We start from the raw sequence: 67,753 nt of genomic DNA on the forward strand, positions 1-67,753 counted from the left end.
CTGGGCAGCGAGGGCCGGGATGGAGTCGGCGATGTCGACAGGTACCCGCTGCTGGGACTGGTGCTCATACAGGACTCTGGGCTGGAGGCGGAGCCAGAGGAAATGTAGGCAATGACTCCTCCTGTGGAGAGGGAGAGATGGTGACAGCTAAATTAGAGTTTTTCATGTATATCTAATTCTGAGAAACAAAACACACCAGATCACCAAGATATTGAATGTTGTTCAACTCTGTTACACATCAAGCTTGCCAAAGTTAATATGAGCCAGGAATGAGAAAAGGAGTTAAAGTGTAAACCGCAGTTAGCGGTGTGCCAAATAAACAAACGCTTGGCAGTACAGTGTGAACAGGTGCATCGGACACACCTATGTGTGTGTTTCCTGGTTGGTTTATTCACTGCTGTGATTGACCTGCTTTATCACCTACAGCACTTGCTGGTTGGATAACATGTTACATAACATGCCTGGGACTCTACTATGGGAGTGTCTGACGACCAGACAGGGTCACTGAAGCACTAGAGCAACATAGGTAGATATGTAGGAACAAAAGAATGCAAAGGGGCAGCAAGAACAGCAAGAATTTGGAATTAAAAGTTTGGTGTATCCACAGCTAGGCCAGCAAGAGCCTGCAGCCATGTTAAGAAAAGGGAACTGTTAATATGATAAATGAATTGGTTTTCAGAGTAACAAGTTACTCATTATTTAAATCATTCCAAGTTCTGTTACGTGCCCTTGGGCAAGGAACTAGACTTAAACAGTAAACTGCTCCAGTGACTACCCAGTGTGACGTGTTTAAGTGAGTCATCTAAAGTAGGGCAGAGCAGCTTTAAACGACCAAACACGCTCAATCAAGTTCCATTTAAAAATAAAGTGCTCGTCTTTATTGGAATATTTGTGTAAAAGCTAAAGTGTGTTTTTCTTCATTAACTCTAAACCCCCCCTAAATTTAGAGGCAACAGCACATGATTACCTAACCACAACCATGACTGTTCTCTTTCACGGCCCACCCACACGTGGACCTGTCATGAATTTCTGTGAAAGCGAAGCGCGAGGAAGAGAAAAAAAATCTAGGTCAGTGGCTGCTGTCTTTCCGCGTCTCACGTGTATCTTGCAGACCAGCCTCGCGCCGGGAGTGCTGTGTACAGTGTGGATTATGCAATGTTCTGCGTCACGGGCTCCGCTGCGGCCAATCGGAGAAGAGCTCAGCTGAAGCGTGCTGGCTGATAGGCACGCCCCTCGACCAATCAGAGGAGTGTTCCAGAACTCGTGTACACACACAGACACATGGCTAGGCTACGCTGTCCATGTGAGCGGGACCGGGGAAGATAAACACTGTTGTTGTGTCAAATGTAAATGTAGCATCGACGCAACGCCGCACTGGCACTCCTAACCCCGTTTTTAAACACGGTAACGGGGCTAGAATAGCGTCTTTAAACACAGTTGAAGTACAAGACAATTAAATACAATAATTTCTAAAAATGTTTTCTGACACCGAGTCGACGATTATGTTGCTGCACTAAGCAGCAAGAAAAAAAAAAAAAAAAAAAAACAGGACACCATTCATTCGTGTTTAGTCCTCCTAAATAAGACTTTCTTACTGCCTCGATCTATTTAACAATACTCATTATAAGACAATCAGTTAATTCAAGTTACAGTTATATTTTTGTGGCATTTTCACAACTCTATGCCAGACATGACTGTAGTTGGTTTCCTCTCCGATAGCACCAAAAATAGCATGAGAAAGCATTACGAATACTATACGTGTTAAATCAAAATTAAGGATGAATGACACCTCTAATAGAGGACACATCATTTCTTTAAATGTTAACATTACTGCATTAAAGTCCTGGTCTCTGAGCTCAAGTGCATGCAATGAAAACCTTACAACCTTGCATTTTATTGCGGCAATCGTTAGATAAAACAACTCTTACCAGGCTTGGCTGTTCCAATGTCCTCAGGCATCTCCGATCGAGGAAAAGGGAAATTCTACAACAGATATGCAACTAAACTTAACAGTCTTGTCACGACTTCTGCCACTGTCACAAACACGACGGAAACTAAATTTGGCGATCGTGTGCGAGTACAGCGAGTTGTAAGATGTGACCGGAGCTCATATCAGGAGTCTATTTCGGGAAATAATCTGCAGATCCGAGTCTCTGAGAGAGAGAGAGAGAGAGCCGAGTACGTGTGTCAGACTCGGTCGATCCACCTCCTTGTTGTGAGTGACTGCGGGGCTAGTCAAGAGAACTAAATGTTCTCAATAGTGGGCTCGCCCATGTGACCCATTTGTCGGCCACGCCCCTCCGCCCGGCCGCTCGAGCCACTTTAACCCAGTGACACACTTTCAGGACACCGGAGGGGCGGAGCCAAGCGCGTTCCTGCCGGCGTAACGTGGAATGTCACGTTGCAGAGCACAACGTGAAGGCTGAAGCCCGCACAGTACAGTGCTGTCATGCCTCGTGCGCTCGTGTCCGATCTGAGGACGATCAAGTAATTCGAGTTTGTAGTCAATGACATTATGTTTACAGCCGTTAGACACTAATACGCCTTAAATTAAGTACATTAGGTTTGAGGTACTGCTTTATACAGGTACTCCACTATTTCAGAAGAAGTTGTACTTTTTACTCCTCTACATAAAGTTGACATTTAGTCACTAGTTCCATTAAAGATTCATATTTTCTGTGTCATCGGTTTATAGAATGATACATTGTTATGGATTAAAATATAATAAATAATTAATAAATTAGCACCACCTTGACCAGTTGTAACATTAAAAGGTTAATTCATGCTTAATGCATCGGTAATTGTATTCCAATAGACCATTACAAAATGTTCTCTTCCACTGACAGGGGCCATTCTGCATAATGACTACTTTTACTTTTAATACTATTATGTGCATCATGCTGATAATACTTGTACTTCAAAGCAGGGTTTAAAAAGAGGAAGACCAAGTATTGTCTTAAAGAAGTATGGATGTTTAATGAATGGAAGGAGAGGATGATTTAAAATGAAAAAAATAAAATAAAATCAGAAATTCCAAAGAAAGTTGAAATAATGCAATAAGCAAATATAAAATAACAGTTTAACACTATCATGTTTTGTGTACACAATATATCAGATTTAGTTTTTAGTTTATTCTGTTGATATAATGTATTACTACACTGTACCAGTATGTTTATGTGTATCATGTGTATGTCTATGTATACATGTATGTGCACATATGCATGTGTATGTGTGCTGTATGTGGATGTATGTATACATTTATATACATATGTCTGTCTACATGTGTATATGCCCTCATTTTTAACATAAGACCAGAAATATAAAGCAGTTTTACTTAATACAACGCAGTCCAGTACACCACCACCAGCAGACCTAAAAAATGACTTCAACCACCACCAATCTTGGCTCTCAGTTTTCACAAAAACGTCATTTTAAGACTTAGGGGGATTTGTATTAGACTGCCTTGTACTGCACGTGTCCATGTTATTGTGTTTATGCCCTTTTAAGTGTCAGTTTAAGGATGTTTCTCTGTTATATGTAAATGTAACGTCCAAACTCGCAACAAAATGAAATTATCACAGACTTACAAAAACACTTCCCTTAAAGGCAAGTTTGGAAAGTTTAAGCTGCTCGCCAAAACCTTCCATATCATTGTCACTTAAATATAAGATGTTTGTGATGGCTTTGAAAGACCTTATCAGTGCATCTCTAGTGTAGAGATTTATTATCTGATCAGCTAATACCATTTATTAGCTGCTGACATTGGGCTTCTGACATTACCACGTGTTTATTGTTCCTTTACAACCCTCAAGCTGAATGCATATCCTATTTGAGTGTATCATCTCACTGTGCTCTAATGATAAGTCCGTTATGGGCTGACAAGAGTCCATAGATGACACCTACGCAGAATTATAGGACTGAAATTGAAGACACTATGAAGGGAAGTGAAAGCGAAATTGCGCCGTTTGTCATTCAGTTGAGCCCCATGGAAGTCCCCAAACTCGCCCAGGAGTCAAGGTGAAAACTAGGCTAAATTGGGTTACGAAGTTCGTTTTTTAGACATCTAGATTATATATAACAAGTTTAAACAGCTCAAGTCTCAGTGAAACTCCAGTTTGCTGCAGTGCGCCATCATCTGGTCAAAATCTGAACTTGTCCAGTGCTCTGTTTTATAACCAAATACCTGCAAAACCACTGACATTCCCATCAGCCTCAGCTGCTCTGTGTGTTAAGTGCTAAATAGCAAATGTTAGCATGCTTACACGCTAAACTAAGATGGTGAACATGGTTTACCTTACACATGCTTAGCATCGTAATGTACCACTGTGAGGATGTTAGCATTTAGCTCAAAGCATCACTGTACTCCTCAGTACAGCCGTGGCTGTAGACTCTTAGACTTCTTATATAAGATAGTTTGTCTACATCACACTTGATTAGTTAGATTTATTTCTACATGTTTTACAGGAAAAGAAAAGAAACAGATTCTGAGATTAAAAAAAAACACTCAAAAAATGTTTTAACATATTTGACTCATACCAAGAGACAATGGAACAATGAACACAGACACACTTGATTAAAACGTTTTCAGTTCACTGAAATATAAAATTAAAAAATAGTTATATTTAACTCAGATATCCAAAATAAATATGTTTACTTTTTGACCAAAGCATTATTTTAACCTTTACATCTTATAACTTGCCAATTAGCAAAACTGAACTTCCTGGGTCACTGAGGAAAACACAGTGTACTCAGTCAGAGTACTATCAGAACAAGGCTAACCTCAGGTGTTGTACTCTAACTGATCTATTAATAACATACAGTTTGGACAGTGACAATTTAGCTCTGTACACCACCTCAATGGATTTGAAATAAAATAATTAGTATGTGCTTTCAGTGCAGACTTTCAGCTTTAAGGGTGTCGACAGCAATGTTCGTTGAACCATGCAGGAATTACAACCATTTTTATACACAGACCCCACATTTCTGGGTACCAAAAGTAATTGGACAAATGAACATACTATGAAATGAAGTCGTTACACTTAATAGCTGGTTGCAAATCCTTTGCAGTCCCACTGCCTGAAGTCTGGAACCCATAGACATCACCAGAGCTGGGTTTCTTTCCTTTCGGGGTCTTTTTGCCTTCAATGCATTCTCTATGGGATTCAGGTCAGGTGATTGACTTGGCCATTCAAGAACATCCCACAATTTGGATGTAAATATGCTCAAATTAAAGCTGAGAATCTGCACTTAAAGCACTTAGTAATTGTTTCAAATCCATCGTGGTGGTGTACAGAGCCAAAACAACAAAAATGGCGTCCAAATACTTATGGAGCTGACTGCAGGTGGTTAGCTCATCGTTTGTAATAACATGAGGTTTATTCTGCTGACATGTATCATAAATCACTCTACTCTCTGCGCTACTGTAAATCTGACAGGATACAACAACAAACTGCACCTAAAATGCGAATAACTGATGTTAATGATTAACATTTACAATTGCGGAGCAGATGAATTTGTTTGATCACATGTAATTTGTTATTGCAAGCGTACAAAACCAGCTGTGTTTGTAAAATGAGTGAACTATTTGTTTTCCAAAAACAATGTATTGGGTTCTCAGAAAAGACCCTATTTAAATGAATAGAAAGCCAAAAATCCCTGTCAGGTTAAAAACCATGTGTACTACTAACACTCGGACAGAGTGAGAGTATTTATTTACCAGATTCAGCTGTCTGGCCGGAGTTCAGGCCTCTGTGGAACGTTTCTCTCTTGGCAGGACAGAAGATCATCAAGAGCTTTCAGCCATCATGAGAGCTGAACACTAAAACACAGTTTTAGTATTAATATTTCAATCGTTGCAAAACAAAAGCCTTAACATGCCAGATGCGAAACATTAAATGTATTGTCATTTGTTTTGGAAAGTGTTTAACAGATATTATTTCAACAAACTCGCTGCAGGAAATTCAACTTACACATCATGTGGCCATTAGGTCTGGTCACTCTCTGCTTGGCCAGGGCAGAGATTTGCTTTAATATCTCTTTTGTGCGACAGTTATCTCATTGTTGAGACCTTTACCTGGTTAAATAAATACTCTCAATACTTTCCCGTCAGTGTATATAATGTACAGTATTTGTCAACAACTATAACTGATCCTATGAAGACATTTTTTATATTATTACAACTGTGCTTAACTATATTGTCCTTCATTATATGATTTTACACCAGCCTCCACTTGTGGGTACGGACAGAAGTAGTTGACAAGTACATGAACACAACCATTTATTAAATGTTTATATATACTACTTATGAACGCTAAACAGGGGGGTTCAAGTAAAGTGTAACCAGATTATCAAACAAGACCCCAAATGTCCTGAACATGATATTAAAAACATTACAGTCTTCATAGTGCAAGTTCTAATATTCACTCTGAAATGTGAAGTTGTCCTCAGCATAGATTAATGGATTACTGGTCATTTGTCCAGCAGGTCTGCATGTGGAATCAATGATCATTGTTCGACCAACAATTTAAATAACAAAAGGAGGCAGACGAGTCTTCCTTTCCATTGTGTTCCTTTATTACCATATTTGCGGCGATAACTTAATCAGGAAGCAAAAAATATACCAGACAATAAAGTACTAAAAATCTGAGATACAAATAACCCCCCAACACAAACCACCCCAGGCCCCCCCACCCCTCTTCCTCCTCCTCCTCCTCCTCCTCCTACTTCTGCTCCTCCTCCTCCCACTGTCGTCCTCTGTGGGTTTATGTGGCGTAGCGCTTCGTCCACTGTTTGGCTGTTCGGTCATGTTCCGCTCTGTTAGTCGTGTACTGGGTGGCGATGCTTCCCACCAGGGGATCGGCTGGACGGAAAAAACAGATTCCAAGTTAAGTTTATCTGCACGTAGACATGATAAACAGACAAGGAGACACAGAAGACACTCAGGGGCTCATGAACATTTTCTTCACCAGACATCAATAAACATATTTCACTTATAAACAAGAAATCATTTAATGTGCAGAGCAAAAACAAGTGAGGACTTTGTCCCGTTAGGCCACCATGTTTTTAGAAATTGTAGTACTGATTCCACTATCTCAACTTACCCGTTTCAAAATTAGTCTTTAAAGAATGCCTTTTATGGATTGGAAAGTGTTTGTTTTTAACATTACAGAGTAAATATATTTTTACTTTATTTTCAGAGAATCACACGGTTGACTTCTGTCACAATCTTATTAAAAGCACTCAGACATCAGAACAAATGAAGTGTGTCGTCTGCGGCAGAAAAATAACTTTTGTCTGTGGCCCCAAGTGGGGGTTAAAATGCAAAAACTCCCCGTCTGCTTTCACTCTTATGAGTGACCTTTATAAAAAAAAAAAATTAAAAAAAGAGTAGTATGTCCAGATGACGCTGGGTTTCCTGTCAAGGTGGCAGCCCTGACAACATTTACCAGCATTTACACACACCAGTTTCAGATTCCTGTTATGTAAAACTGTGGAAAAACTGAAAAGTGATTAAAATTACATTTCTGAAAGTACACGTCAGCTTGAACAGTATGATAAGTTTTTTCCTCCTCCTCATGTCTCTCCTCATGGACACTTAATGTGACACACTGAAGAGTAGTGCAGAAATCATCAAGACGGGAAGAGTGTAATTAAAAAAAGCTTCCATTTAGAACATGGCCGCCTGTCTCGTGCTGCAAACAGGCATTTAAATAAAAGCGTCAGAACAACAGAGTGAAACTTTCATGTTAGCTGCTTGTTGAAGCATCCTGAACACATGAAATCTAAGTGTTAACTTAAATAGACCTCAGACAGTTAACTCCTCAGCCTGCTGTTTCTAAACATGTTTGATTCAGTCTCACCTGGGTTACAGTCTGTGAGCAGGGAGCAGATGGACAGCAGCACCTTGGAGATGGTGAGGGCGGGGCTCCAGTTGTCCTTCAGGATGTCCAGACAGATCACCCCCTGACTGTTGATGTTGCAGTGATAGATCCTCGTACGAAAGGTTACCTGCAGGGTGCAAAAAAAGGGTTCCTATTATTGTTTATCGACAGATTTAACCACGACAGAAACACCACAAACATGATGTGTAATGTTACATATTGTTGCAGTATGAAAGACCTGAATTCGATGATTAAAAGTAGTCACGCTTTAACAGGAAAATGTTTATTAATGTAGAAACTTCAGTGATAGATTGTAATAATAATATTGTTTATAAGTGTTATATTAAGACTGAACTTAAGTCAAGACTGGACTGTAGTTCAATCATACAGAAACACTAAACATAGACCAACAGTATTAAACCTGCAGTCACTGCTTCACTGCAGGGGATGAAAGCCCTCTGGTGGCTGAAAAGAGGTACTACTAAATGCCAGGAAACACTATCTTGAGGAAAAATCCCTGTGATGTGACCAAAAATGTTACAAAAACTAGAAACTTCTCATTAAGACATGAGTACATTGACCAGCAGTGAAAGAAAGGGATTTATTTACAGTAAATGTTCTGATGAAACACTGAAAACGACATTATTTTGTTTTGTAAGTGTGCTGCAGGAGTGTTTTCACACGTCTGCAGTACATTTAGCATCAAAAGGTGCAGATGCATTAAGTGAAGACAACATTTCACATGTAGCTTTGATTCTCAGACAAAAGTGTCTTGTATGAGTATTTTTAAATCTTAGGTTCACCTTTCTAACTTCACACGGTGATTTCCTGCTGAGGTTTATACAGTAAACCAAACTTTCCATTCACTCACACAGGACCAAATATGTATTCTGTCAAAAATCTATATTTGAGAGCTGAGAAATGTATATAAGATCTGTAAGAGTTTACTTTAGCTCAAAACAAACAGCAGCACCAATACAAAGATAATGTGGGATGGTTTCATTAGTTTTCTTCCCAGAACAGGTTGTTTTTTCAACCTCCTGTTTTTTAATTGTTGTTTAGGGTAATATCACCTTCTGTTTAATGACATAATGTGTTTAATCCCACTGGAAATTAGCCTGAGTAAAAACAAACAAAACTATGTTTTTACCATCGGGAGTGGTGTTTTTATTGCCATCATAATGACCGTATTTGTTACACAAAGTGGCTTAATTGGTCCAAATGATCCTGTGGGGACAAACAAATGAACCACTATCCATCTATTCTTTTGGACAGACTGTGAAAACAGTACATTGAATGTGTACAGTGGATCCACAGAGGACAGACAAAGCAGAGAAAATAAGAAATCTCATATTATGGAGAGAGAAAATCAGACAATCAATCAATTAGCAAAAACAAATGTCTGATAAGTGACTTTCCGTGGCATCGTCTACATGCCTGCTGAGAGAATAGATGCTAAAAACTAGTTTTTCCAAAAATCAGGACCAACAACATCCTCCGCTTTTCACTGCCGTTCACATAGTTCGGATTTCACTCAAGAATGTAAGCGTAGGCTTTCCAGAAAATCAGGTCTTGTTCTGCGCACTCTATTTAGCTAATGGTTTAGTTCAAGTGATCTGACAGAAGCTAAACTTCACTTAGAAGAACATGGTGCATTATTTCCTTCTGTTTTAAAGACTGTCGATATTCTATATATTTTACATTAAGAGCTCCATTGTCCAAAAACTATTAAAAACTGCTGAACTAGGTGATGAGAATCACATACACCATCCCGCTGCTGGAAATACTCACACGTTTTAGGATTTAGCCATTTAAAAATGACAGTACATATTCGTTACACTTCTTTAAAAAGATTTACTTCATTAGAAACCAATGGGCTCAAGGCTGAGAGCCAAAGACAAGGCAGGGAAGACAGGTTTTGGTCTGTTCATGCGAAAATATAGAAAAACACCAGACCTATCCTTTAAGTAACACATTCAAAGCTAAACTTAAAGGCAAAATAGCAAAAAAACATCTGTGACAGCGGAACGAAAACTCCCACGTCAGAGCTCAACTTTCATGTTGAGTATAATAAGTCAGTCAGCTGTGTGCGGCTTACTGGTGTCCCCTTAAAGGGTTTCTACGATAGTATAGTAATATAGTTCACTTCTCTTCTGTCAACATGTGAAGCTGCCAGGTGTTCAGATTTTTATTAAGTAGTCTGATCATTTTTTGGCTTCTCATTCACACACACAAACTCATACACACTCACATACTGATGGCAGCGAGCCACCATGCAATTTTGCTATTTGGGGTTCAGTGTCTTTCCCAGGGACACTTTGACATGTGGACAGGAGGAGCCGGGGATCGAACCGCACTCTGTCACATTTCTGTTTTAGAACCACGCCAGGATACTACGGGTTGGGATCTGCACACAGACACTAATATCAGTACCTTGGGGGGTTTGAAGGGGTAGTCGGGTGTGAAGGCGATGTCCAGGAAGAAGACGCCTCCCTCGTACACGGAGCCCGGTGGTCCCAGGATGGTCGACCTCCACTCATAGATGTTGTCTCCTTTTGGGCCAGCACTGCAGGCAGAGAAAAATACATTTATTTAGATCCACACAGTCTACATCCACACAGGGGTAATGTCTTTTCTGGGTTATTAATCTGCAACTGCACACAGAAATGTTAAAGATACACAAAGAAAGTCACATATTCATTCATGTACTGTGTGTACAACCTGATGAATCGCTGCACAGCTGAAGCTTACTGGCAGCATACTGGAGTGTGTGGGCGCTGTATTGAGTTGAACCGAAGTCAACTATAAATGCCGCCTTCCATACAAGATCTTCTCGACTTTAAGGGAAATTCCACCAAAATGAACGCTCAGTTTGCACGAGTAGCTTCTGCATGAATCATTTCTTTTTCTCTTTTTTTGAAGCTCTAAAAAAGGATCAAGGGAAAAGCATCATGGGAAATCTCGTACTGCCTTTGGTGGATGAACGTAAATGTAACGCGTCACATTTCCTGTGGCCTAAACGTAATATTACAATGTGGATATAAAATAGTAACAGCAACACAATCACATTTCTGCAAAGTGACTTTTGCAGATTAACGATCATAAAAATGTCAGTGTGTTTTCCCTTTAAGTGTGCAGATGAAAGTTCCTTTTCCCTTGTGCATCATTCAGAAGATGCCTCAGTTCAAAGCAAATCCCCAGTGATGTGTCTATGAGTCATGATCTGTAATCTGTATTGATTTTTCCTCAAAGCTGCCCAGCCTTTATCCCTCTTACATGCAGAACATGTGGTCTTGAACCCCTTGGGGTCATGAGTACAAGACATAATAGTATTGATCCAAAACTCTTCGGGCGTGGGGGGGGGGGCAGATTTTGCGCTCTGCTGTCTTATTTTTGATCAACAGCAACGCTGAGTTTCAGTACCAGCTACGATGATCGAAAATTGATCCAGAGACACAGTTTGGGTTAATTAACTGGGTGTTAAAAGATAGGATGGATGGAAACTTCTACCACATGAAAGGCTTTGACTTCCAAGTAGTTGATTTTAATGATTTGAACACATTCCTTCAAACACACACACTCCCACTCAGCCTCAAAACACCATCTTACTCTTATCTGCATTTATGATAAGCCATTAAAAGGAAGCCAGAGTCTGATACAGAATCATATAAGATATATGCTGCTTGTGCTACATCAGATACGGTTATGAAAACTGGAACAAACAAGCCTTTTCTGTAAGGAGTGTGGAGCATATTTTTAACGCAGCTGGGCAGCAGTCGTGTCTGCTCTATGAGATGTATTCAAGATGGAGACTTTAAACAGTCAAACAGCTTCAACTTCAACAGTTTTCCCGAGTGGCAGCAGCAGAAGTAAACACAATACAGCTTGAGATAAAAACTCAGTGCACAACCAGCTCTCAGAGACAGCAACTCACAACAAGTGTTTGTATTTAATGAGATCGTTTAATTTAATACGGAGCTGAAATGAATAGTCGTTTAGGCGATGGAGAGAAATCTAATCAGCAAAAACACCAAAACATTCTCCGACGGCAGCTTCTCTCTGTTTTATATTATTGTAAAGCTTTGGGTTTTGGACTGTTGCTCAAACAAAACAAGACATTTGATGATGTCACTTTGGGGTCTGGGACTATTTTCTAATCAATTAATTGAGGAAAATAATCCAATTTCATAGATCAAATAAAATCAACCAAAAGATAATTGGCACTAAACCTTAGCAGAACCAACAGCGTTGCTTACTGTCCCTGTTGGTTTCCTTAATCTGTACAATAAACAAGTTATATGATGCAAAACCAGAAAGAAATGCAGAAACTTTCCCATTTTGAAGTAATTACAAAAAACGTTATCATACAACACGAGGTACTCAATTAAACATGCCTTTAAATCCATCATGAGCACCTGGGACAGGTTGTATTTTAAGCTGTCACACTTCATTGTTGTAATTAGGAAGTCCATTATGAATGAACTGGTACACGCCTGTTGCTGAAACCTGCCACTGCTTTTGTCCTTCAGTGTCAGAACTTTCAGCTGCAGTCATCCATCCTTAATCCACGATTTAAGACGTTAATTTAACCGAGAACATCGTCACGCTGTAGTCATGATGTAGTCATGATGTAGTCCGAGACACAAATCACCTTCTAAATGTCACTCAATGCTTCACTTAAAATTCTCAGGATTTAAGAGGGAAATTTACTAAGCTTTTAACAGGGCTTACTGAGCATTGTGATGCATTTGTTTTTGTCTTGCAAGAACTGGAGACAAATGTTATGGGTGCATATCAAGTTATCAATAAATAATACTTTGATAAATTGTGAGCTAGGAGCTATTTCTGAGTAATGAAAATGTTGAATGACAGCTAACAAAAAAAACATAAAAACACTGTTTTAAGTAACTGCTGTCTAATAAAAAACAACAACAACAACATAGCTTTCTCTCAGATTGCTGCAAGAAAAGAATAGTTTCCCACCCAGAATCAGCCTGAGACGCTGCTGATTTATACATGAGAAAAACGTAGAAACACAGCATGGTTTTAAGACTGTGAATAAATACTGTTGCAGTTAGTAAATATCCAGACGGTGTTCATTTTTTGGGATGGTCTGTGGCCTGAGGAAGCTTGTTTGATCTACTGAGCCATGGTGGGAGAGATTCCTCTGTTTTTCTTTTCTCCTTTCACAGGGAGGTCACAGGTCACACTCAGCTGCAGAACAGCAGCCTAGAGCAGGGAGGGCTTCAGTGATCTGCCTCAGGACGCTGCAGGAGGGGGGACGCCTGCTGCGATGGAGGCTTGAACCCAGACCAGTTTTAAGGATAGTCTTTCAAATCACAACACTACAGCAAACCCAGCTGCAGAAGGGTCAGTCCTGCTCTTCATGGTCCTCATGCTAAATACAACATAAATTTAGGGCTACAAGAAACGGCTATTTCCATTATTCATTAATCTGCTGATTATTTTCCCAATTAATAGATTTCAATTAATAGATCACAATTACTAAACCAAAGGTTGAAAACCATAAAATACTCAGTTTATTATCACATAAGACAAAGAAATATGACTAGAACGATGTGAATATCAAAATGGTTGCAGGTTAATTTTCTGTCAATCAACTAATTGATTAATAATTTCCGTTTCCTTTGAAATCCACTTATAATTAAGAAATAATGTGTCGTTGCAAGATATTATAGGCCGATTTTAGCGTATCACAGAAATACTGGAATCGGAGTATAAGTTGAAGTCCCCTCCAGTGGAAAATGTGTCTCTCATTGTTGCTTCACTTGGATGTTTGACCTTCACGGTGCACAATGATGCATGTGTTTGACACGGGAAGACTGCTTTCACATTTGTCTGCTGACATCTCAGTTTAACACGTGTTTGCACGAACAGGAGTTTGTGTCATCACAGCTTACATGTGTGTGATGTGGAAACTTGAAGCCTCCAGCACACACACACACACACTAAAAATAGACTTTTGTCCAGAAGTTAAACTTTTGAAATGAAAAACATTTGGATATTCATAGAATTTTGAATTTTTCAGTGAGGGAGTACATGTGATCTTTAAGAAATTAAAGGGAAGTAATTGAGCTTGATTGTTTTGGTGGAACATTTGCACGTGGGGAGGCGAACCCTGGCATTAAAATAGTTAAATCACCGCTAAAGAAAACGCCACATGAAATATTAAACGATGTATGTATATGTAGACTATTTGAACTTGATCATCAGCGTCCCAGAGGTGAAGCTTACCTACACTTTAGTTGTGGAGGAGCTCACTGGACCCGTTAAAACTACAGACAATCCAAATCTTTGTCAAAACTTGCCGTTTTCAGCGTGTGGGCTGCCAGCTCAGAGGTTGTTGATGATGATGTTCTTTCACGTAACGACGGGGACTTTGAAAATAGTAACTCGCACATATTGGATGGGGAGGAGAATGGCAACTGAAATAGTCGCCAGACTTATCCCAGCAGCCTAGATCCAATGAGTCAGACCAGTGTACTCCTAATGAGTATATCATTGGACAGACAACTAACAGACTTTAAGCAAAGACGGAAACCCACCTGCAGTTTGGCGGAGGGTCCAGTGTGATATCTGCCAGCTCTTTCTGAATCCTGCACACAAGAGGAATAAAAATCAAACATGACCGTTATAAAAGACACCGTGAGATGTCTTTCAATATAATGAAACTTCCAAAAGACACAAATTCTGTCACTTATACAGAATACATCCATCTCTGACCTTCAGTGCATTATCATGAAATGTGATTTACATTTTGGATTAGTTACTCAAAGTAACCTTATCTATCCGATCAGTTTGAGAGTTCGTGTCATTTCTGCTATTGGTTTCTTGTGTAAACAGAGAGCAACAAAGTCAGCTGTAATAAGACCAAGAGAGCGAGAGGTTTTGTTTTCAGAGGAGAAAAAGGAAGCTTTGAGCTGCTCGCTCCAAACACAGAATATATTGTGGCTGTTATGGTCTGTTGAAGCTACTGTCGCAGGAGAAATTAGCATGTGTTCCTCTTCTATGATGGATGCCTTTCTATCTGACTGCTGAACTATGATGCAAGGTGGAAGTACTAGAAAACGCTGCTTGTTCTTTTGAAATATACCGTTGATGCTTGTGAATTTCTTCTGCTATCTAACCTCATTGTAGCCACACTGGAAGTGTCTCAATGTGGTGTCACATTTGCCAACTTCTGTCAATGTATCCATGCAAGCAATCAGATAAATGCAACCATAGTTGCAAGTCTTTTGTCATGTCCAAAATCCCAAATTACTACCAGACAGAAGTCAGATTAAAGAGAAATATTGGGAGAAAAAACTGACTGATTGTGAGATATATCGCGAGTTGTGATGGACTATAATAACTGAGTCATCACTACACAATCTGGGGTTTTATTTTCACCTTTTGGCGCTGGTAGAAAGCAGCTTGGAGGTCTTGCTCATGCTGGCTTTGCTCTCCCGTTTCTTTTTGCAAAGCGTGTCTCTCTGTCTCGTTTGGCTGGAGGAAGGCGGCGATGAAGAAGAGCTGGTACTGGCACGGGAATCCTCATCCGACATACCGGTTTGGATTGGAGAAGAGCCGGGACCTGAGGCAGGAACGCATGACAACAGAATAAGCAAAGTGACACCGCAGCTGCAAGAAGGTGGAGCAGTTTCAGAATGATTTCTAGCCAAAGCAGATGCTAATTTGGCCTTCTGAGTGGCCACAATAGCTGATTCACAAGCCAATTTCACTATTTATAAACAGTCATTTGCACGTTTTCATAAGCATCTGCTGGTTACCTGCCAAAGTAGCAGGTAGAGTAGAGATACTGACAAACTCCTTCCTACTCTGGTATTAAAACTATTCTTGTGATAACAGACTCAGACATCTTGTATTTTACTTAGATGAAGATGATTTTTAAGAACTGGAGAAAGAAAACATTCTGTGTCAACATCAGATGTACATTCAGAGCCACTATTTAAACGTTACCCTGGAAATTATACTCACGATCATCTGTTCAACTGGTTTCTCCAACATGTGTGTGTGTGTGTGTGTGTGTGTGTGTGGGGGGGGGGGGGGGGCGTTAGCTCCTGCGCTTTAATTTCCACATATTTAACGTTAGCTAACGTTTCCGTGACGGTGAACGAACTGCCGTTAGCCGACGAGCTAGCTAAGTGCACAGTTCACTCCCGCACGCAATTGAACTTAACCATTTCACGACCGTAAACTCAAGCTAAGAGAGCTATATAGTAATTAAATTATAATAAATGTAGGTGTTTAGTTAGTTTATCGTGGTGGTGACCCCCCCCCCCCCCCCCCGTACATAAAGCTTGTGCTACCTGCATACGGTTGCCCCCCCCACCCCCCTCCTCAACTCCAACTGGCAACGAACACTCAGGCCCAGCGACTTCAGGGATGAGATTACTTCTTGGAACGGAGTGGGAGAAAGCTGCTTGCTAAGCATCCTTTACAAGTGAACTGACAACCGGGTAACCGTCATATAAATGTATACGTCGGTCGTCTTGGTTATTACACTTAGCGTCGTGGCGGTGTAAAATAAAACCCGAGCGTACACACGTGTATTTCAAGGCTAAATGTGACAACGAAACATTAAACGGGTAAGACAGCAGCCAGGAACAAGTCCGTTCCAGCACGTAGCCGGAGCCCCTTTTCCGTGCGACCAACTAACCACGACCGTGTTGTTTGTTTGCTTGTCTTTTCAGCGTGTGTACCGACAAACTGACCTTCGACTCCGCCTGAAAACACACACAGGCAGCACACAGGTCCGTATCCTTTAACCTCACGGTAAAATATCGGCATTAAATCATATATTTCGCTCGCTAATAAAACTTACCCAGTCTATTGTGTCTGGACCTCCGCCACAGTCTTGGCTGGCTGGTGCCTGTCGCCCTCTGCGGAACGGAAGTAGCCTACCGCGGCTGCAGTGGGCTGAACGGCACCGGTCCTGCCCTGGTCCTACTCTGGAAACAGGACAGCCTACATCACAAGAGTCTCATACACGCTAACTCACCTGTGTGCCTTTTAATTCGACAGGTTTAACGTTACCTTTGGGATCCTGGCTCCGATGACAATTTGATAGCACATGTGGTTGCAACAGGAGGTCGAACTTGTGAACTTTGGGTTACGGGACATTGACTTCAATATCTCATCTGAACGTTTACTTGATTAAATTATAAATAAACAAATAACCATGTATAATAAATACATTAATAGATTTTTACAGAAAGTAGCTCTGCATTTGACAGACAACCATGAAAATGACCCTAAATTATAAATGAGAATTAAAATCTGGCCACAGATGTAATGGCAGTTAATCTGGAAATTGTGACCTGTTGTCGACCATATTCAGGGGTTTAATCTAATGGAACTCACTGGCCACAGAAACTGAAAAACCACTTAAACTGACCACATCTAGAATTACTCATGACTAGCAAGGTATTATTACAGAGCCAGTGAGTTGGAAATATTCATTGCATGCAGCGGCCTAAAAGCACATTTTCACAGTTTCAAGAGGATAATGATGGATAGTTTGTGTTTCTGCATTAAAAGGCATCAGTTCTCTGCCCTTTCTGCATCCATCATGTGCAATGAACATTTCAAAACCTTCTTATTTGGACTGCATCTGGTGCAATTACAAATGAATGACACATTAAGACATTTGTAAGGTGGAGTGCCTTTCGGCATTTAAATGAGCCGTGAAGTACATTATGTTCTGTTACCTGCTGGTGGTTGAGTTTAAAAGGTTAACAGGATAATCAAATTGTCAACACTGCTGTGTCAATATTTTGACAGTTCCAGGTGCTCATCTTTTAAGGCTCGCTTAATGCATTTCCCATTCAGTTTCTTTACATTTAAAGAAAGAAGGAACCTGTTCACACTTCATCTGTCTGTTCCAACACTTCATTGATGCTGTATAATGCACACAGAGTGAAATATCCAACCCCAAGATGCTTGATTCACAGTGGGATTAAATCAATAAATCTATACTCCAATATTATCTTGCACATACCTTAAGGAGTCACGGAAATGCTAATCAATTCAGACAATCACTGCAACACATTAACCTAATCAAACAACCATCTGCACCCCCTGCCATCCCCCCGCTGACCCCCCACCTTCACTCGGGATATACGAAGAGGAGGATGTGTGTCAGCTCTTTCAGAGACAGAAGATCAGGAAGGCGCCAGGCCCAGACGGCGTGTCACCCTCCTGTCTGAAAGTCTGTGCTGATGCCAGCTGGCCCCCTTCTTCACGCAGATCTTCAACAGATCAAGAAATCACAGGATTAAATGATTACAGACCCTGACGTCTGTGGTCATGAAATCCTTCATGGTGTTGAGCCACCTGAATCCCCCTGCTGGACCCCCTGCAGTTTGACTACTGGGAAAACAGGGCTGCACTACATCCTGCAAAACCTCGACTCCCCAGGAACATACGCAAGGATCTTGTTTGTGGAATCAGCTCGGTGTTCAGCACTATCATCCTAGAAGTCCTCTGCTCCAGACTCACCCGCTGTGCCAGCCTCCTCCTGTCAGTGGATCACAAACCTCCTGACAGACCGGAGGCAGCAGGTGAGGCTGGGCAAACTCACATCCAGCACCCGGACAATCAGCACTGACGCTTATTTGTATTGTATTGTTTACAATTCACAGAAACACTTGACTTGTATTCATTTTATTTTATGTTGTTCTTGATTGTTGCTTTTTACACATATTTCTATATACACCTATCTTCTACATACTCGTGTACATAATAGTCCTGTCCTGTATACTTTACCTTTGTTTGTTCAGCTTTGTTGTCCTTGTTTAGCTGTTATGTCTATTGGTTAAGTACATTGAGAGCAATGAAAAAACTGGAGTATGTGTAAACATACTCGGTCAATAAAGCCGATTCTGATTCCTTTAATCTTTGGCAAATATGTATGTGGTGTTGTTATTTCAGCGGCCATTAATGCAGGCGTGGAGGCTTTAGCCAGTTTGGCAAGCAGCCTGCTGGCTTCTGTCTTGCAGGCTATAATGGCTATCTTATTATTTATGCATACCAGTGGCCAATCAGAACATTCATTAAAATGTAAAGCAGTATCCTAACTGGAATACCAAATCTGTAAAAAAACAAAAACAAGAGCTGACTCCTAAAAGCTTTTATTGTATGATTGCCAAAGTATGAGAGTATGACCGAGTTACACCACAAAGGCTTTTTGAAAACCTAGTTCTTTTTCTTAAGATTATTTTTTTTGAGTATTTTGCCTTTATTGGATAGAGACAGCAGAGATAGACAGGAACGGTGGGAGAGAGGGGATGACATGCAGCAAAGGGCCCGGGCTGGAATCGAACCCCGGCCTCCGTGGTAAGGACTCAGCCTTAATGGTACCAGGTGAGCTACCGGGGCACCCCCTCGAAAAAGCCTCGTCTCTATCCGCCAGACAACGATCTGTGATTCTCACCGTGTCATGACGACCATTATTGTGGTTTTACATTAATAAGACGGGATTCTTTGTATCGCCTTATGTCTGTGAGTGCTGTTACAAGCCTTATGTGTGTGTATTCTACTGCTTTGTATGTCTGAAATGTACAGACTGCGAGCGTATATGTCGATCACAGCACCGTTATGAAGCTATGACTTTCTCCAACATACAGGGTTACACCATGTAGCTGTATAAAACTATGTGAAAAATGTTACAGGCTATACCTCGGAGGAAGAAAGATAAAGACAAAGGGGCATGTCTGTTTGAAGGGGAAGTGTAGGCACTGTGGACAAGTCTTGGTTATATACCTCTGTACCTCTGTCCTTAAGGAAAGACCAAAAGTTTAAATTTAAATCTTGGTATCATGATGGTAGACATGAACCCAGCTGTCTGTGCTGTTACATTCACAGGTGAAAAGCGGTGTGCCAGCCGGTGCAGATTGTGTGTGAAACTCTTGCAATGCAAGAAATACAGCAACTCTTCATTCAAAGCAGTCAGTGCCTCAGGATATTACATTATGTCAGACTACTTTACAAAGCAGGGTACTGCATCTAGCCTAACCATGAGAGGCAGTAGGGTCCCGTATGATCCGGCGTACAAGCAAAGGCTTTCTCCCTCTGCGTTTAGCAAAGACAGCTGCAGAGCCGGGGTTTGATGATGAGGAAAGAGGATATTTCAAATTCAACACTTTAGTGTGTTAGCATGCTAACATTAGCACATGTAAAAGTAAAGATATAGCTGAGGTTGATGAGAATGTCATTAGTTCTGCAGGTGTTTGGTCATAAACACAAAAGTATTGGACAAACTGACATTTTGACCTGATGTTGGCGATGAAAGGGATCACCAAAAATGATCGTAATTCAAACGTCTGCACCGAATTTCATGGCAGTCCATCCAATTGGCGTTGAGACATTTCACTTAAAACCACAAATGTCAACCTCATGGTGGCATCAGGGTTCACCGTCCATGCAAGGTACCATGAATATCTGCAGCAAATTCTGCATTCAAAAGGTTGTTGAGATATTTCAGTTTGGAAGTGGTTACTTAAACACTACATCAAAAAGCTGTTTAATTACAGTAAACAAGAGTACTTCAGTTAGTTCATTCTTACTCCCTAATTTGACTTTTTATCCTCAGAATTGTGGTCGAGCTCAAAAGGAGATCCCTGATCTGGTTCATTGCCAAAACACAATCACGCCCAAAAGTCTATCCACAGAATTAAACAGAGATGGAAATATCCTGCAGACGAGGGACTAACAGCTGACAACGTCACACCTCCTTGATAGAGGTAATAAAAGCTACAGTCATTATTAGCCACACCCAACTCCAGCAGATATCCTGATAAGAAGTTTATTGTATTTGAGCTGATGTTTCCGACTGTAAAGTTTTATAATCAGGTGCGTGTGAGAGACATAAAAACAGGCCTGAGTTGAGAGTTGGACTGAGAGAATGGAAGGTCACTGAATAGGTGTAAATATTTGTAGAGACTGCAGTCAAACACAAATCCCAGACAGAGTCGAGCTTTTTTTTCTCACAAGCCAACCACAGTGTGTTTTATTGGGTGCTTCAGTAATACAAGTGCACAACAAACCACTCTGCAATTGCAGAGGTGGCGGGTAGCCAGTAAATATACAAGTCCTGCCTCTTTCACAGGCAGACCTATACTTTTGTGGTCTGCCTCAAAAGCCTTTGAAAAAATACATACAGTACAAACAAAATCAGAGGAAGTTAAAAAGCATGAAGGATCCATTGACGCAAACCTTCCTGTTCCATGCAGATAACATATTGATGACAAATACAAAAAAACAAAAAAAACAAGGAAAAACAAAGTAAAAGCATATATTCTGCATGTTTGTTCCAGGTGCCACTAAGAAAATGAGAATACATACTGTATAGCTGGAGGACAATGCGTATGATAATTATAATATTCTGTGTTTTTTCTCCAATACAATACTTCCAACATTCAGATATTGGAAAATAAAAATCCCAATCTACTCTTTGTATAAAAAAGAAGCTTTCAAGTCAACAAGGAACAAAGGACATTTTTTTGTCTTGTTTGATTTTTTTTTTTTTTTTTTTTTTTTTTTACACAGAAAAGGTAGATAAAATGTTGGGGTGCAGGAGGAAGAGGAAGAGGAGGAGGAGGGTGATAGGAGGGCAGGTATACCGTTGCACTTAGTGAGTGTGCTTTGACAGACTAAGGGTGAGAGCGAGAGGTAGAGAGAGGTACAGTGAAGGGGGAGGGAGGTAAAGGAGGGGGCTCTATGTGGCGTATCTCTTCGTCCATTGTTTGGCTATTCTGTCATGCTCTGTTCTGTTGGTCAGGTACTGTGTGGCGATGCTTCCCACCAGAGGGTCGGCTGAAAGGCACAAAGACACAGAGAGAGACAGAATATGTAGAAATCATTATCATTATTTATTCACTCGACTTGGCGGGAATCACACACCGTGATACTGTAAACAGATGGATGTGAACATGCCAACAAGCAGTGTTTTTAGTTATGCATGCAAATAATTTTAATTTTTAAACACAATTTGTAAATGACGAACACAGCCTTTCAAATATTAAATGAAAAGGCCCAATCTGTAATTGTTTTTTTTTTTACCATATGTAGATGTAAGATTGTGCCTCAGAAGCTTCATTAACACCTGGTATTAACATGATCTGGGTAATGACATCTGATTCACGTGTCTTTTTATTTCTTAACATCATTCTTATGAAATGTTCGCCTCTTCCTGCAAACTTAAAACAAACCCAGCAAGTAGTAGCTGTAACTAGCAGGTCTTCCTCCCCGCAAAACGAGATTTAAAAATGAATGATGCCTGACCTTGGCATTGCTTCTCTTCACCTGGGACATTACATGTTTGTTGTTAATTCCGACGGCCTCGCTTATCTAGTTTGTATATTAAATCTGATCACAATGCGGGCACAATCGAGTAAATGAGAATATATATATATATATATATATATATATATATATATATATATATATAAAGAGCGGTTGCATTCAAAAGAAAGTCTCAGTAAATCTGCAGCTCAGCTTTTCGGCAAACTTTCCCAAACTGTTTTCTTTTGAAAGTTTCTTCAAATGTACAGTTATCAATTATCATTTGCAAATTCAAGTATTTTATCATAGCATTTTTTATAACTCGTCTGGCTTCCATTTTGCTCACATATACTGAACTTTCTTGCTTTTTACACTTATTTTCCAGCCTGCAATCACCCCCCTCCCACCTATTCACACTTTCAGCCACTTTATGAGGGTGAGCAGTGATGCACGACATGTTGTTCTCAAGCCAAAAAAGTGAATGACAAATTATGAGTAGTGTTTTATAGTATCATAAATGATAATATTAGCTTTTCATTAAACACTCTCCACTCCAAGCAGCTCGCTTGCTGTGAAAATGTGTTTTTATTATTTACAACTTCAGGCCACCGACGGTGCCAAAGATCTGTCAGTGTTAGACGGCCTTGGGAAACAATGAGGGTTTGAATTGGTCATGGCTTTACTCAATACACCTTTAATAGTCTGGAAACATAATTTTGACTGCGTGTCAACTTGAAATTTGGCCTTGAGTGAAAATAAACATTACATTCAAAGAACAGGAAAAGAGGCAATTTGAGAGCAATTGTTCTGTGTAACGGATCAGTTACGTCTTACTACGGTGGATAAAGAGAGCTCTTACTGCCACTCACCTCACCTACTTACCTCACACAAAAGTCTCATAATACCATTCAACAAATGTCAAAAGGCCATGCATCAAGATGTTGGTCTTACCTGGGTTACAGTCTGTGAGCAGGGAGCAGATGGACAGCAGCACCTTGGAGATGGTGAGGGCGGGGCTCCAGTTGTCCTTCAGGATGTCCAGACAGATCACCCCCTGACTGTTGATGTTGCAGTGATAGATCCTGGTACGAAAGGTTACCTGCAGACACACAAGTACTACAGTTCAGACATTTAGAAACAGAATGTTCTCATTTGCCAAACACAAGAAAATAGGACTTTATAACAGCGACACTGGTGGTGCAAAGAAAAGTCAACGACATATAGGAAGTGAAAATCCAGATGAAAAGATGTGAATTCTTGTTGTTTACACTTTAATAGAGCGTTACCTTAAACAAACCTAAGAAAGAGAATACTGTACCTTACAAAATAACCAGGAAACAACTAAAATGAAAGGATGTGGCCATTTTAACACAAAGCCCTTACATTTATTGAATTAATTATGAATTATTTCATTTTGGAAATGACGATTCAGAAGAGCGAAATCCACTTTCATATCTGTTCGTTAAATACGAAGCGAAAGTCAACAGGCGATTAGCATAGCTTAGCTTAAAGACTGAAAGCAGAAAGCTAGCCTGGCTCTGTCCGAAGTAAAAAAAAAAAAGTCCACCAGAACCTCTAGAGCTAAATAATTAATTGTTAGTAGATTGGTGATAAATCCTCAAATTTCCACACATTAGCCTTTGTTCGCTTTGCCCGGCTAGCTGCTTTCCACTGCTTACAGTCTTTAAGCTAAGCTAAGCTAACCATCTTCTGGCTGCAGCTTAATATTCAACAGACAAAATAGAAGAGCGGTATTGATCTTCTCATTGTTGGACGTCTCTGCAATCAAAGGCAACACTACCTTTGATGTAACAGTCAAACTAAAAATGATTTGAACTTGAACGATGACCTTCTGAGTCAAGAATGTGGCCACATTAAAGGCGCCATATTTGCTTCATTGACCTTCAATAAGAGACCATTGTTTTATTGTTTCAGTGTATTACACTGAAACAATGCATTACAATTTATGACACTGCAAAGGATGCAGTCATGGTATATTGCCACAAAATAATGTTCAGTCAGGGTTAGATGATGAAATTAAAGCATTCGACACAAACACACAGAGCTACAGCTAAGTAGCAGTAAGTATAACATGATTACTGATCTGCAGCAGATTTGATGAATAATTAATCGTTACTGTAATTTTTCTCTCTTTTTCAGAGCAACTTACAATAAACTGAATAAAAAATGGGATTTAATTAATTCCATAACTGCCACCACTTAAAGCAACCAACATTAACTACTACAGATGTACAGCAACATTCACACATACACACACTAGTACGACCACAGATAACAGAGACCAGCAGAGAAAAGAAAGTGATCTGTTCAAACCTCAAATAGGAGCATGTAAGCAGTAGATAATTTGTGACTCTGGATGTCTCCAGGAAATTAGTTTTCAACCCTTAAAGAGAGATCATTTGCTGGGTAGTCTGGCAGGTGGAGAAGCTCGTTATAACTGGGGGTAATGATAGGTGAGACATGGAGGACAGTTAAAAGCTGCTGTGCACCTTTCACCTCCGTTTTCTCTTTTATTCACATTAACACTGATGTATCAGCATCAGTATCAGTGTAATGGGCCTGCCGGATCGCTCCACTGAGCGCCATTTAACACCATTTGTCACTGCTGCTGGTTGAAGCCACAAATACACAGTATGTCTTTTATTACAGTCAGTGAACCATGTATTATTAAGATTTTTAGGTTTCTGTGTTTCTTGATGGCTTGAAAACAGCATTTACTCCATCTAGTCAGAGAGTAACACCTCCTATAGCACCCTCATGATATATTACTCAATCACACTGAACAACAGAGGGCAGCATGGTGTAAAATCAAAGCACCACAACAATAACACAGTAAACAGCCCATAACATGCAGACTAATGTTACCTGTGCTCATCTCATCTGTTTATTTAGTGCGTCTCGCTTGGATTTGAGCTTGACATGTGTTTGGAGCAGTGGGGCAAACAGTGGTGTCAGGACCAATCACTAACATCTGGCCCTCCTGACCCCGACCCTCCAAAGGAAACCTCTAATGAGCCTTGGCATCCCCACCCCCCCACCAAAAAAAAAAAGAAATGTCACACAGGGCAGGACGTTATAAATAACCAAGCCCTCCACCCCCACTGCCTCTGCAGATTCTCCTGAGTCCAGAGACAGAGACGCATCCACCTGGTGAACTTGTCAGCTCTTGTTTCTCTTTTAGAGTCTTGAGATTTTAAAAGTCGGGTTCTGGGTTCAAAATTCCCAAGTCTGAGGTCTGAGTGCATTCACTATCTGAGCTTCACTGGAGTGAGGGAGTGTATGGCAGCTACAGGCCGAAGGGTTTGGTGTGTGTGTGTGTGGGGGGGTGGGGGGTGTTGGCTGTAGATCATAGTGTGTTGGAGGGGTAGGAGGTATTGGAGGGGACGGAAACACTCAAGTCCCTCTGGCAACAGAAAGCTGGGCTGGAGCCTGTGGATTTGTTTGAGTCTGCTGTCAAACACAGAGCTGGTGGTTACACAGCACAAAGAGCGAGAAAGAGGGAGAGAAGAGGGCGAGTGAGCATGGGGAGGGGTGTGCATAACAGAGAGGAGAGAAAATGAAGGCCAAGTGAAAGGGTAATGGGGTGCCCTGCAAACTAAAGGGGAGATTGGCCCTGACGGTCTGCGTGTTCAATAATGACATCCACTCAACATCCTTAAAAGTGCTCTGCAGACAACACCACATAAAACAAGACAAGGAGTTCTTCAGAGGGGGGCATCAAGCAGGTCGACCCAGATTTTAAGCCCCAATCACGACGATTATTCACAAAACAAAAAAGTGTGGAAAAGTGCAAACCAAGCTGTAAAGAAGCTGTGTCAAAAAGCTGCAGTGCTCCACCAGTGTGATATAATGTGCTCTACTGGCAACTTCCTTGAACTCATTTTTCTCACATTACGCTGTCATCAACATACATAAAAGTCACACTGCATCAGCACACCTATCCATTCATTTTCTATACCCGCTTATCCGGTACAGCGGAGGTCCCCAATCTCCACACATTTGCTCCCGGGCTGCAATGAAACAATGTGATTTGGCAAAAAAGCTGAATAATAATTAACTTTACTGGCTATTATAGGTCATTATTTTGTGGGAATTACCTTGAAGTTGGTGCAATCTGTCTGCGCTGCACTTTCCTCATCACTCCCTGTCACACCCCCCCACAACAACAATATACTGATTTTGAAGTAAAGTAGGTCATCAGTATGCAAGGTAACCAGTCAGTCATCACCACCTTTCAGCATTCAGTATCTTTTATTTAGTAACCACAATTAAACATGGAACAAATAAAAAACATTTTTGTTTTTATTCTCGCTTGCTTCCTCTCTGATGGAGGATAATTAGAGAGATGTCTGGTCATGCCTGGACCAGGACTTGTGATTTAAGCGTGTGACCTGTAAACAAACTAACCAAAGCCCCAAACTCTTATGACAATTCAGCTCCCTTGCCACACTCCAACCTGTCAACCAATCCACAAGGACATTTTCAATCAACAAATCGTCCGTGGCTGGAGCCTAATCCAGTAGACGCAGAGCTTGAAGCAGGGTAAACCCTGGATGAGTTGCCAGTCTACCACAGGGCTACTTGAAAAACCGTGACCCATATAATGTAAGATAATGAGAGTCTGTTCCGACAACCCTCATTTTCATGGGAAAGCAGACAGACTGTGCACATCTGAAAATGTGTGCCATTTTGTTCTCCTCAAAAATGTAAATTAAAGCGGCTATAATCTATATTTTTATAATCCCTTCATAACCCCTGATTCTGCAGTTCCCCTCAGCTCTACGGAGCATTTCAGTGTCTTTCAGCTCAGCGTTTTGGTTTTCCAGCCCACGACTAAACTGCTTTGGTTCTCTCTCACTGCTCTCATCAGCGTCGTTTTCATCCACAGCACACAGCTGTTTTTACACTACCTGCATACATAGTGGAAGGTTTAGCAGCTAAAGAGCCAGATATTTTGGAATAATTCCTCCGATGGCCAGAGACGTAGCTCTGACAAATACTAATGTTGCTCTGTACCTGTTAGTAGTGACAGTCCAGGTGGCGACATCTAACTGCAAATTATTTTGCACAAAAAGTATAAAATATAACGTGACTGTGCGTCTATGGTGATATGGTCATCCAGTGTGTGTATCACTACAGGCCAATCTGTGTTCAACACACATTCAATGTCTTAACTTCTCCAGATCATTAAATGACCCAGATATAGTCTCCACACTTTTCCTGTGCAGGAAGTTGATACATGGTCAGCTACTCAAACATCTAAATATTTTAACAGTTATATCTACTGGCTGCTGACCTTGGGGGGTTTGAATGGGTAGTCTGGTGTGAAGGCGATGTCCAGGAAGAAGACGCCTCCCTCGTACACGGAGCCCGGGGGTCCCAGGATGGTCGACCTCCACTCGTAGATGTTGTCTCCTTTGGGGCCAGCGCTAGAAAATTGAAACAAAGGACGTGTTAATATGTTAATCAGTACGGCGCATTGGAATCGACAGCCTGGTGTTCAAACTGCCGGCGGGTTGACAGAGATTTGGGAGAAAGAGCAGCTCAGGCGGTAAATGCTAGCTTCTGACAAGTTAATGACGGAGATTTGGGGAATGCCGGAGCCGTGGAGGTTTGAGGGTTTTTAGTTCAAGGCTATTTTAGTAGGATTTAGATTATCTTTCAAATTTTTGATTAGAAGATTAGATCACCTGCTATTGGGAGTTGAGTTACTGAAGCACACACCAGTGAACCAGTTTAAGCATTTAACGGAGTGTTCAGTAAACCAAACATTGAAAGACTTTTACATAATAAGAAAAGAGATACCGTGTAAAACAGTATTTATGAGCCAACCAGTGCAAAATGATTTCACATTCAAGCCAGTTTCTTTTTCATGAGATGAGTATTTATGCAGAGTGGAGGCTGAAGGTCACATCTGTTGTATAGGCTCAGTAATTAATGCCATTTCCATATTAAGGGCTCCCTCCCCCACTGCTGTTTGTGGTAAGACCCTGAGCTGGCGCAGAGCCAGGAAGAGACCGGGACAATGTCCAGATCACAAAGCCCGGGACAATGAACAATCCCTCCGATTTCATGTAATTACCAGGGATGGTGTTTTAACGCCAACCCTTAGCTGCTGGCAGATGTGCTTACAAATGTGTGTATGCGCACTGCCCGACACACAGGGTTTTGCTTTCACTCAAGGCTGTTGCATTACTGTTCACTTTTATTTAGACATAAACCAATAATCTTAGACAGAGATTTCCTGAACGCAACTGTGTAATAACCTCAAACAGCAAACTGTTAAAAGCAGCATCTGGCTCTAAGCATGCCCTCGAAAACAGATCATTCACCATAAATAGAAATTAGACATTTCCTTCCTCCTTCGGTTGAAAAAAAAAAATTCAGTGTCAACACATGCAAATTTCCACTAATCTACTTTGCCACTCTTTCACTCTGCCCGTCTCTTAAGCCTTCTTTAATTAGCTAATTATGATTACTTCTTCTCTGGGGAATTACTTCAAAATACGCTGTCGATAAGGCCAATCTGGACTTGTGTTGTTTCAGGCACAAAGGAAATCTTGGAATTTCTTGTGAGAGAGAAAATAAAATAACAAAAGCAAAGAAAGGACCATGCATGACATTGTTGGTGCATAAGTAAGAAGGGGACACATACTGGCCATTTGTCTTTGTAAACCTAATACTTAAACTGGTACTGCAGTAATTGATAACTTCCACACATAAGCTTGCTGCACAAAAGGACATAGCTGTCAAATAAGGCATTAATATTGACATTAAACACGTTAGGGAGGTTTATTCAAAGAGTATTAACAATATTGGTTTCATTTATTTTGGCCGGCACAAGCGTTGCTACCCCTATATGACCAAATGGCATCAAATACCCAGAAATTACAGGTTTTGTTTCTCTTCCAAACAAACTGTGTTGCATTTTGGTCAGACAGAGAGCATCTGAACCAACTACAGGAAATGACCTCAAAATACAGGGATTTATAGGCACCCAGAGACAGATGTTGACATATGATAGCCAGCAGTTACTTGCGCTTAGAAAGCCTGTCATAACAATATAAAGTGAGGACAAACCGCAGTACGAACTGCTGGTCATATTCAGCTGTTCTTGCATTCTTCTGTTGTGTTATTTAGCAGACATTAAATTGGAGCAGAGGAATTCCATATTTCTGTCAGTTTTAAAGATGTCAGGTTGCCAAAACTCTGTTCAATAAATGGCCTACTTGAAGGGCTGTCCTTGCCTAAAGAAATTCTAATTTTAATAGTCCCAGGAGTTCTTTGACTAACTGATTCATCTGTCCAATAGTTTCTTCAGTATCTATTGTCTCTCTGCAGATGAATGCAATCATGCAAAAGTATCTCTTGAGATCTGGAGCCTGTCAAACAACCATAGATGTGACTCCTTGTCATTTATCATAATACCCAAATCTGCACAAAAATAACATTAAAAAATACGTTCAGAACGACGCCGCCCATTCATTTGAATGCGGCCAGTTCGGTGACTCAGTGGGGGTGAAAACGGGGGTGAGGGCACAGGAAAGTTGACCCTTTTGCTGCAATGCAACATCATACAGCAAGATGCTGCAGTGGCCCAAAAAATGCATACAAGCCAACATTCCTGATGGATTACTTTGTAACGTGAACACTGCATTTCTACTGTCCTTCATGATCGTTGAGACCAAAGATAAAAGAAGAGCTGTAAAATCCTGTCTGAGTGTGTATTATAACCTACTGTGCAGCGTTCTGGCATCTGATAAACCTTCAAATTCACGGATCTGTTACTTTAACTAAACATGTCTCACCAGCACCTGAAGCAGCCCCTCGTGTTTTCGGTCTGAATGCCCGCTAAGAGAGGGCAGCCTTGAGGCGCATGCTTCAATCCGACAAGCACGTCCACTGCAGGCAGTGATTGCCAGGTGTGCGGAGGGGAGTAAGTAGTTAAACTTTTCTCTCAAGCTCTCTGATTTCATTCTTCACAGAATTACCTCCAGCACTTTTTGTTCATATGAATGACTGCAACACTACGATGCCTTCGAGGAAAGATTGTCTATAAGTATTGCGTCTCGCCCCTCTCTCTTTGACAGCTAGCTTTTCACCCGTCTCACTATAAACACTTCAGACGTGGTCAGACGACTCGTCGTACAAACTGATTCATTTCACACACCCGCCTTTACTTATGAGTCTATATTACATTTGATTACAAGTCCTGTTTGGCTTGTAATTAGGCAGCGTGAACCTGACAGGCTGATTGATTGATATAAACGTCTTTTCAAATGTGGCTGATGATTGAACTTGTTGTGACCACTCTCCCAGCTCTCCAAACATTACCTTCTACATTTCCTGCTGTTGACAGAACCACTAGACAGCTTATTTTCCTTGCTCTAGGCAATCTTCCCTCTGTGAAACTTGCGCTTACATTTTTGTGCTACACACACCTCAGAGTAACACTTCCATTACCGCTACACTATTCAAAAGCTTCCCTGACGCCACGGTGAAAGAGACAGCAGACTATTCCATTTCCAATAGAGGCAGAGGCTCACTTCTTTTGTGGCCGATGAGTTTGTAGTGGTGATAATAACTTAGACATGATGGAAAGATAGAGATGAGCAGGCATGGCAGAGGTCCTCGCACAGCAACGAGATTGCTGTAGGGGATCTGACAACCACACAAGGGCTGTGGATAAAGGCTAAGTCAATAGCTGAATGTGCATGCCACCACTGGCTGTTGCTTGGAGACCTCCTCCCCCCACTGGCTCGGGCGTTCCTGTGGTGCTTTGTTGCAGCTGGTTGAGGGCCAGCTCTTTCAGGATCTGACAGTCTCTCACTTGGCCATTAGTTTTGGGAGAGGTGAGCCGTGTGGCCACCGCAAGAAGCTCGAGTTGTGTCACGTCGAGCCGAAGATTCGCAGCATCAGTGAGAGTTTGCATGAGATCACATTCACTGGGCTTTAATTAATGCGCGGTTAATGTCAGAAGTTAAATGCCTGGTGGCTCATTGACCCTGGTTAATAGCTATGAAGATGATTATGCTCTGCAACTGACATATTCAATTCCCAATAATTACTGGGTAATCAAGGCATTATATAAATTTCAATTCTGCAAGTGCAACTCCAAACCAACAGGCTCGTTTCTTCATACGTGAGGGTTCTGTAAAATCAGTATCATTGAATCAATGTGAAGTCAATGAAGGCATTAAGAAGAACAAACCCACAATATTGTAAACACCGAGCCCTGAAACTGGGAGCGACAGTCAGATAAACATTACGTGTCACTCCTGTGCTCTCTAAGGAAAAACAATCTTCTCCTCAAGCAGACTGATCTGCTCAGCACAAATACATGACGTTAACTGTAACAGTGCTGCTTACAGGCTTTGTTGAAGGCTGCGGTAATAATAACCTCTGTGTAAGTAACACTGCATCTGCAGTGCACTGTCAGCCAAATGCCTTGATTCAGTGAGTATTTAGGTCATTTGTTTCAAGGGTCTGGGATACATTAGGGTGCGGGTGTCCGTGAGAATCTTGCCACTGCTCTGTCCTCCGAGATTACACTCATGTAAGAACCCACTTTGACAGCTGGGCTGCTTCCTCCGCAACAGAGCACCAAAATAGTGTTTAACCACTGCTTCACACTGTCCTTTTTTACTTACAGCTCACCTTTTTGGTAATTATCCTTATTTGTAATAGTACAGATCAGATTTTTTCGCTAAATGAAGCATCAACAGCAGCTTGTATCATCAGCATGATTCAGTCATAAGGTAGTTTGTGGCACCTGAGAGGGAGCGAGTAATTGCATCTCATGCTGACCTTGTTCAGACTCATCAGCGCACACAAGGCTGAGAGAGATTGGACACATTTAAACCCTGAGACTGCACAAAGGCAGTTTTCACAGTAGGAGGATTAAGAAAATTGTTTGTTCATAGAATATAAAGGAACACTTTACCACAGACCTTCGTCATTTTTACCTTTCATTCTCAGTTCCTGAAAACTATCCAAGCTGCGCCCCATAATCACAGACAGCAGTAATAATTTCCATATATATTGAATGACCTTTCCTCCCCATGATACAGTGCAGTATGTGAGACCAGAGTGTCTTTTGCCCATTTAATCATCCCTATTGCCTTATTTCATAGACAGGCCAATCTGCAGATTGGTGCCAATGCCAACAGATAACCTTTCTCTTGCGGCATGAGAGCTGAGCTAATCTCTGCAAAAATCGCTAACCTATCTTGTCACCCAGAGCCAATTCCAACAGACATCAGGGCTCTGGTTAAAGTGATGAAAGAGATGTAGTCATGAGATAGGCCTGTGCCACTCACAGGTGAATTCAGAAGGTAAATTCATCTACTCTGATCATATTTACAGAGAGCAAAAATATTTTTCTATGTTATTGTTAAACAATATCTTAGATATCTAAACTGATTTCAGGAATGTATCTGGCACACCAGATTGCAATGACAAGCCAGAATAAACTTGAGTTCTTACATCAAAGATGAAACTGCAAGCAACCACTATTAAAGAATGCAAGAGTTAAAACCACATCTGCTGGTAAACCGCAGGAACAAACAGTCTTGTGTACCTAAAATGACTGTGTGTGGTAGCAATAGAGTCTAACAGAAAGTCATTTAGACAAACAAGATACAGTCACCTATCCACTGTCAAACAAACGGCTTCAAAGAGTGCACTGGTAAGGCTTCACAGACGAGTCCTGCCTCTCTGGTTACCTGCTATGTGAAGGACGGCATGCACTGGCAACAGTCAATTCACAGTAGTCTTCATCGTCCATGATTCAAGAACATGCAGATTTTTTTACTCACTGTCCAGCAGGGTTGGGCGATTGGACAGGTATATCAGCTGTCGACGATTAGAGTCCTTTGCGGGTTGTTTTTTGGCCGATTGTCATTTTATTTTACTAATGTAATTATTTACCTCCTCAAGAATTCAACTCAGTAATTCATTAACCTGTAACAATTCAAAGCAAGTGTGAATAGGAACTGGCAGCTGCCATTTTATTCTTGTTGCACTGATTTTCACTGATTCTTTCATAAAACAGGGCAGTGACTAAATGGCAAATTAAACCGTCTTCAGTGGCTGCTGTCTGATCAGTTGGTGCTGAGAAACGTCAATTCATGAATCATATTTGAGAATAAGACCAAAACCTGTATGTGCAGTTGTGCAGCCTGATCAATAGCATAGTTATGTTATCCCCACCTGTCTGAAGCCATCAGACTCTTTACAACATCTCAAGCTGATTTATTTTGTTTAATTGAAGAAGAGTAGCCTATAGGTTGTATAATGTTTCAGTGAAATTAAGATTTTCACATTAATGGCACCAATTTGTTCAAACAGAATTAGTGAGGACTCCGCCACCCCTGCACACACACACACCTGCCGGGTGTTGGGCTGACCGTGGCTGATTGGAAAATTTTAATATAGTGGCCAACCCTATTGTCCAGTTATATAAAACTAACTATGTAACTCACAGGCATGTGAGAAGCTGCGATGGTGTTGGGTAATCTGTGAAATATCTGGCCTTATAAAAGGAATCCACAGAGTAAAAATACTGTAAAATGACGTTCTTCCACCTCTTTCCTCAGAAACATTCACACCCTTTCAAAGAAATGTTTCTGCCTTTGCAGCTGATACTGATATTGATTTCCCAAACATGAGGATGTTTGGGTGAATTTAGTTCCTGTGACAAATAACTCCAAAGACAGCTGTAACAGATTGAAAGTCATGTATTTAGTCATATTTCAGTGCAAATGACCGTTTGGAACATACTGAACATGTGCATGGACAAGTGCTGCAGGAGCGATATGAAAAGCCTGTATGATTTTATTTTTATCACTGTAAAAAGTGGTCTCTGTAGGAATCCATTGTAACAGCATGAATCCAAGCCGACCACAGCGTGTGTGCTCTGTGAAAGGAGAAATTACTACACACTTTTTACACCACCATTTAAGTCTAAAGGGGTTGAGTGTAGATTAGGTTACATTTAAAAGATCAGATAGGTGGAATAACACTTTAATATAACCACATAAAAGGTTAAAAAACAAATCATGCAAATGTAGTCATCAAACATGTTACTGAGCACGGTGAAAACACAAAACACAGCGATTCCACCAAGCACAAAACCAGAGTGTTCCTAAAGCAGCCTGTCACACAGCGCGCTGTTTACAGCAGCAGGTAAATAGCTGCCTGAGCCAAGAACTGCACCAAGGGGCTGATAAATAAAACAGGAAAGTAAACCAGTAATTGAATGTGAATCAGTATGTTTTGGAGCTTGTGAATGCCGCCATGCACAAATAAAGCCATTATCTGCATTATTCGCCATTCCAGTTCATTCCCCACGGGCACTTTTTTCCCTAATGGCACCGTCATTCAGTTAAGATCTTCTTTTCTATCAGTGTGACTGCTGCGGTTATCAGAAGAGGAACTTTAATGAAGCAATCTCCTTTCCCCCCGACCGTGAAAGAGCCCCAAGACCAATTACTGTGCAGCTCAACGGCCGAGGTGACACCTCCTTCCTCTGTTCTCTTGTCTTTATTGTCTCAAATGACATGGTTTGTTTTTTAATCAAGCCTTTTATTGTTCATCTTCACAATGAATACTGCAATTACTGACCGGACGGTTTATCCAGCAACAAGGGAAATGGTTGAGTAGGTGGTAGCATGCTTTCCAAGTCGAAGGGAATAACACAATTTTATTCCCACAGCAGGGCAACCTCGCATGCTGGCCTGAATCAATCTAAACAGCAGTCAGTACTGAACTGAGGAAGTATACTTCGAAAGAGGTTTGAAGAACTGGCCTTTCACTCAGGAAGTGTGTCCTCTGTGGGGTTTGAAGTCATGTTAAGAAAGCTGTAAATAAAATAGGGGATCTGTTTATCATCCTCAGTCTTCCTTTTTAATTCAGTAAGATGCTTCTGAGGTTAAACAGATTTTGGTGCGGTAAGCATTTTTCTTCTCTGCATCTGAGCTGCTTCATGCACCCAGCGTCTGATGCAGTGCAAATGTTTGCCCCTGGCTACAAATGAATAATGCAGGGCATATATTATTACCATAATACACAGGCTTTGCATAAAGGAAACTGCACAACATCATGAGTCATAAAAATATCACTTAGCCAACAAAGCCTTGCTGTGTACCCAGGGTGAAGTATGACACAACTACTAATAGTAAAAAAAAAAAAAGAAAAGAAAAAAGGAAACAAAAAGCTTTAGTTTCATAAATGAGGACCTCATGACTCAAACTCAAGTTGCGCAATTTGGTAGAAAAAAAAAAACATTTGAAGAGCACATTGTCTGAGATGTTAAATCACAATTGATGTGGACAGCTTTTACTAAATCATTTCTGTAAGAACATAAAAATAAAGTATGTGCGAGTGTGTGTGTGTCTTGTTGAAGGGTAATTATAAACATTTGCTTTGCTTGAATAAAACAAGTTAGAATTTGTGCTGACATGCAAATTGGCTGGCCGGCCAGGGATTCACAGGAACACTGCTTCAGGAAAGGAAACTGCCTAAAAAACAGATTTGCCTCCAAGACAAAAACTGCAGCCTCTTGCAATTTATGAACTAAATTAGTCAAGAGTGCGATGTTAATATTTTTAATTTCACAGCCCTGCACCAAAAGTCTATTCAGTCATAATTAGAGACAGTCTCTTCAGCCTCTCTGCTCCCTCCACAAAAGCACTCTGGGCAGCCATTTGGCCCTGTGGCCGAGGGGATGGACTTATTACCAAAAGGTCAGTGATCGGGACAAGCTGAGCTGCCAGATCTGCTGTGGAGCCTGATACTCTGTTGGTCTATTCCCTTGACACCATATCAGCCCCCAGGTTTGCAGGTAGAGAAATGTAACAAGCTTTTTAAGCTGTGGGTTAAACAAATCAGCACAGAGAAAAAGGGGCATTCAATTTGGATGTTATTCACTGGCAATTATTCATTTCAACATTTACAAACATAATGTTAAGAGTGTTAACATTTCATCCCCCCAGACCGCAAATATGTCATTAAGACACTTTAAATCTTCTTGGCAGGAGCTCTGGTTTATGACTAGAGGGGGAAATCTATTAGGTCTTGAGATCCTAGTCACAGGGGTAATGGGATCTCGGAGCAATTGTTTACTTCAGAGTTACTGTATTTGTTCGCTTGCCAAAAGATTCTTCCGTTTGCTTTCGTGTCAGCCTCAGATTACCATTCAGTCATTCTCAATGGCCTAAACTGCTTCAGTGAAACCGGGCGGTGTAATGGCAACACTCCACCACAAAATGTCCACACGCCGTGCTTCATGCTCGGCTTCCCCACAAACCCATTAATAACATTCTGGACAAATGTTTGCCAGAAAACTACCTCACAAATGAGGACATTGAGAATTCAATGACACACATGAATCAAGGCAGGCCGTGTTCGCTGTCAAACAAGTGCCGCAGTGGAAAACATTAAGGATAAATTAAACTCAGGCCTGTGTCAGAGGGAGAGCATATGTTACGGTCGTTCTATAGGAGCTTATTTATTTCTTTTCCACTCAAAACTTTGTGTGAGGAGAAAAATTATTGGTTTGCTCGGGAAGAAAATTATTTTCAGCAGATGTTTCATAGGTGCACAAGGAGAATGGTGGCCATAACAAATCAGCAGATCCCAGTCTGCCACTGTCAGTCTGTATGCTATAATTTATCTTTGGGTAAGACTCTCTCCCCGTCTTCAGATCCTTTTTGAGGGCACTTTTATTTATCTAAGATATAATACATTTACCCTATTTTAGAGTAAAATATCTTAATGCTCAAAATGGTGTTTTAATTTCAACCTTTAAAAAAATACTTTGGTAATTAGGTATTCAGCTGCTTTTAAAATTGCTTCTATATACACATGACAACTCAACAGAAAAATGTGACTTTATAAGAATTTGTTTCCCATTTGTATTTGCTCCCTTATTCTTTATTCTCACAAGCATTTCATCAACTTTAAAAAGGTCGATCTTGCCTGGACCTTGTCTCTGACCCTGCCTCGAGCCTATGTAAATGTTTGATATTCTTTAGCACGAACATCTCCAAGAAGACCCCTATTTATTTATTCTGCCTGGTGAACAAAGCGATTCCGATTCTGAAGCGTTGCCTTCATGAAGGTTCTTAGATTCTGCAGTCTATGGACAAGACCTTCACTGAAAGGTCAGGAACATGCCAGCGTCAGACACAGATGGGTGCCCAAAATTCATCAATATTTATAAAGGCGGCGATTATGGAACAAGACATCGATTAGGGCTGATTCACCCAAGGTCAAATGTAGCTGTCATCTAAAAGCATTCACGTTTTTTACTCACATTGCAAAAGATCCTACCCACAATAATTCATTGACGTTACCATGCACAATACAGTGATCTCAAACACCCATGAGGTAGTCCTGCAGCTCACCCCCCTCTTTGCCTCCCTCCCTGCATCCCTCCTCCCCCTCATGAATATTGATAACCCTCCCTGCTGTGCTTAATGGTAACGCTGTGAAAAATGATGCTGGGTGTGTCACTCGCACATAATCCCCCAGAGGCATGGCACAAAACTAATATGCAGCTTTCACAGACATGAAGATGATCCCATCAGCCAGAAGAGAATTGGAGGTCAGAACCTACAATAAGGAGAGACTCATTTCTTGGGTAGACTTGATGGTGATGGAGATACATATTCATGTCAAGGATTTATGCCAGCGAGCATGTGATACAGTGACCAGCTGTGTGTGTTTGGTGAAGAGACCTGTTCCCTGCAGCTTGCATGATGTCATCAGGGAGTGACAGCTCTGCTTTGGGCATCATGGGGGCATTACATCACACCAGGAAAATTCAGGGACCAAAGAAAGCTATTTGTTCCAAAGACCAGCCATATATCACAGCTGTTCTAAAGGAGGAATTATATTTGAAGTAGTCAGCTGTTGCTCTAATCAAGAGACAAACAATACGCCAAGAATGCAAAATAATAAGAATGGACAGTTTGCTACACCCCTTCCCCAAACACTGATTGTTCAGTAACAGCTTAGCAACTGCAAATAGATCTGTCAATTTATACGAATGCTCTGGATATAAAGGGTTTGGAGGGTGGTGTCTATTTTTTGTAGTCCTCAAAAACCAAAAATATAGGAGCAAAAGTGTGAGGAACGGATTAAACAATGTGTTTGTTTGCTCTAACGTAAGCTGCAAACATTAGCATGTCTGCTAACTAGTTAACCACCTTAAAATGTAAAATATCTTAGATTTGTCCTTATTATACTTACAATACAACGACTAACAAGTTCTACATTGCAATGCAAGAACAATGGTGTTTCCTCGTGTTCTTGAAAGTACTACAGGAGCTAATCCCCCTGATGAGTTTTCTAAATTACTTTTTTGCTATATCAACTCAATCTTATCTACTTCCACTTCAGTTAGTGGTTTCTTACATTTCCCAGAATGACTTGTGACAACCTGACAGAAGGAGGGTGAACCTGTTACTCAAAATGCAACATGGCTTGCGGTTGCATTGCATTAAATCTATTTGAGCTGCCTCAGGATGAGAAATTGGTATTTCTGCCTCTTCTGCAATGGATTATTCTGCTGTGATTGTTGAACGTCAAGTGTATAATAGCAGCTTTAAAAAAACAACATCTTTGAATCTGGATGGGTTGACACAAAAACCTGACATTTACTATCATGTTTTAAGCTGCTGAACATTGTTCTGCCATCACTCCATTGTAGCAGCAATGAAAGTATCTGTTTGGCCATCTGTGAGAAGAGGATAAACACATCAAACAGCACAGTGGTCCACTACTGCAAGGTTATTTTAACAATGTCAAAGTGTCTTTGTTTGGATTTCTGCTTGGATTTCTGCTTGAAATGTCACCGTTGGTGGATCAACATTGCAAGGAAGGCATAGTAACAAGTCACAACAGTCACAGACACGGCACCGCAATGACAAATGCAGCTAAAACAATTCCTGTCGTACAGCAGCAATGCGAATGCACAAAATAAACGTGTTAGGTAAATATAAACTGAGAAGCAGAGGGGAGTATTTTTAAAAGACAGGAGCATGTCGGATGTGGGAGAGATGGAATGTGAGATAAAGCAGAATGATTCTCACAGTTCAAGAATTACCACATTGTTCCTATGATCTGTGGGCAGATATAATATTTCAACCAATTCAGCTAAAGCTCGAAAATCATCTGCAGCTATTTTCATAATGTTTTATGTCATTTAATCAAGCAAAAAAGCCACAAATGCATTGGTTTCAGCTGCTGAAATTGTGAGTGTTCTCTGCATTTTATGTGTTTCATAGGACTGTAAATTTAATATCTTTCGGACAGTTGGTCAGACAAAACAAGCATTTTGAGGGTAATTCTGACAGCATTTTCTGACATTTTATAGACCAAACAATTAATCAACAAATGAACCTACAGATAATGAAAACAACTGATAGTTGCAGCCCTAATGTCAGCCAACCAGTGTAAACCTTTTCCACAGAGGATGTACTTGGGGAAAAATGTAAAAAGGTGAGCATAAAAAAGCTCCCAGGTGAATTTTGTAGATATTAGACTACAGTTAGGTTCACAACAGTCAACTCACTTGCTTATCAAAGTAAACAACCTCAGTCACTGTATTCTCCATCTACGGAGCAGTACACCACTTTTACATGACGACAACATGAATTTGAATCTTTAAATTCAGTAACAGCAATGAGCCTGTCATGTTTCTCTTTTAGCGTATCTTATCAAAGTATTATTCCCAGTAAGATTATTGCAATGTTTGTGCAAGTCACAGGCAGGAAAACACTTTTCCTTTCAGACGCTGCTTCATTTGCAACAATAGGTGTAAAAGCACAAGCTGCATCGACAATATACATGAAGTGTATGACAGTGAGAATAATTGCCACGTCAAATCCTCTTGGGCTTCAACGCGTTCCCGTTCATTTGATTCATGACAACTGCCAAGGTGACAGGCGAGCTGTCACAATGCCGAGAGTGAGATAAAGCTTGGAGACGAATTTAAATACTTGCTATCGTTTTCCAAGTAGTGACATAGCACTAAAAGTACGACTGTTTTGTTCACACTGTATGGTAATTTTTTTTTTTTTTTAAAAACAACTTACGCATTAATATCACAGACTCTTCATAGTCATAGGAAGCCTGGAAACATTAGAAAGTATGGGATTTATCAGCTCAGACGGGTTCTTGTAACAACAGTTTGTGATGTTAAATACAGCTGAGGGTTAACACAGTAACCTTAGATGGATGCTAGAAGAAAAGGCGTGGGCGTTTTATTAGACTTATCAAATGGGCACCTCCCGCCACAGATGTTTCACTAAATTAGCTCCTCAACACTTTCAAAAGGCGTTAAAGCATACATCTACACTGAAAGACATGAAGCAGAGCGCTCTCCATTTTGCAGAGAGAAACGCAGCGTGATCCCTTCCACAGCCCTGAAGGCGATACTGAAGAGATTGTAGGTGATGCGAAGGAGACTGCAGATTTTAACTACACGACGAGGAAGGCAAATGCTCTCCGACCAGGACAAAGTGGCGAGGGAGTCTGAGATGCTCCTCAGCCGACAAACAGATGAGATGACATGCATCGACTGGCCCCCAGCTCCGCGTTTCTTGAACGTACCAAAGTGAATCTCTTTAACACAACTCTCTGTCTGCCTCCTGAAGGGGGCCAACAGTCTGTGACTCCATTTGTCGCGGGGAATGAAATGAATAACCTTTCAGGCTAACCTGGCCGGGAGCGAGGAGCGTGTGGCATACAAATGACGACACTAGCTCCGCAGTGTGCACTCATTCATGCGAGAATGTAAATGGTGCTGTGATCGTTTGCATGAGAAATTTGGTGTTTGATGCATCTGACCCCGCCCCCCCCCTCGCCATTGTTAACAGAGGGCTAATCTATTTGGGTGCATCACAGAAAACACATTATTAGATTTTGGTATCATTTTGAGTGTACAGAAAGGGAACACACACACACACACAGAAAAGGATTATCTTGAAGAAGCTTAATTGTTTCCCAGGCAACTAGTTCCCCACTAAGACGGTGACTGTGAAATTTCCGCTAGCGATTATTTTACTTTCAAATGACTTACTCGTGTCCTCCAGCTAAATCCTTCATGTGAGCCAACCTAGTTTTTTTTTTGGAGGGGGTGGGGGGGTGGGAGGGGGGTTTGAAATAGATTAGAGTCCTCGAGGAAAACAACATCTCTTTTAGCCTCCAGTACAATAACAAAACTGGGCTGTGAGCTGCAATGAAAAGGTTAGCTCAATGTTTATCGTTAATGATGGTGGGGTTCTGATGAGACCCAGCAGGGGTGATTAATTCATGCAATAAACAAATCCGTCTAGGGTGTAGTAATTCCAAATCGCCAGATGAGTCATACAAAGCTGTTTTCCTTAATCATTTTAAGCAGGTGCCTATGAACGAATACGGCCAATCCAAAAGGGTCCGAAAACATCAGCATCTCCCACAAGTGTCCTCAATCTTGCGAGGATTGGCTTCCATTTTCTTTCTTAATTTACAGTGGAGTGTGATTCACAGAGTAATTATCGTGCTGTAATAAACAGAGCCATAATCAGTGTCACTTTGTGTTATTTAAGTTAATAAAAGCTGGCTCCTGTGCTACATCCCAAAGGCATTCCTTTTGTCATGTCAAGAGAGACTGATGCACATGAGGTCTGCCACTCGCGAGCGACCATATCTCTGCCTCAAAGGGCTGAGAGCCGCGGCAGTAGCACACAATAACCATTGTCTGTGGTAAATCCCCAGCAAAGCAAGGGTGAAACCACACGAGAATCGAAACAGGTTTTAAAGTCACACTGCCGCTCATTTTCCACCATTTCAGTGCTGCCATAATACTGTGATCTAAAAGGCTGTGTTTTCAACAGAGGTTGGAGCGTGCATTATGCAGCAACAACAACGTCAGAATGGGGTACACTCGCTCTGATTCACCTGAGATTACCATCTCAAACAAAAAAACACAAACAACAGCATTATGGGAACGGAGACAAAAGAGAGTGAATTGCAGCGTGGCCTTTCCTTTTTAAGAGACAAGGAGCCTTGAAAGAAGCACATTTCTGCCGTCTACATCCATTACAGCTTGAGCATCTGTACATACAGGCTTATGAGTCATTAGAGAAATACTTTGGAAAGATAACATCTTCTTACCTGCAGTTTGGAGGCGGGTCTAGTGTTATTTCTGCAAGCTCTTTCTGAATCCTGGAAGAGAACGATTTTATTGTTAAAATCAATGTTTGGGAGGGTAAATCTGGACAATTCTGTAACACATGAAGTCAGTGTTTTCTTAAGCTTGTTATGGAGGTAAATGTTACTTTTAATCCCACCTTTCAACTGTGTGGACTTACAGCTGTTAACAACACAGTATCCACAGCAGCTGGGAGCATCTCATATATTCCAAATATCACCATGCATGTTGTAAGTGACTTTATTTGCTGTCAATATGAAGGGCATAAATTAAGTAAAGCCAGTGATCTCATTCCAGCTTAAATACAACATAAATTTGTTTGATTGAAGTTTTCATGTCTTACTATCTTTCACATCGCAGTCATTTGTCTGTGGTGCGTAGACAAAATTAAAAAGAACATCAAGCATGAGGATGAACGCGACTGCTTTGAGAATTTCAGATAACCGTGCAAAATGATGATTCAGACTGTGAAGGGCAACTGAGTGCAAGCGCTGCTGCTGCTAAACTCACGTTAACATAAACACAGTCCTTCAGACAACAGTGAAGCCTCCCCATGTTACAGCGCCTTGTTGTGCTGAAGGCCCTCATAGAGACTACTTTTAAGTGAAATACATACATACAAAAAGGGAGATGCTCATAATATCAGTCGCTGTTATAAAAAGACTCAGCGGCCTCAGCCAACCCTTTGCTCATGCGGTTGCATAATTCTGTCGTCGCCTGTCTTTTTCTGGGAATAAGTGCTAAGACTGGTGGAGGTAAGTGTTGGTGGTGGTGTTGGCGATGTAGGAGAGACAAGAGTGCTGCAGAGCATGAGACACATCTACTCAAAAAAAACAAACAGGCTGGAATGGGAATATCTCTTTCAAATGACAGCAATGACTCTCGAGTGCCGAGCTGCACGAGTTACCTCCTTTCTGTGGGTTTAGTGTCACACTGAATAGCATGGATGTTTGAAATGACAATGCCTGTGGGACTATAGTCTTTTTATATAACTTCACACCCTCGGGGCACAAGGGGAGAGGCCTTTAGTTTAACAAACAACCCCTGAGTAAATGACGCTCTCCAGAGCCATATTCAGGCATTTTTGTGTCTTCTCTTACCTCTTGGCACTAGTTGAAAGTTTAGCAGCGGTTTTACTCGAGATCTTGGTCTCCTTCTTTTTGGGCTGTGCTTGCTCTCGCTCCTGTTCAGGTGGTACCGATTCCCTTTGTTCAATATCTGAGCTTCCCCCGCTGGTGCTGGGGCTGTCGTCCGGTCTCTGCACTTCGCTGGACATCGTGGGCCCTGGAAGAAATGGACGGAAATGGAAGTAAGGTGAGCAAGGCGAGGCAAGTTTCCACTCTGACGGGCAATAAAGATGATATAATGTCAAACTGCATGCCTGTGCCATCTCAGCAAAATGGGTAGATTTGAGGGAGGCCACAGTAAGATGGGTGTAATTTAATCAATGTACAGCTTGATATGGACGAGAGTTAAACAGAGCAGGCGTGTGCAAAGTGTGAGCTGATTAAAAGACATTTGTCAAAGCCTACAGTGCTGCGAATTACAGATGTATATGGCCCTTGTTAAAAAGAATATAATAAGCCACTCCACTAATGATCTACTAGGGGTTGTATTTATTAACAGGCTAATTGTTTGGTAGACTTTATATGAGTAGCTTTACTGGCCTAGATTCATAAAGCAGACTAAAGACCATATTGCTGCCCTGTGTCATGGTTTCCCCGTTTCTTTACACAAATACTGGATAATATGGTGGTTTGGGGGTCAATGATGTGACCCAATGGATGGATAAAACAACTCTTGATAGACGTGCAGGCTGTTCTTGTCAAAACGTAATACACATCTCATCAGTGACAGATTAGAAAGGACACTTGAATATGAGGAGACCATCCGTGAAGACGAGCACTGCCCCGGTTTTGTTTAACATTAATTCAGGCCCCCCCCCCCCCTTCACAGACGACAAAGACACGGCTCAAATAGATGTGTTACACTTGAAATGCAATATAAACGCAGACAGATATAAGCTATCTGATAGGCAGGAAGTTAATCAAAGGGATGAAGTGAAGTGGCGGACAGCTCGCCTTTCCCGGGGGGGCGTTTCACGGTAATGATAGGGACATCAACGGCTAAAATGTACCCGGTTCAATAGCCGTTTGAGATGCCAGGGTCGATGCGGAGGCATTATAGTCCCCAAAAATAAAAACAGGGACAAGTTAAGATGTTTGTGTGATATCACACATCACTTAATTGCTTGGTCAAACCTTGTAGGTCCACATTTGCGGGGCTGAAAGACACAATAGGGGTCGACTGGGGGGGACTGAAGCCGAGCCGTCCTACAAAAGCGATCATAAACATTATTGGGAGCTAGCTAACGTTAACAAGGCCGGGGGAGGAGGCGGAAAGTAGGGTGCGTTACGTTACCGCTGAGGGGGTATTTTAAAAAAGGAAAAAAAAAAGGGGAAAGCAGAACAGGCCTCGGTGTTTTAAACTCAAAGAAAATACGCATAGAAGAAGGCGTTTCTGCCGGACTCGTCCGAGACAGCCGACGGCGCGGCTGATGGGGGACGGTCAACGGCAGGGCCAGCGGAGCAGCGGGGGGAAAATGTGCGGATCCTCGCCGTTTCTGGAGTGTCCACATTGTGCGTTGAAGAGCAGTGACCCTGCCTCGGCACAAAGGGAGGCTCGTCCCACACATCCACCCCCCCCCCCCTTCTTCTCTCTCCTTTCCTCCTCCTCCTCCTCCTTCTTCACTGGAAAACGACACTTTTCACGGGACATTTACTTACTTTTCGCGTATCTACGAGGGGCGGTTAAATGCGTGTGTCGATATTACCTGGCGGCTGGCCGTCGATGCTGCAATTCCGCGTCGTAATCCCAAGGTACCGAAAAAAGTATATCCTCACACGGCCGTCTGCTCGCTCCCGTGTCCTAGCTATTTAACTGGAGGTAGCAGCAGCAGAAAAGCGATCACAGAAAACCGAGGCAGCCCCGGACCGCCTCCACGCGCGCTCCCGGCCCTGCGCGCACTGCTCGTGCACGTGGGCTGCATCGGCGAGGGAAGTAGCCTGCGCGAGGACGTGATATATAGACTAATGAATTCATTAAAATACAGAAAAATTTGAGACGACAATGTCGATGCTGTTGCATGTGAAACGGACATTGTGTATAAAATGTCTTTGTCACGCTCTGCTGTGAGTAAGCAGCAGTTGCAGCCAGATGGGCCCCACGTGCAGGAAATGTTGGCCCTCCCTGCATTTTCTTCACCTCCCGTGTTGCGGTGCACACAGCATGTGGGCCCCGTTTGACGCATGGTGCCTTTAATGCACGACTTTCTCCGATATTTTGGAGCATTATTGACACAATCCCCGCCCCTGGAGCAGCACAGCAGAGCTCTTTGCTCGACAGAATAGGATGAAACTGCCAAACCAACATGGAAGAAGGCCTAGTCCTCGCTGTGTCCAGTATCCCTGGCTTTAGGACCCAAGGTTGGTTTGCGCAGCTTTGTTCTCATGATTTTAATGAAATCATTCAACAATGGCCAATGTCAAGTGTGTGTGTGTGATCATAAACCCCTGCTAATGATAATCAAACCTTTAAATTAATTAAAAGTGTAACTGTTCAACACATCAGACAGATAAATCGTCTTTGTTAGACAGACCAACATTTCATCATTAACTCTGTGTAAACATGTTTTAATTTGCCCAATCAACTGGTGCTTGAAATGTAAGACAACCAATCAGAATGAGGTATTGCCATGACAGCGTGGGTTGAGTGGGGCCACCGGCTGAAATAAGCACTCACAGACTTTGACACGTGCTTCCGCTAAGTCGGTGAGGGCCCAGGGCCGTCCCCTGTGAAACCAGCGAGTGTTTGAGCTCTTTATGCTCACTTTCCATAAAGTCTGCAGACCGTACTCAAGGGAATAACCCACACTGCATAGCGTTGTGACGTTAAAACAGCGATGACACTGTAATTCCACATCATAAAAAAGGAGTTGGTAAGAAGAAATTTTCCTGGTAAGTATAAACACACGTCGCTAACTTTATAATAGCATGATGGTGACTTCAAAACTCATACTGTTTTTCTTCTAACAGTGAACAACACTCCAGCTCATTAAGGTACATGCAGTTTAAGATATCAGCCTCACGCTGTTCTCTCCACAGAAATGTCTCTGTTCAGGTTACATGATTTCATACAGAAGTCTTCTCACCCTCCTGCACTCAGGTCCTGCCGTGTTCTCGTCATATAGGATGGATGGTATAGACGTGAAAGACGTCATCGGACAACTCAAGATGGTTGTAAAGTTGCAGAGTGGGGCGTGTGAGGGTTATAAATGCTGTGCAGGGACAATATAACACTATTTCCACTATATTTGGGTTTAATTATCTTGTTTTTCAGGCACTTCCGTATTATTAAGTACCAACTGGACTATATCGGAAACTGGTAATTACGGTAACTTCGATATGCCATGAACGCGGTATAATAATGATGGCACAGGTGAAATCAATTAAAGTCTGTGAGGTTTCTTTGGGCTAAGGGGGGTTGGCATTGGAAGTGGGCCGTTGTGTGTGTGCACAGAGCCCTCAGGCTCAACATGAAGTGAAAATCAGAAGCTTTGAGGATGCGTGCAACCAAACAATAACAGATTTGCCAATTCAGGTGAAGACGTGTCCGCTGGAGTTGAAAATGTCTCAAGTGGTTTTAAGAATTAACGCTTTATTCCGAGCAGTATGGCTTCTTTTATTCTTTTGAGGGGATGTGGGGAGCCGAATTTTCCTGCAGTGCTGTAATTATCAGCCTCGTAGTTGTCATGAGAAGCACAAAGAACCAACTGAAAAAGCAACATGAAGGTGAGTAAACTCCAGAGGGCATCGCTCACATGTAACTTTCCAATTTGAACCAGTCTGCAGACATTTTAATGATACACTTTGAAGTCTGGCAGCGGATGACATTTATCTGCAATTTTTTTGACAGAGTGGTTTGTGATATTTTCACTGCACTCCATTAATCCATGTTATCCATCAATAACTGCAGCATTGAAACTAAATAACATTGTCTGTTTTGGTGTAACAAATGCGAACAGAGCCCGAGGCTCTACACCAGGCAGAACAATATTATCGACCAACTAGAGGCTGGTGAGCTGAACGTCTACAAACCAAGAAATAGCTCTGTGATTTTCTAACTGTGGTGGAAAAGTCAATGCGTGAACTAAATACTTTGTTCAACGATTCTCTTAGTTCAAACAACGCTGTGCTACCGCAGCACTTTCATGGAATATTTAAGTGTAATCCCTAATAAAACTCTAATTCTACCAGTTCCCATCCACTCGTCTTCACACGACCACAAGGCAGACCATGTTTCAGTCCACACCAGTTTGCAGGCCTTTCTTTTGCTATTAGCTATAGATATAATTACACTCTTCACAAAAGCTGTCATCTAATCTCAGTTCAAACACACCTCCACACATCACTTGGAGATTTACCAGACATATTTCTTAGTATTAGATTGAATTACAGCTAATATTTAAAAGCTGTATCGGAAAGTAAAAACCTCAGCCACTTGATGAAGACTGTTTGCAGTTTTGTTTCCAAACATGAGTAATTTGATATACTGTTAATAAATATTTAAAAATGTAGACTTTGGTTCAGGCATATGTCCCTGAATATTCAGCGCATGTGCATGATGATGTTATCTCACTCTCTGTGAACAGGTTAGTGCAGATTTACCTGCATGCTCACATTTTTCCAACTTTGTCTCGTAGAGATTAAGGTTATACTACTTCACTACTGATTTTCATGTTGCATGTTTTGAAAGTAATGAAGAAATATTATTTATTAACGTATCTGTCAAGCTGCAACGTGTTCCTACAGAAAGCATCTGCAAAATGTTCACTGACAGTCCGCTCATAGCAACTAAAGCATCATTAAACTTTTTTTATGGTCATGTTTAGGCACTCAGACTTAAGGTTTGGGGGAAGATGGTGGTTTTGGTTGGAAAAAGTCACTTGAAGCACGATAGTTAAACCGAAACCACGATCTCTGGTTTATTTACGGGGACGGCGCACATCAATAAACATTAGCATGAAAGTGTAAATGAGTTACTGAAAACCAAAATACACTTTGGAACCAGAAAGTGTTAAATGATATCAACAAACACTTGCACCCGTCTGCTCCAGTTCTGTGTATCTGCGGTCTGCATTTATTTATCTGATCTGGTACCCTGTACTTGTACTCTAATGGTGTTGTCTTGTGTTTATCTCTGATGCTCAGTTCTGCTGCTGAAATGACCTAAATTCCCCACAGAGATTGTTAAAGTTTCATCCGCTCTAATCCAGTGCGTTTGTTTCAACTTTTTACATTCCTGCTGGCCTGATTTACATCTAATTGTCATCGTGTCACATGTGAGAAGTCCTCAGCGGAGGGTCTACAAGCAGTGTCTTGCCTTTACCGGCATTTAATGGCCCTCATTATGTTAAATGCAAAACAAGATAACTGCAACCATGTGACTGCCAATTCCCATAAATCTTCCTTATAGGGGGCCTACTCTGCGCTAAGACGGGGGAATGTAAAAGCATTTAAACTGCTTAGAAATTATGTCGTTCATATTTTGTAAAAAGAACAAGACACCTCTTGTGACAAAATGATGACAAAATGTAAACAACCTGAAATAATGACTTAGATTATGACTCGTGAAATACAATTTTCTTGCATTTTTGTGTATCTTTGATGACAATGTAAAAATTTAAGGTACATCACTTAAGTATTTCCATTTCATCTACACTTCTACTTCACTACAACTCAGAGATAAATATTGTATTTTTTACTCCACTACATTTATTTCACAGGTTTAGTGTACAGGTTAAGATTTTACATACAAAACAAATGATCAGTTTATAAAATATGATGTAAAATAGTTTCCACCTCCATCAACTACAACAGCAAACGATACTTACAAATAGATGCATCAGTACTAATAATCCCAAAATATAATACATGATGGTATAACTCACAGGAGAATTTTGAAATTCTGAAATACATTTTGTTAATAATACTTTTACTGAGGTGACATTTTTAATTCACTTAAAATGTATTATTTTTCTATTGCTGTTTTTACTTAAATAAAGGATCTGAATATTTCCTCCTCTGCTGGTTAATGAGATATATAGTTACCACTGAACTCATTGTTACTCAAATTGTCGTTGAGTAAATCACCGAACCATTTTCCCGCACAATCGTTGTAACTCTCTCTGGAGCTCCGGCTAAAAGCACACACTGTAAATGTAAAACATGGGTTGCTGAGAGCTGAAGCCTTTATTGTCTGGATTAATAACCCCATAGTCCGAGGTAATGGCTTACTGGAAGCACTGTTCTTTTCTTCTGCCTTTTCAAGGCGTCAGTCCACTGAGATCTGTAGAAACGCCTGAGGGGAAGCTCAGTCGTAGCCTAGACCAGGAGGAATAAGTTGTTCAATAACTGGCCCCAAACCAGCACTCGATGTAAAATGCACTCCTCCTGTGTGAAATGGTTAATTACAGTTATGCATATTTTGGCGTAATTTCCTCAAACAATGAAAAATAATAAATCACGATTATCAAATATGCTTCACAGTCTCACCTCCCCGTGGGATGATTGTTCAAGGATCAATAAAACACACAAAGGCTCAGTGTGTGATTGCAGCATGCTATTCTCGTTGTGTTTGCATAGAGATTTATTGGACTGAGGATGTTTATTTTCACTGTGAAATTTATAGCCTGAGAATTTGGCTGTGGGTTTCAACAACAAGTTTTACATGAGGGTACTTTGAGGCTGTACAAGGTGTGTTTGTATTTGTAATATCTAATTTATGACTTTTACAAAAGTCTCAGTATTCCATGTTAGGTCAAAGTCAACATAATAATCATGTTTGTGATTTATATTTTTGTAAAATAAAGTCCAGACTGTGCTGAGAATGGTGCACCAGCCCTTACATTTCACTTATTCACTGTTTAATGAATGAATTACAATGAGCGTTACAGTAAAGTAAGCCCCCACAAAGCTGCCAGAATACTGATACCTGAAATATCCACCCCAGAATAACGTAAGTGCCATACTAAATAAAAGCCTAGCAGATCTTTAGACAAGATAAAGATCAGGTGCCAGCAGAGAAAACGATCAAGTGTGGGTAAAGACGGGTGATGGCGTTGAAAAAAATAACATGAATGGTTTCTTGAAGAGAAGCATTTTCAAGCCTTGAATCTCCTTTAAAACTTTGAAGGAGTTTAGAGTGGACGCTCACCAGGTCAAAGTCTCCTCTTGCCTCTGCAGAATGCACAAAAAATACATTTATTCACCCAGGTGGTGATTGAGGGAGGTGGCAAATGATCATGGAAACAAGCATCATGAAGATAGCTTACAAACGTTATCAAAATTCATTTTACTAAACTGTGACTTTGCCATCACAGAACATCTCTCGATCATGAGGTCGACTCATTTTGCTTGACCCATAAACATCGCACAAGGTTATTACCACAAGGTAATTTAGGAATAGGCAACATGTACATTTTGACACAAGTAAAGTAGTAATGTATCTGGCCATACAGCTCTATTGTATCTTTTATCTCCACTTTTCACTAATTGGACATTATTAAGACATTTATCAGAGGCTGAGAAAATCTCAATTTTCTGACCTAATATTCCCACACATTTCTCTGTACTGTAACATTTTCTCCTCACTGTCAGAAAACACCACATATATATGTGTATTCTGTATTTTTATGCTCTTATCCTTTAATGATGCTGTATTACACTTACTGTGAATTTTGGGGAATTATTTTTTATGGCTGCAGACATCTACTGCATCATTATGAGCACATTCCCCTGTAATTCAGACTAACATATTTGGTATTCTGGGAAACCTTGGTCTCTGGACTAGAATTAACAATTATGTCTTGGGTTTGCACAATCCTTGTCTGCACAACATGAGTTTGTAGTAATGGACCCACCAGATGGTCTGTTGGGCCGAAGAGGTTTAACTACAACATTGAGAGAGCACCAAGTTATGAGGTGAAATGCTCTCATTATCAATTAAATGAGACTAAGCGCCTACAGCCATGCTAGACACAGCAGTGCTTTGACCTAAATGCTAACGTCAGCATGCTAACGTGCTCACAAAGATAATGCTAGAATGTTGATGTTTAGCAGGTATAATGTTTATCATGTTCACAATCTTAGTTTGGTGTGTTAGCACGCTAATATTTGCTAATTAGCACGAAATACTAAGCACAGCTGAGGCTGAATGGAATGTTATTAGTTTTGCAGGTATTTGATCATAAAAGTATTGGAGTGAATGAAATGTTGACCAGATGATGGCGTTTGATGAAAGGTCAGGGGGTCAAAGTTATTACAGTTCTGGGGACCGTAAATGTCTGTAACAAATGCCACAGCAGTCCATCCAATAGTTGTTAAGGTATTTTAATGAAAAGCCAACGTATCAACGTCATGGTGGCACTAGAGGAAAGGTCACAGGATCGCCGAAGCCATTACGATTCTTCCTCAGGGGACCATGAGTGTCTATACAAAATGTCATGGCAATCCATCCAATGGTTTGTGGAAAATGGTGGAGCAAATGGCCACACTTGGCGGTGCAAAAAACCTGCCATCACACCTCCTCCTGGCAGCATCACACTGCCTCTCTGTTGTCTCTTCAAGAACCCTGCGTCTTCGTAGTCTTGATGCAATTCAATGCACAGGGAAAACAGCGCACACTTTCCTCTCCTCGAGGGCATTCGTGGTGCCAATCGCTGCGTAAAGGGATCAGTGTGTTTCAAACAAAGCGCAAACAGCATCTGGAAACCCCCCACACACCTTTCAGATAATGTATGTGACTTTCCAAGATCGACAATCTGATAATCACGGCCACTTCAGAGAATGATCTGCCAGGCGTGTGGAGGTTTGAAAGTAGGTATGATTTGAACTTCTCTCTCAAGCTGAGACTGTAAATGCAATGTTTTTGAATGACTGAATGCCACTTCTGGGTTGTGAATGACTCTTTCCAGTGCTACCTAATTTATAATCAAATATTGGTACAACCACACAACACTGCTCTCACCACCGCTCCCCGAGATATTTATCTGCTCGACATTATTACCCACCCTATCTATACATATTTATCTGAAAAGACGTCTTCCAGCAACATGTTCCCTTCGTGTGGCTCATGTTTCCTGTGTGGCACTGCTGCTGTCTGTCTGTGTGGGCAGCGAATTGATTGCTCTTTGTATCTCTGGAGGTGTTTTCGGTTATAAAGGAATTTCCCCACTGTGAGATCAAAATGAATCAATTGATAAATTATAAAAAGAAAAAAAAAAAAGGGTTCTGCTACTAGCGCTGCCCTTGAAGCTCACCCGAGTTGGCAGGTATGGCGCCCAGTGTCAGTTCAGATCTGGCTGAGTGCGTAACATGCCACCCTCATTCTAATGAAGGTCTTTTGGATTACCCTCCACAGTCATTAGATCAGCATAATAAAGGGACTCTGGCCAGTGTATGAGGAGGAGGAGGCAGGGCGAGGGTCGGGTACTCGGTGTGATAGACAGCGACCTATAAGGCCTACACGTGAATGGGGGACGCTTCAGTGAATTCACTTCCTCAGTTTGTCCCTGGCAGGCCCCAAGGTCACGTCTGCTCGATGCTAAGGAGGCTTTTGTGATGGAAATCCTGTGGATAAAGTTTAACCCCTAGAACAATCCAAAACCTGGTCCTCCATGTTCGCGAGCCCCCACCCCCCCCTCACCCTGCTCCAATCCAGAAGCAATAGGCTGTGAGTCCCGTGGCAGGTCCTTGTCATTGGACCTGGCTGCAGATTGGATGGATAAGTGTTAAGTATGCTTGAGTGGGGTGACATTGTATTCTTTAGATTTGACACAGATGTTGCAGGGAACGAGAAGGGGGGGTGGGGGGGGGGGTCGGTGGAAGGGAGAAACAGAGCGAGAGAGAATGAAACCCATCTGTAATAATGTGCATGAATGATTGATTCATGTGCAATTGATTTTTTGTGAAATTAAGGCAACAACAAGAAAAAACAAGCATGTAATTTGTGATAAAATGAAATCTTCTTGGTGCCAAGATGACTCACTTAGGAGTGAAACGTGGAAACAGGCTAAAATCCGGCTCATACTGTCCCACAGTGGCACATAATAAGAAGTTTAAAACATTCTGGGACCAACCAGCCTCGAGTTCCCCTGGGAGGGGGATGGTTAAATAACGCCACTCCCCAATCTCCTCTGAGCTCAGCTTGTTTTGTGCTCGCAGGAAGCGTGAAATCAGTATAGACGCCAAATATTACCAGTGTACACACTCAATACATCCTCACTATTCATATAAAAGTAAATCTGTTCCACGTCAGTTGGCCGACTGTAATGTTTCTCATGCCAAGAGGACGATTCATCTGTTCTGCTGTACTGCTGATTCACCACGATCTCGTCCTCTGTTCTGCACAGCAGCGTGCAATCAGATTTCCAGGCCGTGATCTGTAAAACTGTTTACTGTTTAATGGCACATTTAAAAACTGAGGACATGATCTGCTTTGGAAGCAGGCAGCAGAGACTACAGCCATGTTAGCGGCTCTGTGAGGCTGTACAAAATGTTAACGTCAGCATGCTAACATGTTCACAATGACAACGTTAAAGGGGAACACCATCAATTTTACACATCAAGGTCTACAGGTTTACAGGTCTTGTGGAGTACTACTGCATATGTTAAGAAAAGTTGTATGAAGTTTTTAGTAGTTCCAGAGGGAGCTATGTGAAGTAACTGAAGACAACAAATTTGAAAATGACAATAATCTGGGGGTGTGGAGTTAGAAAGATGTGAGCTTACCAAACCTCTGTAGCCCGCTCCTCATCTTTGCTTGAGACTAGCAGCTACATGGCTACATTAGCCGCTATTATCATAACACACCCGAGTCTCCAACTGAACTGTCGAGTTGCATCATGGGTAACGTAGCCATATGATTTTGGCAAGGAAGAAGACTGCGTGAAATAAAAAACTGTCCAACGTGAGTTCAACAATGTTATAGGAGTACTTGTTTGTTTAGCAGGTAATCTACCACGTTCAACATTCTGGTTTCACATGTTAGTCTGCTGACATTTGGTAATTAGCACTAAACACAAAGTGCAGCTGAGGCTGATGGGAATGTCATTTTTTTGCAGGTATTTGGTCGTAAAAAAAAAGTTCACCTGATGGTGGCGCTAGATGAAAAGGTGATGGATTACCTAAGTGATTACCATTACACCTGAGGGAAACCTAGATGCCTTTACCCAAATTTCATGGCAATCCATCCAATACTTCACTCAAAACTCCAACTGTTAACCTCATGGTGGCGCTGGAGGAAAAGTCACAGTTGGATGCATCCTCTGGGGAACATGAATGCCTTTACAACATTTCTATCCAACCAATATTTGTTATATATTTGTATTAGATATTTCTGGACCAACATTGCCTTAAATTGCATTGAAAAATAAAAATGCAAGTAGAAAAGTATAAAACAGTTGCATGGCAGATGCCATTGTGACTCTTGTGTGACTCTTAACTTTCAACTCAATTCAGTTCAATATGTTTTACTGGCATGATTAGTGAAAGATTCTCCCTAAAAATCTAGATTGCATAAAAATAAATCTCTTGGACTCGATAATGAGCATCTGTTCCAGTTTTATGACTGTGCATGTGAGCGTATGTGTTTGCATGTATGTGCTTTACTACCTTGTAAATGACGCATTTGTGTTGCTGTGTATTCACGACCTGAACAGTGAGTGTTTTCTGACTCTATTGGGATAGCATTACTGTCTGTCTCTCCACCCTGGTGTGTGTGTGTGTGTGTGTGTGTGTGTGTGTGTGTGTCACTTCCCACCTTTGAACACAAGGTGGGGCTGTGAGACCTGTGCTAATCACCAGACTTTCCTTTCTCATGTTCCTCATCTCTCTACATACCTTTTCACCATGTTGGTGCTGCTGTCATCTTAATGTCACGGCGGTGGAGTGAAGAAGGCGTGACCGGGGTGGGAGATGGTGTGTGTGTGTGGGTGTGTGTGTGGATTCCTGTGGGTCTTGTTTTTCCTCTCCTGCTCAGGGATGGCAGCACTCGAGTCTGGGAGACATTGATTTGGACGGGACTGCTGCTCTGTGACGAGACAAACCACAGCACGCCAAGGTCACTCAAACCCATCATCTTTCTATTCAAAGTAGGACGGGCTCTGCAGTGAAGCATGGGGAAGACGGGCTGTCTAAAAGCTTCCCTTATAGTCCCTCAAGCATGGAAAAATGAACTCCCGGCCCAGAATCATTTGATGCTCAATGATCTTTCAAGGCTCTAAATTGTTTTACCAGGTGTAATCGCCCTCCTGAAATGTCACAGAAAAGTATTTGGTCTTAAGGGACTTTTATAGCTTTCCTTTGATAGTACTGAGTCCTTAAAATCAGCTGCAAGTTGGTATGAAAGTGGATTTTGGCGGGGAGAGAAGAGAGGTTACACTTCTCAGGTAATGGCCAAGGCAAGGAGCATGTCTCTGCTGTCAGATGAAAAGCTTGTATCGGCCAAAAAAAAAAAAAGTCAAGTTAGCTGGAGGTTAAACCACACCAACAACTCTGTCTGTTCCACCTTTTATCGCCAATTTGGACATTTCTGAGCCCAAAATGGAATTAAATATTGATTAATCCCTTTAGAATAAAACATTCAAATCATTAAAATTGGAGACAGCAGTTGCGTTTTTCCACAACTGCCGAGAAACAGACCCCATCCAAGGGTGCAGGGGAGCTCTTTATGGCTGTCGTGTTCTATTTCAGGGTTAATCATGTGAAACTCACTTTTCAAGTGGAGCTGGACGTGTTCCAATTTGCTCTGAGTCAGAGCTGAAGACTTCGTTGCAGTGCAAAAATGAGAAAATACTTCCTTTATTGGAATTAAGGGGTTTGTGTTGCCATTATCGCAACTGAGACATATGGTTTTTAACTTTTCTTCTTCTCCCTGCAGCTCTATTAGAAGAATAAATGATGCCTTTTCTGTGTTTCTTCACCTTAATGCATCCAGGGAGCAGGTTTATGGAGCGTGCATGCTGTTTTTTCATCAACAACCTGAGTTTTGTTCATGTACTTACTTGCAACCACAACTGGGAGTTCCTCAGCACTGGTGGAAGAAGTACTGAGATCTTTTACTAAAGTAAAAGTACCAATATCACAGTGCAGAAATACTCTGTTACGAGTACAAGTCCTGCATTTGAAGATTTTCAAAAGTAAAAGTATGAGAAAATATACTTAAAGCATCAAAAGTAAAAGTACTCATTATGCAGAATGGCCCATTTCAGGATAATTTGTAGGCTATTATATTATTGAATTATAACTATTGATGCATTAATATGTTCATCACTTTAATGTTGCAGCTGGTAAAGGTAGAGCTTATTTTAATTACTTTATATACTGCTAGGTAGTTCTGTAATATTACATAATAAATTGTTGAATATTTGTTGTATTAATAATCTGAATCTGCAAAGTAACTGAAGCTTTAAATGTAGTGGAGTAAAAAGTACAAATAGCATGAAATGGAATTACTCAAGTAAAGTATAAGTACCTCAAAACAGTACTTAAGTACAGTACTTGAGTAAATGTACTTAGTTACGTTCCACCACTGGCAGCTGGCTGCTGGTTTCGAACCAGTCACCCTGTCCTCCATGTCCCAGTCCAGCAAAAACATCTGTTGTGTCACGTCACAGCAATTTAGTCTCATTTTCAGCCTTCAAAATGGAGTTTTCTTCAAACAAGTAGAAGTTTAAAAGCTCAGTGAAAGTTCATCCAGAAAGAAAATATTTCATATGCATGCTCTTAACATATTTATGCATATTTCCTGTGCTGTCATCTGAGGATCAGCTTCTTGGTTCCCACTACTCTAACCCATCTGATTTAACCATTATACTGTCGGTATCAGACTTTTAAACTGCTCTTTACTGCTTTCAGCTGTCATTTCACTGCTTCCTTGACACACTCCACTTCTCTTCGGCCTGTTTTCTTATGAGCCGGTCTCAAAAAGTGACTCAGCTCAAACTCCTGTCTCAGTCTGGTCACATCCATGCAGTTATCTTCAAACAGAGGTCTGGTCTTTCTCCACCAAAAAACATGTCATCACCAGCGTCGAGGCTCGAATGGGGCCAAAGAGTCCTTTAAAAACAAGAATTGTCATAAATGTAAACATTTTTAACATTTTTTTTCTTGTTTACATTCAATGTTACTCACCAAAAAGCATTGTGAGTATCCTTGAGGCCCGACAAGCGTGCTGAAGAAGTTTCCTTCTTCACCAAACATTTACATTTCCTGCTTTAGTTTTACGTCCATGTTTGCTAGCTTATTGTCTTTTTCTTTACTGCCTTGCTGCCGTCGATCAGCGAAACTGCGTGAAACCAGCAGCAGGAGTCTATATCGCATCACCCGATACAAACAAAACAGGGACCCACTTGTAAAAACATTGATCCATAGCATTACTAGTGGTCAAAAACTCCACAGGGTATCCTTTAATTATATACTTACTGAGTTCTTAACCCCCACTTCATCATGTCCTTACAGTTGTGGATAAGAAACTCTAATCATTAAGAGGAAATAATTGTAGTAGAATAGAAAAAGAAAAGTAAAAGTAAAAGAAAGGTTGTAAAGTAACTCTCAGTGATTACACTTCCTGCCCAACACTGATGGGTATCAACACTGATACCTACATGATATCGTACTAAAAACATCCATGTAGGAGTCATGGAAATAAAGAAAGAACAGTTCTTGTATTGCAGTGTGAGCTAGTTAGTCCTTGTTTTATAAGTATGATATGGAAAAATGTATTATTTGGCTGTTAGCTGACATATGCCTACTATTATATATTTATATTTATTTTACAAACAGCATATTTCACTTTTAGCGTTTCAAGAGAAAAAGCCTTTTGGATGGAGACTAACAGATGTGTGTGACAATCGTAATGGACGTTTTGGAAGTGACGCTAGCTGGACATGCTAATGATTTCAAATACAAATTTGTATGAACCTGCATATCAATATATACATGTTATATACTGGGTTGCCCTTTCATGAAAATAATAATACCATGATGGGGTCTAATCCCCAAAAACTACTTCAGCAATTTCCACTCTGAAATCTTTGAATTTGTCTCGAGATGAAACAGCCAATGAGGTCTAGAAATGAGTTGAATAAAGAAAATGACTCATTTCTTGAGAGTTGATTTGTATCAGAATAGATACTCAGATGAATATCTCGCCTTATTGACAGGTTTCTTTTTACTTGTTTACCGAAAAGTGTGAGTTTGCAGTGTTACTTCTGACAAGGCGCGGTGCTTGGCGTCACCCAGCTTGTTCAAGTTTCATTATAAAATCCACCCTCGAAATGTATTTCCAACGGTGACTCTTCAATAGAGTCATTTCAGCCCTGCGGTCGGGCTAAAATTGCGCCCTGAAGAGCGTTGCGAGTGTGTCGAGTGTAGAAGTGAACAACTCTTTTTTAGGACTTTTTTTTATCTTTTATGTTTTCTTACGGGACACATGGCGCACACAACTTGGCTGCAGCTAGGCTACAATCAGCGGCTATTCAAACACAATCAGCCACATTGTGCCACGGAGCCACACAAAAATCCTCTCTCCGATTACCAACACAATCACATCTGATTGCTCATCGTGTGTGTGTTGGTCAGTTTCCAGATGGTTCCTGATTTCTGCTCCTCGGAAAGAGAACTCATGTATTTAAACAAAGACGACATATACATCGCGCCATACTGTGAGGCGCTTTCAGCATAATTGTATTTATTTTACAGGTTATTGTTCTACTGTTATTACCAGATGTTTCTCTTTTCCTTCATTTATTTATTATTTTCCTCTTTACAATTTGGCAGCACAGGTGCTTTTACAGGCCAATAATAAAAGCTGCAACTGTGACCGTAATTGAGAGCGAGACAGACGGAGCGCTGCTGCTTTTTCTAGTTATTTATTCATACTCCTCACAAATACACAGGTTTAAAACCACTTAACATTCAGACTCCAGACGTCCTCTCTGTCTCTCTCTGTTCCCTACAGTAAAATATATTAATAAACAGGTTTGTTTGTGGCTCCTTTTTAAAGTAAATACACTGTGGCCTTATCGTTTGCATCATCCTCACAGCCTTAACAGCATAGTCTAAATAAGCAGGAGAAAGTATTTAGGAAGTTATCGCAGTGTGGGTTGTTTTTCTGCTCGGCAGGAGGAGATTAATGGTTTGTTTGCATTCCCTGCGTGCTGTTCATCGTTGTGCTGTCCCAAGCAACGCACTGCTGTATATATACAGGACATATAATGGAAGATAAATGTGGCAGGAGAGGAAATACTCTTCCTGGGGGATCGCTGTGCGGATGGGAAATAGCGTAAGAGGAATTTAGTGTTAACAGATGAGATGTCAGGTCACTAAGATGTAGTTTTTGTTCATTTTACAGCTTGTTGTCTTTCTGTGTGTGTTTAGCCTCTGACCTCTGGACAGTAGTGGAGACTTGTCATCACTAAACAAACTGTGATGTTGTAATCTGTAGGTGACGAGAGACGCACCAAGACTGAAGCAAATTGTTTATTATTAATATTTCACTTTTCATGTGAACAACCGAGTGTAACACTATTAATGACCCCTGTTTTCAAACAATATTGCTCTGGGATTTAGTAGCAGTGAAACATTTTCTTTTATGTTATAACAAAACTTGCTGGTGCTATTCCAGTATGTTGAAATGCTGCTCAGGGCCCACAGTGGCTCGTTCTGGCCCTGGTAGGTGAGCAGAAGCTGTTTCAGCATCTTTGAAAATGATGTTATTTTCGTAGCCAAGCAAGATGTCTGGCAGGAGAAAATGCGGAAAATGATTGTTTATTCATCTCTGAAAGCTGGTGGGTTTGCACATTAATCCCTTGAGGACAGATTGACGTCAGCCTTTGAAGTCCAACAACATGATCATAATCCCCTTTTGAACTCCAACATAATTGGTATCAGTTGTTGAAAGGAGGCGATGAATGAAAGCAGTGACTGAAAAACAGGTCTTGGTGTAGCTTTACACGTTAATTATTTGGCTTATCTGTGTAATGAAACAGAAGATCACTGAATAAATGTGTTTGAAAAAGTGAAAGGTTTCAGTCCTGCAATCTCAAATTTATCAGTCAACATTTCAAAAGGAAATAATTACTTCATCATCAAAACATTATTTAATTGGAGGCAAAGGTCTGAAGAAGATGATAAATTGTAATTCATAGTCTGCCTTGTATTCAAGCGGAAGAACAGTCACGACTTGTTTTGAATTGTGGATATAAAAGTTTGGAATAAAACTTTATAAAACAACGCGAAACAATCAGGTGCGATCAAAGCTTCTCAGTCAGACAGACTTTATTCTTATCAAGTTATAGCTTTCTGAACACGAAACAATGTGGTGTTTTGAATTCACTGTCAAGAAAGCGTGTTTCTGTCAGGACGCTGTTTCATCATCACCGTCAGCTGGAGCAGAAGCAGCTGTCTGCTTCGAATCCCGTCAGTTACAGATGTTTAAATTCAAAAATCACAAGAAGGCATTCTCTTTTTGAATGATTAAAATGCCCCTATTGTCCTGGCATAGTCATGTTAGACCTTAAAACAAGTCAATAAAGACATTTTAATTGCCTAAAAAGAGAGTGTCTTGGAGTTTTCTTGTGATTTTCTGAGTCTACATGAATGTTGGAGCTGCTCAAACAAACTCCAGTACTGCAAATACAAGAGGAGTAGTTGGAAGTCAAGATATAACTCTTTCCATGTTCCATCTATTTTCTTCTTTTTCCGTTAAGTTGATCGATTCTGATCACAGTCAGAGTTTTTTTTCCTACATGTTTCTCAGATGAACCCTGACTGAAACTGTACTTTTCTGTTCTCTGCTATCAATTTGTTTTCTGGAAGCCCAGCAGGGGTTTGCTTGGAGTTTGCTGACTTGTCATTAACAACCCATTGGAAGTTATTTGTGGGAAGACATCCATGCAAACAAAATTCATGACAGAGGCGAAGCTGCTTGCTCTATTTCAGCCACATCTATTTTTAATGATGTTGACTTTTTCCGGCGAGGAAAAACAAATCAGGACACAGTGAGGGTGGCATGCAGTGCTGTGTTTGCCCTGCAGGTGACAGCAGTAGCATATTTAAAATGCAAACATACTGTTTGTATGCACACACACACACACACACATATATATATATATATATGAGCACAATGAGCACAATGAAAGTACACAAAGAAGGAACATAAAAAAGCATCTTGTAAATTAGATTTTCTAGTTTTAGTTCATTTCCATCCTTATACAAACAGGTCTTTGATCATCTCATCTTGAGATTAATTCTTTCCCAGAAACCAGCACTCAGCTTTTGCTCTGTCGCCACTTCAGCCAGCTCATGTCTCTCTGTGCTTTGCTCTGTGCCCTTTTGTCCGAACGAGCGTCGCCACAAGAAAACAAACTATCAGCAGATCGGCTGCTTGTGTGGAAATAATACAGCAGAAAAATCCATTTCAATCAAAGAAGGGGACATTTCTTTCACAGTTGTGCACAATTCCAATAAAGTCTTTTGAGATTCGAAGTACTGAGGGGAGCAACTCAAACCCTGACTGCTGCTGTTCTCACCAGACTCCAGCTGTGTTTTTCCCACTTTGCCCACTAACGGAAAGCAGTGGAATTGCTGACTTCCCCCTTGGGTTTTAAAGCTGTGACAAATAAAATTAGGTTTTCTTTGTACTCTTTGCCCTCTTTATGACAGGTTCATTGGCTCAAGAAAAAAAAAGATAAAAAGCAAAATCACATCTAAGGTTTGCATCGAGTTAACTAGGATGCCATGGTAACCGCTCCGAGGCAGTTTTCCAACATTTGGGACAGTAATTTCCAGAGAGTGCAGCATTCAAGGGCAGATAATCTGATATAATTGGTAGAAACCTTCAGCGCAGAACAAGGTTTCCTCCCTGACTTTGCTCTGGGAAGCTGTGAGGTTTTATTAACCTTAATTCACTCAGCCAAGGCTTTTGCTGAGCATGCATGTTGCCTCACATTCATACAATTGCACACATTCTTAGCTGGAAGCTGTCCAGCTCCACCTCTGGAGCAGCTGGCTGTTATTTGAGTCTCTCCACAGCAACAGCAGCGGCTGCATAAGGTAACTCAGCAGACAAAAGGACTCCTTACAGCAGCTCCTTTTTCAGCTAAGAGCTGTTGAAGATCCACATACATCACCCGTTTTAGTTTGCGTTTATTGGGCTGTCGTGGAAGTAGAAGCCATCTCGTAAAGTCAGTTTATATGACTTGAAAGTACTCAGGAATGAGAGAGGAGGTCGAAGATTTGGCAAAAACCTCATCTGCCCTTAAAAGAAAGCCTCCCACTGAGAGGATAAAGGGCCCTCGGCTGTGCAAAAAATGCAAATCATCACCCAAGCACACGCCCATGTATTAGATTTAACCTCATGTAAAGTCGTCTGTGAATACACTCCCTGCTGCTGTAGCTTTGTCTTCTGCTGGATGACACAGAAAACGTGCCGTAATAACCTTTAGTAAGGACATCCTCCGTCCTCCTGGCTGGAGGCGGCGTCGTCTCCTGGGCAGCGAGGGGCGGAGGGGGGCTTCTGTGTTTGGGAGGACGGCATGAGGTAGTGGTGGTGAAATTAAGAGGGGGAGACGTGAGTGAACTGTATTATGTGAAGAGAGGCGCAGCTGGCAGAGAAACCTGTTCAGGTCCAGTGATATTCTGGCAAAGAAGCTCTCGGTGAGTTTGTTCTGAGGAGCGGCAACACTCAGATCACAGAGATTTCATACAGCTCAACTCTCATTCTGCTGTGTGTGTTCCACTTTCAGATATCTGCAGAAAGGCCACACACAGTACCCTGCGGTGCACACGGCGCCTTATCGCCAGTCGTGCTACAATAATGTGTCTGTTGTCAGTTACGCGGCCCGGCATTTATTTGCAATGCTTTGTAATCCCCAGAGGAAGATAAGTAGTAGAGGCGTTTAGGTGGAGCATTTTGTCACAGAGCGTGCAGCGATGCTGAGCTCGTCCTGCCCACGCAAGAACTGAAGCAGCTCGTAGATGCAGCACTGATGGTGAACACACACACATTTAGACACTCAGGGGCACACACATGCTCGCATGCATATTCCGAAGTACACTTGACTAATTTACACTTGACTGCTGTCAGAGGAGAAACCTTGTGTCTCCAAAGTGTTTTATGGAGAGGGAAAACCTCTGCCTTGTTTTTAGTTTCTTCACCAGGGGACAGTGCATGACCCTTTTTGAGGACCTGAACTTTGCAAATCTGCAATTCATTTGCCCTGGCAGATTTCGTTTATCTAATACGGGCCGGGTTTAAGCGCCGTTGAGGCATTTTCGTAAACAGCCAAGATGGCTGCCGCTGATGTGGAATGTTCTGAATGCGCTATCGCCTCAGTATTAAACGAACTGGACGGTAGTTCACGTTACGTACGCCTCTAAATCATGTCACGCCAAACGTCTGGGTATTATGTTGAATTGGATGGTGGAACTAGCTACCTAGGCTAGCAGCCAACTGCAATCCCTCACTCTACTTGTTACTGGACAAAAGTAATCACATTACTGTAATGGATTACCGTCCAACACTGAAAACAACCCACGTTGATGACATTTCTGACCTCAAATAATGACTCTGCACAACTGCACAAAAACGACAGCATTGGTTGTTTGATGACTGACTACAAGGTGTGAGCACCAAGTGAAATGTTGTTACCTGATCAGCAACAGTAAGATATAAAGTTTGGAAAAAAGAGTAAAGTAATGTCAAATTACTTTCCTTTTGCAGCTTCTCAGTTCACCGTGTGTCTTTTAGTTTTCCAAAACGTTAACAGTTCCATAATAGTTTTCAGTGCAGTTGTGAAAATCACCAAAAAAAAAGGGTTACAAGGTTTTCTCCCGACATCGTAATATTCACACTCGCATGCTAACACAGATTTTTGAAGCCCTCTCTCTCACTCCTCTTTGCAGTTTTTCCCATCCAATTTACTGAATCGCATTTGTTTTTGGGGCGTTTGTTCATTTGAGGGTATAAAGTGCATATTAATGGGCCACTGCGCTTCTTTTTTTTTTCCAGCTTAAATTGCAGTGAAAAGCAAGAGTAGAATTATAAAACACGTTTATCTGCCTCAGACAACCGTCTGCACTCTGAATAATTAATGCTTCGGGCTTTATGTGTCTGGCTTGTCCTTGGGGCGTTGACTCGGGGCATTGAGCGTCCAGGTAGCTGGCGTGACCGTTCATCAGGCCAGATCTGCAGCTTGACATTCAGAGGATGTCGACTGATGGACCAAACATTTCACTTCAGCAGCAGAAATGATCATCTTGGAAATGTTGATACTGTGGAAGGATAGATATTCTGTACTTGCATTTCTTATATCATGAAAGAGTGGATATAATTATTTTCATTTAAACTAATATTGTATTAAGTTTGTCCTCTCAGCCTAATAACTTAATGATATAACACCAATTTGTCATTTAATTCCATGTTTTGTGTCAGTGTGAACGGTGAACAGTAAGAGTTGTACGACAATGTTTTTTGCCTGTCCTGGCCTAGTTTGACAATATCTATGTCACCATGGTTGCTGTCTGCCTCTGGCCCCTCTTGCCTTGCAGAAGGAGATCGTTATGCATGTTGGGAAAAAGGTAATGTTGGCTGGGGTTAATGTGTTTTCTGTGATCACCCAATCTGATACAGTGACCACCTGGAAATACATAGATGTTGATCTTTGCACCAGAATATCTGATGCTTTGTATGTTTTTTACAATGTGGGTCAGTTGCAGCTCGTGGAAACACGACCACAGTTCAACTGGACAAGAAATAATCACACAGAGTGTAAACAAATGTCAAGTTTAGCCATATTATCTAAACTAGTCGTTCCCAATGGAGGGGTTTGAAACCCTCCAGGGGGTCACAAGGTAAATCTGAGGGCTCATAATATTTAGCAAGTTATCTAAACCTCTTACTGGGAGGTGAAAGCTGAAGCGAGCACACCCATAATGGAGGTTACAATAGCTTATTGAACAGCATTTATATGCTAACTTGCATAAACACAAACGTTTTGAAAGAAATGTAATGCCACGTGAATCAGGTTTTTTAATCCGCGTGTTGCAACTAAAGCATGATTAACATTTTTTAAAGGGTTTTTCAGGGAAACTCAAATACCTTTGTTAATGTAAAAGTCAAGCTCGTCCCAGTTTGTTCCTCTCATGTATCAGCGTACATTCGAGTCACAGAGGTAACCATCGGCTTCTCTAAAAGATAATCAACTGGTGACTTTTGAAAAACCCAGAAGGTAGTTTAACCTCACTTACTCCAGAATCCCAAAAGACTCTTCAAACCACCAGGATGAAAAAATATTCTGTCCACTGAATGATAAAAGAAGGCATCCATTTACCCCAGTATTACCATTTAAAACCATGTAAAACGTATCCTGTACTTAAATGTATTTAAGTACAATTGTACTTACAGTATTGCATTAAGCACTCTGCTGGGAAACTGAAAATCCTTATTGTATTTATGTCTCACAAGCACTAATTACTGTGAGCTTGTCATGAACTTACGCTGCAATTCATCAGAGTGCACTGTGCATGTGTGCACTGACAGAGATACGTTGCACATGTGGAACTAGTTTAATTCCTTTCAGATCGGCGGTGCGGCCGACAAAGACATGAAATTTGAGGTGTCAAGTGTGCCTTCCCCCTCCCCCGAGGTCAAGTGTCTGCAGGAACAGGAGGAACACCACGTCTGAGTGCCTCATACAACACGGCCGGCTGAGATAATCCTGCAGACGAGGAAACGCCGCTCCTCTGCCTCTCGTGTCTCACATTTTCCTCAGTGCAGCGAGTGGAATACAATGAGCTTTAATCCTCTGCTCAGTCGCCGGCAGCTACAGCTCTCAAATTCTCTCCTTCATATTTTGATAATTGAAGAAAAAGAAAAAAATCAGCAGCATTGATTACTGGTAAGTGTGGATGTGGAGGATTTAAGTGGAATTAAAACATGCTGTTGCACATGCTGCAGATTCCCCCGCCACTCAGAATCACCACCAGCATTTTTAAATCCTCGAAAGAGTTCGTTTGGTTTATCGGCTGTGAGGTCAGCTAATCGTCTTCAGACATGGACTTCAGTTCATCTGCATTGTACGAAAGGAAAGAGCAGCTTATGCAGTATGGACGAGTGCCGAAACAGTTTAATCAATTATCCAGCAGGAATGCCAAACCCTCGCTGGTGTTAGCTTCTCGGGTTAGTTTGTCACTGACTTCGAAAATGACACACATCAGCCTTTTTTTAACTGTTCTCACAAGAAACGACAGCTTTTGTAGTTTGCTCAAATGTCTGATACGATGCATGTTTGCTTTAACCTGCAGTGGCAAATTACGCATGGAGGAGGTCGGTGTGCATGTGTGGGTCAACAGAGCCTGTGAGTGTCTCAAGTACATTTATATACTACTAAATTTACGTTTTGAGGGGAAACATAAGTGCTGCCAGAATTATGTTCAGTGGCAACGTTTTTTTCCAATGTAGTAAGTTCTACATTGATTATACAAACTCAAGTTCATGGGGGATGGTGTGGGTGGACGGAGGGTCTACAAAGTGTAAAACTTTGCCACTGGAGACCAGGTTTCAGATGCTATTGTGGTTTCGGTGACATATTAATACAGTAACCACGTCATGCTGTGAGTGCCTGAACGCAACCATAAAAGAGTTTAATAATGCTGTAATCGCTATGAGAAGATCTTTTAGGGAAAACAAATGAAATGTGTTGACAGTGAAAGCTTTTCAGATACTCGTGTCCTTGATATGTTGAATAGAAATTGACTTCAGGGGGTATTATGTTCGTCCCAAAACATATTTGCTATTACAAATTAGTAGTATACAAATGTAATGTCCAGGAGACAGCGTTGGACTCGACCAATACCACGATGTCTCATGAAGTACGTCTTGACGTGACAATTCTCTGTTGGACTGTTGATCAGTCAACACAAGCTATTTGGACCTTAGTCTCTTCTTCTTCACCGGCACTTTGGTCTTCAACGACTTTTAAATGCAGATTTAAACGCATTTACTGTTTAGAGAGTGTTTCATTGAAATTGTTTATTATTAAAAATAGTGCCCCCGTTTCCCTAATCTTATCCAGGCTGTAGTTGCAGACATTGTTGAAAGAAAGAAGCCGAGACATGCTGGCATTATATTTTACTTCACTGCTTTGCCTTCCTCCCAGCTTGTGAGAACATTAATACAGAAGAACATCTAAAATAACCATGACATCAAGAGGACAAGAACATCAGTA

General features: G+C 41.2%; 3 protein-coding genes across 3 annotated transcripts in view; all 3 read right to left on the reverse strand.

Annotated features, from left to right (window-relative positions):
- The window catches only part of nr1d2a (nuclear receptor subfamily 1, group D, member 2a), a 6,171-nt gene extending 3,972 nt beyond the window's left edge, over positions 1-2,199 (reverse strand). The window contains exons 1-2 of the mRNA XM_070911602.1: positions 1,929-2,199; positions 1-121 (exon numbers count right to left, since the gene is read on the reverse strand). The exon at positions 1-121 is cut by the window's left edge and continues 116 nt beyond it. Of these exons, the coding sequence (XP_070767703.1) occupies positions 1-121; positions 1,929-1,959 (152 nt within the window). The 5' untranslated portion in view covers positions 1,960-2,199. The remainder of the gene's footprint in view (positions 122-1,928) is intronic.
- Positions 2,200-6,695: 4,496 nt separating this feature from the next.
- Positions 6,696-16,796, reverse strand: LOC139290827 (ubiquitin-conjugating enzyme E2 E1). Its single transcript, XM_070912691.1, has 6 exons — positions 16,726-16,796; positions 15,291-15,474; positions 14,447-14,497; positions 10,314-10,446; positions 7,860-8,007; positions 6,696-6,859 (listed from the first exon to the last, which is right to left on the reverse strand). Exons 2-6 carry the CDS (start codon positions 15,443-15,445, stop codon positions 6,762-6,764), a joined length of 585 nt encoding a protein of 194 aa, XP_070768792.1. The 5' UTR covers positions 15,446-15,474; positions 16,726-16,796; the 3' UTR covers positions 6,696-6,761.
- A 4,615-nt stretch (positions 16,797-21,411) lies between these two features.
- On the reverse strand, positions 21,412-45,325 carry LOC139290851 (ubiquitin-conjugating enzyme E2 E2). The gene is made up of 6 exons (XM_070912718.1): positions 45,239-45,325; positions 43,506-43,689; positions 42,369-42,419; positions 27,502-27,634; positions 23,136-23,283; positions 21,412-21,716 (listed from the first exon to the last, which is right to left on the reverse strand). The coding sequence occupies exons 2-6, from the start codon at positions 43,679-43,681 to the stop codon at positions 21,619-21,621; spliced, it is 606 nt and encodes a 201-aa protein (XP_070768819.1). The 5' UTR covers positions 43,682-43,689; positions 45,239-45,325; the 3' UTR covers positions 21,412-21,618.
- Between the last annotated feature and the right edge of the window lie 22,428 nt (positions 45,326-67,753).

This window comes from Enoplosus armatus, chromosome 9 (assembly GCF_043641665.1).
Source record: "Enoplosus armatus isolate fEnoArm2 chromosome 9, fEnoArm2.hap1, whole genome shotgun sequence".
Lineage (NCBI taxonomy): Eukaryota > Metazoa > Chordata > Actinopteri > Centrarchiformes > Enoplosidae > Enoplosus > Enoplosus armatus.

Excerpts from the sequence above, each read along its gene's own strand:
- LOC139290851 (XM_070912718.1), bottom strand. The coding sequence starts at position 43,681 with ATGTCCAGCGAAGTGCAGAGACCGGACGACAGCCCCAGCACCAGCGGG. Across the intron at positions 27,635-42,368 it reads GACCCGCCTCCAAACTGCAG|CGCTGGCCCCAAAGGAGACA; the intron begins GTAAGAAGATGT and ends TCAATTTTCTAG. Across the intron at positions 21,717-23,135 it reads GCTCACAGACTGTAACCCAG|CCGACCCTCTGGTGGGAAGC; the intron begins GTAAGACCAACA and ends TGTGCCTTTCAG.
- LOC139290827 (XM_070912691.1), bottom strand. The coding sequence starts at position 15,445 with ATGTCGGATGAGGATTCCCGTGCCAGTACCAGCTCTTCTTCATCGCCG. Across the intron at positions 10,447-14,446 it reads GACCCTCCGCCAAACTGCAG|TGCTGGCCCAAAAGGAGACA; the intron begins GTGGGTTTCCGT and ends CTCTGCCTGCAG. Across the intron at positions 6,860-7,859 it reads GCTCACAGACTGTAACCCAG|CCGATCCCCTGGTGGGAAGC; the intron begins GTGAGACTGAAT and ends TTTTCCGTCCAG.